This window comes from Hemitrygon akajei, chromosome 10 (assembly GCF_048418815.1).
Source record: "Hemitrygon akajei chromosome 10, sHemAka1.3, whole genome shotgun sequence".
Classification (NCBI taxonomy): Eukaryota; Metazoa; Chordata; class Chondrichthyes; order Myliobatiformes; family Dasyatidae; genus Hemitrygon; species Hemitrygon akajei.
The window spans coordinates 97,103,299-97,175,387 of NC_133133.1; the positions used below are offsets into that span (position 1 = coordinate 97,103,299).

The following is a 72,089-nucleotide window of genomic DNA, read 5'->3' on the forward strand; positions in this document are numbered from 1 at the left end:
TGTGCACACAACCCCAGGGAGCTTGAGATGTTGCTGCCAACTTGGACCAACTGAGTTCTTTCCATCAAGATGCAGTTACAGAGACGGATGTTGTGTCCCAACGAGGACAGTTTACCCACCAGCCTCCAGGGATTGAACGCCAAACTGAAGTTGATGCACATCCTGGTGAATGAGGCATTGTTTTCCATGTGGGACAGGGTAGAGTGAAAGGACACCCACTAATATATACATTATATACTTTATATATACTTATCACTTTGGTCTCAAATCATTTTCTTGAGCCATTATCATTTATTTACAGTAAAAATTCAATTCAACCAGACATTCATGTACCCCAAGTTACAGACATTACAAAGCTAAATATTCAACAGACATCCATGCATATATTTAAGTCAGAAGTTGATAATTTACTGATTGTTCACGGCATCAAAGGATATGATGAGAAGGCATGTGTATGGGGTTGAGTGGGATCCAGGATTGGCCATGATGGAGTGGGAAAGCAGACTCGACAGGCTGAATGGCCCAATTCTGCTCTTATGTCTTATGGTCTTATACAAACATTATGGTCTTAGTTAAAAGCGCATGTAGAGCATACCTTCCCCATGGTTACGCACACTGCTTGTCCTGAACAAAGGCGCAGAAAGCAAGCCTCATCTACGTGTTATTTTATACCTGGGATATTTGAAACTGGACACCAGCAGCTAACCAATGGGAAAAGCAGCTGCAGTTTCTAAACAGATCAATCACGACGGAAGCAGCTTCTGATGAGCTGAATACGCTATGGCCCCCACAGGACAAAAGCCCACAGTTTAATGAGATTACAGACGATGCCTCTGTACATTTATGGTTTTGATTTTTGCACAACCCATCAACCTTCCCATACCAATCTCAAGGAAAGCTGAAAGCTTGAACCTATATAATTGATCCCACCCCTAGATCAAACTCTACACTGCCTTCCTGTCTTCTGCTTCTGCTCATTGTCCTGATGATGTACTATATATGTCAATCGTTTACCAATACTGGGAAATATTCCATAAATTCATAAGATAGTGGAGCAGAGTTAGGCCATTGAGCCCATCGAGTCTGCTCCACCATTCAATTATGGCTGATTATTTTCATCTCCAATAACCCAACATTTCCCTGTAATCCTTAAACACCTTATTAGTCAAGGACTTAAATGGACACAATGTGTTGGCCTCTGCAGCCCTCTGTGCCAATGAATTGCAGAACCTACACTTCAAAATATTGGATATTGAGTGCTCCCTACAGGAAGGTGTAGGCAGACCCTTTGTCACAGATGATGATTAGGAGGAAGATTGAGTGACACAACCACTCTCTCAGTATCAGCAAAGGAGTAATTTCTTTTAGCCAGAGAGTAGCAAATCTGTGGAATTCCCTGCCACAGACTGCGGTGGAGGCGAATAACTTGGGCATATTTAAGGTGGGAGTTGATCGTTTCCTGATCAGTCAGTCCGAATGGGGTTGAGTGGGATCCAGGATCAGCCATGATGGAATGGTGAAGCAGGTTCGATGGGCTGAATGGCCTCATTCTGCTCCTATATCTTATAGTCTAAAAACAAGGAGCAGATTATTGAACACAGGAAGAGGAAACTGGAGGTCCATGAGTCAGTCCTCATCAGGGGTCAAAAGATCAAAGTAAATTTGTCACCATATAACTTCAGATTCATTTTCTTGCAGGCATTCACAGCAAATACAAGGAACACAATAGAATCAATGGAAGGCAGAGCGGGCCAAAAACCAACGTGCAAAATATTACAAACTGCAAATACAAAAGGGAAGAAAACATTATCAATGAATAAGCAATAAATACGGAGAAAATGCCTGAAGCGTGAAGAAACATTTCAGTGACATCGGCGCTCAGAGCACCGGATGGCATCGGCCCCACGTGACACGGTGATGCGCCTTGCATCCAGTGACATCACACTCGCAGTGAGCGGAAGCGGAAGGAGTGCGGTTTGTTGTGGTCGAGGTTCCGAATCTGAACTATGTCGTCTAGTATGGAAAGTATCCTTGTTGTGTTGGGGTCGAGTGTGCGGGTCGGCGGGGTGATTGTGTCATTTACCCACCGCTTGCTTTGTCTCGAGAGGGGGTTCTGCGCTTGGTGTTGTGATTACCCCTGGGGAGAAGGGAGGGAGTCCTGGGATTTCCCAGGGAGGGGAGGAATGGATCAGTTCCGAGGACGCCTTGTGTTAGTGATCGGACTCATTGGAGGGGTGGTCTTCGACCACGGCGGGAGAGAAGGATCTGTGAATACCTCTGGGATGGAGGGTCAGTATTTGTCATCACCCCGGGGAGAGGGGTGTTGGTGATCTGCCCCATTGGAAGGGTGGCCTTCGACCCCGGTGGGAGAGAAGGATCTGTGAATACCTGGAGGAGTGAGTGTTTGTCCCCGGGGCGAGGGGTATTGGTATTGACAGTTGTGGGAAAGGACAATTCTGGTTGTCTTGCACCCCATACCACCAATCTGTCAAAGACCCTGTGGCTGTATCAGCCTCCCCACCTGTTATCCATTAAGGGAATGCTCCCTAACATCCTGGATTAAATCCTGCGGTGATCAGCAAATGGCTAAGAGAGCAATAGTGTGAGATTTACATGTGGGTCTAGCTTCGTTAAGTGAAGCTCCACCAATAGACAATCTCTTAGGAAAACATCATACTTGACTCCAGTCATCACTCTGGTAGTACTGCCAAAGGGAAGGGGGTGGGGCTGTCATCACCCCAATGGAAGGGAGGCTGTGATCACCAGTGGAAATGGAGGCTGGTGCAGTGACCATTCCAGAGGTGGGATGAGGGTGTGTGTGATTAGTCCGAGTGGAGGAGGAGGGGGGGAGAGGTGGGGATGTTACTACAGCCTGCTGGAAATGGGAGACACTTCAATCACTGGTCCCTTGGCAGAGTACTACTCTGAGCTGGGCTACAGTCATTTGCAGCTTTGTTTCATGTGTTTTTTTTGTGAGAAATGATAGAATATTAGCTTTGGGAAGTTGGGCATAGTCGGACCATGGTACTCACAGCAGACTCTCGGGATTGAGGATGCTTTCACTCTTTCCATGGGTGCTGAGGTGACTGACATCTAACCCACACAGTGCACAGATGAGCTTGACATGGTGGGCACTGTGTTGGATGCTCCATTTCCACTTTTTATGAATGAGTTTGATACTGGTTTTCAAGGAGGATCTAAGGTGGTCCTTTGATCTTTTCTTCCTGCAATCGGTTGCTGTTCAGAGCTTGGAATGGTAGTGTGGGAGTTTGGTATCATGCAGGAAAATGCTGCGGCCTACCCATTGAGGTAACAAGGTAAAATGCTAACCTGGCTGTGGATTTGACAGTATTCTTCAATGCATCAAGGTATATCAGGTAAGTAGTCCAAATCTCATAAGGCAGCAGTTGTTGCTGGTATACCGTGAGCTTCAGGGATTTTGGACTACAAGCTGCCACAGCTGACAGGAACTGCCAGAAGTTTCAATCAAGCAAGTACCCTTATTCCTTTATGCCGATTTTAGCAACAGAGCCATCTATCGAAATTAGTCAAATCACATTTTCAGTGTTTTCTGTACCCATGAATAACTATTAAAGAACAAATTATTTTAGTTTTTATGCCCCACACAGCTGCCGCCTCTCTGATGTAGACTACCCTGACTTAGAAATAGAGTAACATTCCTTCATTGCTGCTGGGCTAAACCTTTGGAATGTTCTATTCATGAATAAAGCAAGAGTAATTTTTCCAGGAAAAGTGCGGCAGCTGAAAGAAGTTGCTTCTCAGCTCTTAATTATGAAAAAAAAGATAAACGCTAGTCTTGAAACACAACTTGACGATTATAGACCTGATGTGGAGAAAGTGAGCATAGACATGCTGGGCTATGGGGCCATTTTCTGTGCTGTGTAATTCTCCAGATCTATGAAATTCTTTTCCATAATCTCTGTCCCCTCCAGTAACAATCATTAACTTGACTAGGCTCGGCATTTAAATCAGGACTCAGCAGGGCAGGCAGCATCTATGGAAAAGAGTACAGTTGACATTTCAGGCCAAGACCCTTCATCAGGACTGGAAAAAAAGGTGAGAAGTTAGAGCAGGAAGTTGGGGGGGAGGAGGAAGTACAAGGTGATAGGTGAGACCGGGAGAGAGGGAGGGGTGAAGTAAAGAGCTGGGAAGCTGATAGGTGTAAAAGATAAAGGCTGGAGAAGGGGGAACCTGATATACGAAGGTAGAAGGCCATGGAATAAAGGGGAGGAGGAAGAGCACCAGAGGGGGAGTTGATGCAGGTAAGGAAATGAGATGAGATACTGGAATGGGAATGGTGAGGGGGGAAGGGTGCAGTGTGCTAATTATCAGAAGTTCGAGAAATCAATGTTCATGCCATCAGATTGGAGGCTCCCAGCTGGAATATAAAGTGGTGTTTCTCCAACCTGTGTGTGGTCTCATTGTGACCAGTAGAGGAGGCCGTGGACTGACATTTTGGAATAGAAATGGGTGGTCGCTGGGAGATCCTGCTCTTTCTGGTGGATGGCGTGTAGGTGCTCGGAGAAGCGGTCTCCCAATCTACGTCAGGTCTCACCGATATACAGCAGGCCACACCAGGAGTTCCGGATACAGTAGATGACCCCAAGTGTCACCTCATCTGGAAGGACTGTTTAGGGCCCTGAATGGTAGTGAGGGAGGAGGTATTGGGGCAGGTGTAGCACCTGTTCCACTTGCAAGAATAAGTACCAGGAGATAGAACAGTGGGGAGGGATGAATGGACAAGGTAGTTGCAAGGGAGAGATCCCTACTAAAAGTGGGGTTGGGGGCAAAGGGAAAAATGTTGTGGAGGTTATGAAGAATTATGTGCTGGACACAGAAGCTACTGGGGTGGTAGGTGAGGATGATAGGAACCCTGGTGAGGTGGTAGGAGGATGGGGCGAAGGCAGATGTGCACAAAATGGAAGAAATGCAGATGAAGGCATCATTGGTGGAGGAAGGAAGCTCCTTTCTTTGAAGAAGAGGTACGTCTTAGTAGTTCTGGAATGAAAAGCCTCATCCTGAGAGCAGATGTGAAGACAGAGGAACTGACAGAAAGGGATGGCATTTCTACAAATGACAGGAAAGATGGAAGAGGTAATTCTAGGTGTGAGAATCAGTGGGTTTGTAAAAGCTAGCAGTAGATATACTGCCTCCAGGGATAGAGACAGAGAGGTGGAGAAGGGGGAGGGAGGTGTTGGAAATGGACCAAATAAATTCACTGAAACAATCCTTCCAGATGAGGCGACACTTCACCTGTGAGTCTGTTGGGGTCGTATACTGTGTTCGGTGCTGTTGGTGTGGCCTCCTGTATATCTGTGAGACTCGACGTAGATTGAGAGATCGCTTCACTGAGCAGCTAAGCTCCATTCACCAGAGAAAGCGGGGTCTCCTACTGAACACCCACTTCAATTCCACTTCCCATTCCCATTCCGGCGTGTCTATCCATCACCTCCTCTGCTGTCGTGATGAGGCCACACTCAGGATGGAGAAACAACACCTTATATTCCATCTGGATAGCCTCCAATAATGGCATTAAAATTGATTTCTCAGACTTTGGTAATTGCTGAGCCCCCCCCCCCCCCCGGCATTCCCATTTCCCTCTCTCACCTCCTGTCTTTACCTGCCCATCATCTCCCTCTGGTGCTCTTCCTCCTCCCCTTTATTCCATGGCCTTCTACCTTTTATCAAGTTCCCCCTTCTCCAGCCTTTATCTTTTTCACCTATCAGCTTCCCAGCTCTTTACTTCACCCCTCCCTCTCTCCCGGTCTCACCTATCACCTTGTACTTCCTCCTCCCCTCCACCTTCTTGCTCTAACTTCTCACCGTTTTTTCCAGTCCTGATGAAGGGTCTTGGCCTGAAACATCAACTGTTTACTCTTTTCCATAAATGCTGCCTAGTCTGCTGAGCTCCAGCATTTTGTGTGTGTTGCTTTGGATTTCTAGTATCTGCAGGTACTCTTGTCTTTGTATTATTTTAACATGATTGAAGACCCTCACTTTTCCTTATGTTATTGACTCTGCTAACCTTCAGGTCAATCATCGTAGACTCATCATACATAGTCTGGTGTGATCTGGAGTATTGTAATTTACTGTTTATCTAAACAATGAAAGCCGTAGTTACAGTTATTTATCATGACAACCAGCTCAGCTAATTATTGTCTTTGAGTTTAAAGAGCTTTAATGCCTCTAGTATCAGAATCTAATAACAGCTAAAGCTGTTTAATGTGGTTGAATTTATGTTTTGTTTCAAACACATTGAACTATTTTGTTCTAAAATGATTTACAGTATTGCTTTTATCCTAGAACTTCTTACGTGGCATTGCAGCAGTAAGGAGTGTTTAAACATTACTACTTGTCTTTTCTGGTTAGTGGGAGTCATTTTGGACATTATATCCTTAACGTTTCTTCAGAACACTTGTTTAATCTTAAGTTTGCTGCAAAGGAACTTTCCAGAAATGCCAAAAAGTGTGATAAAGAAGAAAAAGCAGAAAAAGCCAAAATCAAAAAGGTAATTAATTAGCTGTCTGGTCGTAAAATTCATGCAATGTACGTTTCATCATCCTGTTTCCTGAGCACCATTCTCATTGCCACAGATGTACTTTGTTCTATTTACCTGTCACCTGCTAGTTGTTTTGTCCAAATTTGTGCATGAGCATTTAACAGATTTCATCCGATCAGCTCCATCCTTGATTACTCAACATTATCAGGTAGTTGTTTAAAGTATCAAACTCATAACTCGCGGTTTTCAGAATCTGTCTATTGGGACCTTTTGAATCATGTGCAGAAACTACAAAATTCTGTTGAGTGTTTTGGAATGATTTTACTGATTTCCTAATAGATGTTTTTCCAGTGAAAATATGTGTAATAGTCTAAGTATCTGAACCAGTTGATTGGTTGAATATCAGTCAATAGCAGCAACAGGATTATTATTAGAGAATAGCAAGAAGTTCAAAAGGAGTGTTTTTGTCTTGGTTACTAAATTGTCATCTTTATGATAAATCCAGAAGCCACTGTTGAGTGTGAACCTCTGTGTAGGTTATCTGTTGTACATGTGTCTGTTTACTGATAGAAAGTAAGATTGAATTGGATTGTGAAGTGTTCTAACTGCTGTTAAAAGAAAAATGTTGCTTTTATTTAGCATAATTTAGTTAGTTTAAATGGTCAGGATAAATAGGTACATCACTTATGTCTGACACTATTGAAGAATACAATTTAATCCCAAACTATTCTTGGGGACGAGCTACGTAAATTCGCTTACAGTTCAGATAATCAGTTATTCAATATTTATCAATATAAACAAAATCAGTTTCAAAGATAACAAAGTTGATGCAGTATTAACTCCTTTTGATATGTTTTACAATCAGCACTATGTTGTTTTACACCACTGTTCTAATCCACAGTTCAGATCATTTAGCAATTGTTTAAATCACACACTCTGAGAATGAGAGAGTTAATATCCAGTTCTGAAAAGAGAAGCTATCTCCCAAGCAGGCTACGTTACTAGATATCATATGTTTAATGTGCATAGATTGTTTTGGGACTTGAGTTCAAAGGCAATTCAATTGACAGTAAAGAAATCAGTGAAGTGCTGATTATTAACATATCCACAGCGTTGCATTCTGTCAGAAGTTGCATTCTGCAAGCCAGTAACTAGTGTAGACAATGAATGTTGCCAAACAGTTTCTGACTAGCATCAGTTGTGTGCACTTGTGTGGCCATTAGACACTACGCTGTACGCTGTTTTAAAGTGTGCCAGTTGCGTGTGTTTCTGCTCAGAAGGCAATGATTGTTGTCACTGATAGCTGGCAAAAAATAAACAGCAGGACAATTCAAAGCTGTTGTTTGTTCACTGTGGTTTCAAGCATTCAGGCTTGGAGATGCCAGACATGGCGGTGAGTGAAAATGAAACTATGTTACTGTTTCAACAATTTGAAGGTATCTACAATCTTGATTGAATGTTACAATGAAAATGAAGAACCTATAAAGTTTTATAGTACTGATGTTCTGTATTTCATTTTAATACATAATTTGTTACTCAAATAATTTGTCTCAATACCTTTTTAACTATTTGCATGAAACTTCGGCTAATTGGGATAGCAACTTAATTGGGCCAAAGTGTACTGGTTCCGATGTGTCCCAATTAATCGGCATTTATTGTATTCAGGAGTCTGTCAGTCCCAACCTCTGACTTCCCCAGTAACCAATTTATAGCCCTCAGATTTATGACCTTCTGCATTAACATATTTCTATTAATCTGTTATCAATGGCCGAGCAACAGGAAAGGAAAATACATGTTTCAGCATGATGGATTTTTACATTAAATATGCTATTTAAATGAAAGTTGGTGGTCTAAAGCTGCAAGTGAAACTTACAAATCAGCAGTTAACATCTAGAATTTTTATTCTAAAATAAAATAAATAAATGCTTTGTTAATCCTTCTGGGTAAATTCAGGGGTTTATGTGTGAAATTGTCTACCAATTGTTACTCCAAACTTTGAAAATTCTTAGTATGAAAGATAATTAGCAGGATTTTAATAGGTGAAATAGACAGTCTTAAAGGGTGCAAAGGCTTCCTGCTGAAATGTTTGAGGTAAACTTTGCATATCCTCAGTGACACACACAAAATGCTGGAGGAACTCAGCATGTCAGACAGCATCTATGGAAAAGATTAAGCTGTTAATGTTTCAGGCCAAGACCCTTCTTCACGACTTCATTTGCATTACTTCATTTTTATTACAAGAATTTGGCTTTCAGATTCCTTTGAAGTTAACTAATTCTTATAGGATAATCTATAATTTCAAATTGGTAAAATAACGTTACAGTATTATTTACTGGAGTTTCTAACTGGACAATTTTTTGCTGTGAAGGATCAGTGGACCCTCTTCTCTTTAGAATCATATACCAGTATATTTTTGAGGTAATTTATATTGTGCATTACTTTAGATATGCTGTACAGCTGCAATTGCTGAATCAATGCAAAATAGAATTTGTGTACAAATTGTGGTGTATTTATCATCCAAGATAAATAGTCAAACCAGCAAGTGTTATGGGAAAGTTGATGTGTGAAATGTTGGCTTTTGTGGACCAGAACTAAGCAATGAACACATACTTTCTGTAACATAAACTGATATTATTGTTTTTGAAAATCATTGGTTTGTATTGTGCGTGATTTTTTTTCCCCTTGACGGAGGTTTGCAAATGCACTGCAATAGAAACAAAACCAATTCATGGGTATTGAAAGGAAAGTCTTAGATACAATGTTACGTAATAATAATAATTGTATTTAGCCCTTGCTAATTCTGGACTCAAAGCTTAATTTTCAGTTTTCAAATGTCTACTTTATTACATTTACAGGCAGTTCAAAAAGGTAATACAGAAGTAGCAAGAATACATGCAGAAAATGCAATCCGACAAAAGAATCAGTCCATCAACTTCCTGCGAATGAGTGCGAGAGTGGATGCAGTGGCTGCACGAGTTCAGAGTGCAGTTACAATGGGCAAGGTACTCAATTCCAAGCTGCTACATCTACATCTGAGTCAATGGGAAAATAAATTCAGGCTGTTTGCAATGCTGTATTGAAGTTCACTGGTGTTATAGTTTTGTATATCAGCACAAGAATGTTTATTGGTGGACAGTATTGTATTATACAATTCGGATGGTTAATTTGTCATTAATAAGAGATAGAGATAGACTCACATCAGCTTTATGTGACAAATTAGCTGTATTATTTTCTGCCTCCAAAATCTATTCCCAACATAGTCTGTTTCGACTGAAAAATTGTGTGTGTGAGCCTAAATCACGCTGACAAAGGAGGGGGTGAAATCAGAAACTAAATTGTATAATTCATTTAGACAGGCACTTCAGCAGGCAAAACATTGAAGGAAACGTCCCTGGTGTGTGAAAATAGAATTAGTGTCAATGGGGAACAACACAACATTAGCTGAACATGGTGTTTTTGTGCTGGGTGACTATGACAGCATGAATCCACTTTGAGTGTTCAAAGTCAGGCTTTCCTGCCACAGGGCTGAAGTATTCTGAGCTAAAGTCATATGTTGTATTATTTATGGCTATTTACCATGGTTCACCGTCTCTTGGCATCAAAATTTATTGTGTGAAAATGATGCAATAGACTGCTGAACTCTGAAGAAAAAAGGACAATATCATTCCTTTAAGGCTATTTCAGGAAGGATTTCCGATAATCTCCTGGGCGGGGCATTCGTCAAAGCCTCTCTATCATTGTTCAAATTAATAACGTACATGCAGGCTCAGAAGAAATATCCAATAACAGTCCCATACCACCGCAACCCTTTATTAGCTTATCTTTACTCTTCCAAACAAAGGGCTTCCTTTCAATTATGTTATCTGCAGCAGGGGGGAGGGGTGTTCCTTCATCTAAACAGATGGTAGCTAAAGTTATTTCTCCATCCACTCCTCAACCCATAGAACATAAAACTGTAAGGTACACTGGGGCCCTTCAGCCTGATGTTGTTTTAACCTTTATGAACCTATTCCACAATCAGTCTAACGCTTCCCTCCCACATAATCAAAGCCCTTAGATTTTTTCATTTTACATATCTAGGAATCAGATAAATGTCCCTATTGAATCAGCTTCCACTACCAGCCCTGGGAGTGCATTCCAGAGCCATCATTTCTAACATCTCCCTAAACCTTTTCCACTCGTGGCATTGGCCACAGCTGCCCTGGGAAAAAGGTGTGAGTTGTCCATTCTATCTATGTTTCTCATAATCTTATACACCTCTATCAAGTTGCCTGTCATCCTTTGTTGCTCCAAGGGAAAAAATCTTAGCTCATTCAGCTTTTCCTAATGGACACATTCTCTAATCCAGACATCATCCGGGTAAATTTCCTCTGCACACTCTGAAGCTTCCACATCCTTTCTATAATGAGGTGTCGAGAAATAGAAATGAACACAAAACTCCAAGTGTGGCCTAACTAGGGTTTTCTGGAGTTGCAACACTATCTCAGCTCTTCAACTCAGTCTCTCATTAATGAAGGCCAACACACCATATGCTTTAATCGCTCTGTCAACTTGTGCAGTAGTTTTGATGGATCTTTTGACTTGGACCTCAAGACTCCTCTGTTCCTCACTTCTAAGAATCCTGCCATTGACCTCGTCTTCCGCCTTCAAGTTCAGTCTTCCAAGGTATATCTTTTCATGCTTCTCTGGACTGAACTCCATCTGCCACCATTCAGCCCAGCTCTGCATCTGTCCCATTGTACTCTACAACAACCTTCTACACTATCCACAACACCGCCAACCTTTGTGCCTTTTGCAAACTTACTAAATAACTCCTCCACTTCCTCATTCATTATTTATAAAAATCCAAAGAACGAGTTTTCCCTTTCTCCACCATCAATGTTGTCCTCACCTGCACCTCCTCCATTTCCCGAACATCTGCGCTCATATCTTCCTGCCACCTTAACAGTGATAGAATTCCTCCTGTCCTTACCCATCACCCCATGAGCCTCCACATTCGGCATATAATTCTGTGCATCTTCTGCCATCTCTAAAGGGATTCTACCAACAAACGCATCTTTAACTCTCTCCCTCTCTCCACTTTCTGCAGGGATCATTCCTTCCATGATTCCCTTGTCTACTCAACTCTCCCCACGAATCTCTCTCCTAGCACTTAACCTTTCAAGTGGCCAAAGTACTACACCTGCCCATTCACCTCCAAGCAGGGCTCCAAACAGTCCTTACAGGTGAGGCGGCATTTTACCTACGAATCTGCTAGGGTTGTCTATTGTGTCCAGTGCTCCTGATGTGGCCTTCTCTACACTGGTGAGACCCAGTATAAATTGAAAATTGGGGGACCGCTTCGTCGAGCGTATCCGCTCCATCTGCCAAAAGTGGACTTCCCAGTGGCCAAACATTTTAATTCTGATTCCCATTTCCATTCCAATGTGTGGGTCCACGGCCTCCTGTTATGTCATGGTGAGGTCACCCTCAGGATAGAGGAGCAACACCTTATATTCCATCTGGGTAGCCTCCAACTTAATGGCTTGAATTTTGATTTCTCCTTCTGGTAAAAAAAAATCCTTCCCCCCCTGTCCCCTCTTCTTCTATTCACCGATCTGGCCTCTTGCCTCTTCTCACCTGCTTATCACCTCCACCGGGTCCCCTCATTTCCTTTCTCCTATGGTCCACTGTCCTCTCCCATCAGATTCTCACCTCTACAGCCTTTTACCTTCCCCTCCCACCTGGCTTCACCTTTCACCTTGTAGCTATCCTCCTCCCCCCACTCAACAGCTTTTTATTCTGGCTTCTTCCCCCTTCCTTTCTAGTCCTGGAGAAGGATCTTAGCCCAAAACGCCGACTGTTTCTTAATTTCCATAGATGCTGCCTGACCTGCTGAGTTCCTCCAGCATTTTGCTTGTGTTACTCTCGATTATCAGCATCTGTGGAATTTCTCGTGTTTAGAAATTCTGCCAAAAATACACCTTTTGCAGGTACCAATCATGTTATTTTTGCACTTTTTCTAAATCTTTTTACTGATCAGCTCCTCTGTGTCCATTGGTGTCCTGTAGAATACTCCCAAAAGGGTGATGACCCCCTTGCTGATTCTGACTTCCACCCACACCAACTTGGTAGAGGATCCTACAGCTGGGATAGCATCTCCAATTAGCAGTGACATTATTTTAAATTCCTCCTTGTCCTTTTTGAAACATCTATACCCTGCAAGATTGAGAAGCCAAACATGTCCTTGCAATAGCCGTTTCTGTAATGCAAAATCATGTTTTGATGAACTGATCTGTATTTTATTTTAATTAAGATCCATGCTTCATCGCCCTTGTTCGTAATACTCCTCACATGTCCAACTGACTGTCTTTATGCCTTACCCTTCCTCACAGTCTGCACATTACTTTTAGACCAACTGTTGGATTGAGTGCCTCAACAGTCCAGTTCCCATGCTCCTGCCAACCTCGCCTAACCTCTCCCCGACATCTCCAGCAAACCTGCTCACAATCAGCTTGGCCCCTTTGAGATCAGATGCAACCTGTTCTTTTTGTACAGGTCATACCTTTGCGAGAAGAAATCCCAATGATCTATAAATCTGATACCCTACCCCCACGTACCAACTCTTCAGTCACACATTTGTCTCTTATACGTTGTCCCATTCTTCCCTCACAGGCATGTGGCACAGGCTACAATCCAGTGATTGTGGAAGTCCCAGGAGAACAGCTTTTTCTCAGATATTCAAGCCACCCTGTTTAATGCCAACAATCATTCCATGGTCAAAGTCACTTAAATCACACTTCAGATCATTTAACTACAGTACATACCGTCAAGCAAGACAACATTCTCCAGGCCAGGGTGTAAAGCACAGTAGTACACACAACACACAGTAACTTCGGAAAGAATTAAATCTACACATAGATAAACAAAGTGAAGTGCTAAAGAGGCCACTGAGTGTACATTACTACCAAAAACAAGGATCACTAAATGTTTGCATGCTTTCTTTCTTGAATATGATGAGAATTTATGGTTCTACAAACAGAAATTTTAAGGTGCCTACCATTCGTCTGTCCTCTTTCAACCTTCTACCTTGAATCAGTGTCCCCTGTTTTTGACCCATTTTACAAAGAGAAATGGGTCCATTTTATTTGTTGCCACTAGGCTCATCAAATTTATCAAGATCAGTTACATATGTCATTTGCCTTCTCTGTTCAAATATCACCATTTTCAACAGGGCTGTACTACCAGACACATCTTTACCTCTCCCCCTTTGCTAATCATCTCCCTCTGGTGCCCCTCCTCCTTCCCTTTCTCCCATGGTCCATTTTCCTTTCCTATCAGATTCCTCCTTCTCCAGCCTTTTCCACCTATCACCTTGCAGCTTCATACTTCATCCCCCTCTCTCCACTCACCTGGCTTCACCTATCACCTTCTACTTGTACTCTTTCCCCTCCTCCCAACTTCTGGCTTCATTCCTCTTTCGGGTCCTGACGGAGGGTCTTGGTCTGAATTGTTGGCTTTTTATTCCTTTCCATAGATGTTGCCTGACCTGCTGAGTTTCTCCAGCATTTTGTGTGCGTTTACCAGGATGCTGCCAGGTTTTGAGGACATGTACTGTGTGAAGAGATTGGACAAGCTTGGATTGTTTTCTTTAGAGCAGCAGTAGCTGAGAGAAGAGTTGATGGAGGTTTATAAAATTATGCATGATAGAGTAGACAGCCAGTATTTTTTTCCAGAATTGAAATACTAGGGGGCATATAATTATAGCGAAAAGGGGAAAGTTCCGAGGAAAGGCAAGTTTTGTTTTCAGAGAGAGTGGTAGGAGCCTGGAATACCTTGCCAGGGTGATGTTGAGGAAGATGGCATGGAAATGTTATGAGCACTCTTAGATAAAGGTATATGAATATGAGAGAAGGATGTGGTCAATATGCAGGGAACAGGGTTTAGATTCATTCGGGGTTGTTGGTTTAATTCTTCTATAAGGCAGCCTTTCAGGTTCTGCACCTTCATGTTCTGTGAGCTTGAGCTAAAATTCTGCAGTCCTTGCTCACCCATCTCTCCTGATCATAATTTGTCTGTTCCAGTTTCATCAGGTTTAAACTCTCTTTGTTCTTGATTCTTCAAGTTCCTTGTTTCAGAAACTGCTTGCAGCTCTACAGCATTTCTTCATTCCTCTGATTTAGCCTTCAAATTAATCTCACCCACACCTTCTTTCTCCCTTTTATGGTCAGCTCCCTGGAATCTTTTGCCAATCCTGCCTGTCTCTCCATATACTTTTCTACTTCCGAATGTACTTCGCTGTAATCCAAAACCCATCATACTTTATTCACTGACTGCTTTGTGAAATTACAACAGCTCTGGTCAAACCTTATGTCTGGAGTATCTACTCAAAAAATCCCTATCCTAATGTAGCACAGATCTGTCAAATTGCTGCCGGCCCTGCAGCGCTCTATTGATGTTTGTCCAACCTTAATAATAGCTCACACTTTCCAATCCAGCGCACGGTCTTGTGAACCTTCTCAAAAACTTTGCAAGTTCCCTCAGCACACAGTATTCCAAGTGTAGACGAAACAACGTTTTATACAGCTGCAACAAGACCTGACAACTTTTATAGCCAAGTATGCCAAGTGATTTCTTGACAGCACTATCCCTAGTGTTTTCCACTTCCAGATGAGCATATTCTACCAGCTATCGAATAGCTACCGTGCTATTATTATTGTTATTTATCTAATATAATTGGAGTATGCAATTTACTTTGAGCATTGATATTGTCTTGAGTATCTGACATAATTGATGCCTATCATGTCAGAAATACAACAATATCTGTAAGAACAAGTTGGGGAGCTACAGGCTGAAAAACAACATCAAAGGTGGATAAGATACTGGGTGGGGTGGGATTCTGAGAGACAGGATCAACCTGCATTGGGAAAGGCAAGAACTAGGGATAGTTAACATAGTTTTGTGTGTGGGAAGTTGTGTCTCACAGAACTGATTGAGTATTCTAAGAGGTGACCAAGAGAATTGATAAGGACAAGGCAGTGGACATTGTCTACGTGAACTTCAGCAAGGTCCATATGGTAGACTGGTCTGGAAGATTCGAGCAGATGAGATCCAGTGTGAGCTAAGCAATTAGTTTGGTGTGAACTGTCAGAGGGCGGTAGTGGAAACATAGAAAACCTACAGCACAATACAGGCCCTTTGGCCCACAAAGCTGTGCCGAACATGTCCCTACCTTAGAACTACCTAGGCTTTACCCATAGCCCTCGATTTTTCTAAGCTGCCATCCAAAAGTCTCTTAAAGGACCCTATTGTATCTGCCTCTACCACTGCCGCCGGCAACCCATTCCACTTACTCACCACTTTCTACATAAAAACTTACTCCTGACATCTCCTCTGTATCTATTCCAAAGCACCTTAAAACTATATCCTCTCATACTAGCAATTTCAGCTCTGGGGAAAAGCCTCTGACTATCCACAGGATCAATGGCTCTCATTATCCTGTACACCTCTATCAAGTCACCTCTCATCCTCCGTCGCTCCAAGGAGAAAAGACCGAGTTTACTCAACCTATTCTCATAAAGCAAGCTCCCCAATCCAGGCAACATCCTTATAAATCTCCTCTGCACCGTTTCTGTGGTTTCCATGTCCTTCCCAAAGTGAGGCACAGTACTCCAAGTAGGGTCTGCCAGGGTCCTATATAGCTGCAACATTACCTCTCTGCTCTTAAACTCAATCCCACATTTGATGAAGGCCAATGCACCATCTGCCTTCTTAACTACAGAGTCAACCTGCGTAGCAGCTTTGAGTGTCCTGTAGGCTCGGACCCCAAGATCCCTTTGATCCTCCACACTGCCAAGAGTCTTACCATTAATACTATATTCTTCCATCATATTTTTCCATCAAAATGAACCACCTCACATTTATCTGGGTTGAACGCCATCTGCCACTTCTCAGCCCAGTTTTGCATCCTATCAATGTCCTGCTGTAACCTCTGACAGCCCTCCACACTATCCACAACACTCCCAACCTTTGTGTCATCAGCAAATTTACTAACCCATCCCTCCACTTCCTCATCCAGGTCATTTATAAAAATCACAAAGAACAGATCCCTGAGGCACACCACTGGTCACCGGCCTCCATGCAGAATATGACCCGAAAACAACCACTCTTTGCCTTCTGTGGGCAAGCCAGTTCTGGATACACAAAGCAATGTCCCCTTGGATCCCATGCCTCCTTACTTTCTCAATAAGCCTTGCATGGGGTACCTTATCAAATGTCTTGCTAAAATCCATTTACACTACATCTACGGCTTTACCTTCTTCAATGTGTTTAGTCACATCCTCAAAAAATTCAATCAGGCTTGTATGGCATGACCTGCCTTTGACAAAGCCATGCTGACTATTCCTAATCATATTATGCCTCTCAAAATATTTATAAATCCTGCCTCTCAGGATCTTCTCCATCAACTTACCAACCACTGAAGTAAGACTCACTGGTCTATAATTTCCTGGGCTATCCCTACTTCCTTTCTTAAATAAAGGAACAACATCAGCAACCCTCCAATCCTCGAGAACCTCTCCCATCCCCTTTGATGATACAAAGATCATTGCCAGAGTCTCACCAATCTCCTACTTCACTTGCCACAGTAGCCTGGGGTACAGCCTGTCCAGTCCACGTGACGTATCCAACTTGATGCTTTCCAAAAGCTCCAGCATCCTCTTTCTTAATATCTACATTCTCAAGCTTTTCAGTCTGCTGCATGTCATCCCTACAATTACTAAGATCCTTTTCCGTAGTGAATACTGAAGCAAAGTTCTCATTAAGTACCTCTGCTATCTCCTCCAGTTACACTGTCACACTTGATTGGGCCTATTCTCTCACATCTTATCCTCTTGCTCTTTACATACTTGTAGAATGCCTTGGGGTTTTCCTTAATCCTGTCTGCCAAGGCCTTCTCATGGCCCCTTCTGGCTTTCCTAATTTCATTCTTAAGCATCTTCCTGCTAGCCTTAAGCCTTATAACGTTCTAGATTCATATCGTTACCTAGTTTTTTTGAATGTTTCGTAAGCTCTTCATTTCTTCTTGATTAGATTTACAGCAGCCTTTGTGCACCATGGATCTTGTACCCTACCATCCTTTCCATGTCTCATTGGAACGTACCTACTCAGAACCCCACGCAAATATCCCCTGAACATTTGCCACATTTCTTCAGTACATTTCCCTGAAAACATTTGTTTCCAATTTATGCTTCCAAGTTCCTGCCTGATAGCCTCATATTTCCCCTTACTCCAATTAAACATTTCCCAAACTTGTCTATTTCTATCCCTCTCCAATGCTATGGTAAAGGAGATAGAATTGTGATCACTATCTCCAAAATGTTCTCCCACTGAGAGACCTGCCACCTGACCAGGTTTATTTCCCAACACCAGATCAAGTACAGCCTCTCCTCTTGTAGGCTTATCTACATATTGTGTCAAGAAACCTTCCTGAACACACCTAACAAACTCCACCCCATCTAAACCCCTCACTCCAGCGAGATGGCAATCAATATTTGGGAAATTAAAATCTCCCACCACAAATTATTACTCCTTTTCAGAATCTGTCTCTCTATCTGCTCCTTGATGTCCCTGTTACTACTGGGTGGTCTATAAAAAACACCCAGTAGAGTTATTGACCCCTTCCTATTCCTAACTTACACCCACAGAGACTCCGTAGACAATCCCTCCATGACTTCCTCCTTTCCCAATCCGTGACACTATCTCTGATCTACATTTCCACACCCCCACATCTTTTGCCTCCCTCCCTATCCTTTCTGAAACATCTAAAGCCTGGCACTTGAGGTAGCCATTCCTGCCCCTGCACCATCCAAGTCTGTAATGGCCACAACATCATAACTCCAAGTGCTGATCCACGCTCTAAGCTCATCTGCTTTATTCACGATACTCATCGCATTAAAATAGACAATCTCAAACCATTGGACTGAGCGCTTCCCTTCCCTATCACCTGCCTATGCACTGTCTCCAAGCTTTCTCTATTTGTGAGCCAACCTCCCTTTCCTCTGTCAGTTCGGTTCCCACCCTCCAGCAATTCTGATTTACACTTTCCCCAATAGCCTTAGCAAGCCTCCCTGCCAGGATACTGGTCCCCCTCAGATTCAAGTGCAACCCGTCCTTTTTGCCCCAGAAGAGGTCCCGGAGATCCAGAAATCTGAATCCCTGACCCCTGCTCCAATCCCTCAGCCACGCATTTATCCTCCACCTCATTCTATCCTTATACTCACTGTCACTGGCACAGGCAGTAATCCCGAGATTACTACCTTTGTGGTCCTGCTTCTCAACTTCCTTCCTAACTCCCTTTTGTCTTTTTTCAGAACCTCCTCCCTTTTCCTTCCTATGTCGTTGGTACCAATATGTACCACGACCTCTGGCTGTTCTCCTTCCCACTTCAAGATATCGTGGACGCGATCAGAAACATCCCGGACCCTGGCACCTGGAAGGCAAACTACCATCTGCGTTTCTTTCCTGCGTCCACAGAATCACCTATCTCACCCCCTAACTATAGAGTCCCCTATCACTGCTGCCATCCTCTTCCTTTCCCTACCCTTCTGAGCCACAGGGCCAGACTCTGTGCCAGAGGCGCGGCCACTGTTGTTTCCCCCAGGTAGGCAGTTCTCCCCCCCCCCCCAGTAGTACTCAAGCAGGAATACTTATTGTTAAGGGGGACAGCCATTGGGGTATTCTCTAATACCTGCTTCTTGCCCTTCCCTATCCTGACTGTTACCCACTTCTCTGTCTCCTGTGGTCCCGTGGTGACCACCTGCCTATTGCTCCTCTCTATCACCTCCTCACTCTTCCTGGTCAGATGACAGTCATCAAGCTGCATCTCCTGTTCCCTAACTGGAAGTTAGTTTCCCTAAGGAGCTGCAGCTCAACACACCTTGTGCAGATGTGGTCATCCAAGAGGCTGGGAGTCTCCAGGACCTCCCACATCTGACACCAAGCACAGAAAACTGGCCTCACACCATACTCTCTGTCTTTATTTTAAACAGATAACCTACCTGGCCTCAAACCTTTATTGCCGAAGCTCCGTTCAGCCAAAACCTTCCTACTCTGTCGCCCACTCCTCTGACTCCCGCTTTGTAAATCTGTCTTCCTTTTAAACTCTTCCCGCTGTTCTCACTGGCCGACCTCCACTCACTTGTGCGGTCGTGACCCGTTCAAACTGCTGAAGAAATAGTGGAAGGTGAAATGTTTCGGATTAGAGGACAGAGGCCTGTGACCATTGATCTCTGTGCCAGGCCCGCTATTGTTTGTCATTTATATGAATAAGGTGGAAGATAATGTAGATTCATAAGTTTGCAGGTGACACTGACTTTGTGGTGTAGTGGGAAAGCGAGCACGGGAACAGCGGGTGGAATTTAATTCAGACAAGTGCAAACTAATACATTTTGGGGAGGTAAACCAGGACAGGACTTGCATGGTGAGTGTCAGGGCCCTGGGAAATGTTGTTGGACAGAGAGACCTAAGGGTACAGGTACACAGTACACAGTGCACAGTTACACAATTCCCTGAAACTGGCAACAAAGACAGACTGGGCAATGGAGAAGGTGCATGACAGTCAGGGTGCTGAATACAGGAGTGTACAAGCTACAGTTGTACAAATCATTGGTGGAACCACACCTGGAATAGTCTGGTCACAACATTGTGATAATATATGATTAAGCTGTGATAAGGTGTAAATGATGCTGCTGAGTGTGGAGAGCTTGAGTCTTCTATTCATTTGAATGAGAATATCATTATCATGGTTGCTAAATTTAACAATAACACCAAAGTTGGTGGCATAATGGACAGTAAAGTGTGTTATCTAAAAGAGTCTTATAAAGCAAGAGACCTGGGAGTACAGATACAGTTAGACAAGGTGGTAATTAAAGCATTTGGCTAGCTTTTATTGCACTGGGCAGGACATTGAGTCCAGGAGATGGGACACATAATGACTGTTGAGGTTATTGGTGAGACCGCACTTGGACTATTGTGTGAAGTGTGGTCACCATGCTATAGAAAGGATGTCATTAAAAAAAGATAGAGAAAAGATTTAGAAGAATTTTACTGGGATTTTCTAATTGCTTGAATTAGAAGGGAGGCTGGGTTGGTTGGGACTATTTTCCCATAAGTTCAGGAGGCTGAAGTGTGACCTCATAGAGATTTATAAAATATAAGAGGCATAATCACAGTCTTTTCCCTAGGTGGGGTGAGGGAGGGTTACAAGTTTGAGGGTAAGGCACGAAAGATTTGAAAGACCAGAGAGGAGGGTAGTAAGTTTATAGAATGAGTTGCCAGAGGAAATGATGAACAACTGCAGTGTTTGACAGATACTTTGACTCTTACATGGATAGGAATGTATCTCTGTCCTGGTGAAGGGCAGGGGTTTCCAGAGTTGTCACTTGTTTTATAATGCTGCTGAGTCCTCTTCTGAGTCAGGAATGAAATGGAAGTTGGATGTGAAGCATTAGCAGTGTAGGAGCTATATCATCTAGAGTAAAATCAAGACTACCACTATCTACAATCTACATCATTCTGTTGAACTTATCAACAAATTTATTATCTGCTATGGTAGGACAAGAATCTAGTCTTCATTTGCATTGCAAGTTTACTCAACTGTTAATTGCATGACAAATGCTGTCACTGTATGTTTGTTTGTGGAATGACGTATATAGTATTAGTGAGTAGCTACTAATTGATCATGACTGTGAGGTACTTTTTGCATTTAACTGATGATAATGTTTTATTTTAGGTAACCAAATCGATGGCAGGAGTTGTCAAATCCATGGATATCACCTTAAAAAGTATGAACCTGGAAAAGGTATCTGTTAATATAAATGACCTACCTATGTAGTTGAATGTCTCACAGTGTTGTATTCAAACACAAAAAAAGGAAGATTCTGACTTTTCTTTCATTCCCTATGTGTATATTCCTGGTAGTTCTGTAATATTTTGAAGCCTTGAATAAGAACAGTGTACCGTCAGATTGTGTACCCATGACCCAGTTGGATTTGGGCAGAAAAGGAGTTGACATTGGCAGTCAGAAATAGAAGAAACATACAGTTAGGAAGTAGTGTTTATAATCACAAACTAAAGGTTCCCTTCCACAAGTATAAAATAAAACAATATTCTTGAATTGTTATTGTAAATCAGAATATTTTCAGCATTTACTGTTTTGAAGACAGACAGACATACTTTATTGATCCCGAGGGAAATTGGGTTTCATTACAGTCGCACCAACCAAGAATAGTGTAGAAATATAGCAATATGAAACCATAAATAATTAAATAATAATAGGTAAATTATGTCAAGTGGAAATAAGTCCAGGACCAGCCTATTGGCTCAGGGTGTCTGACACTCCGAGGAAGGAGTTGTAAAGTTTGATGGCTACAGGCAGGAATGACTTCCTATGACACTCAGTGTTGCATCTCGGTGGAATGAGTCTCTGGCTGAATGTACTCCTGTGCTTAACCAGTACATTATGGAGTGGATGGGAGACATTGTCCAAGATGGCATGCAACTTGGACAGCATCCTCTTTTCAGACACCACCATCAGAGAGTCCAGTTCCACCCCCACAACATCGCTGGCCTTACAAATGAGTTTGTTGATTCTGTTGGTGTCTGCTGCCCCAGCACACAACAGCAAACGTGATAGCACTGGCCACCACAGACTCATAGAACATCCTCAGCATCATCCGGCAGATGTTAAAGGACCTCAGTCTCCTCAGGAAGTAGAGACGGCTCTGACCCTTCTTGTAGACGGCCTCAGTGTTCTTTGACCAGTCCAGTTTATTGTCAATTCATATCCCCAGGTATTTGTAATCCTCCACCATGTCCACACTGACCCTTTGGATGGAAACAGGGGTCACTGGTGCCTTAGCCCTCCTCAGGTCCACCACCAGCTCCTTAGTCTTTTTCACATTAAGCTGCAGATGATTCTGCTCACACCATGTGACAAAGTTTCATTATAGTCATTAATCATTATAGTAAATGATTTGTATGAACACATTTCTTCCATGTAGAAAGGAGGAGTGCATCACCCACCTTGTACGACTGATTTCTGGGTAGATGCTGAAGTATTCGAAAGATTGACTCTGAGGGCATTTATGTTGTGACATCAAAGCAACATGAATTTAAGTTGCATTTTGGTGCTCTGATGTTGATTTGGAAACGAAGTCTTTTCAAACTGTGAGGGCAGTATAAAGTTGTGTTTTGTCGTTTGTAATGTGATAGTGATATGGCAGCAACAGAAATTTAATACAATTTAGACATGTCAGTAATAATGCAATTTTAATAGAAAAAATGAAGTAACATCAATTTCGGAGGTCAATCTTGTGTTGCATTAAACAATATTTGATTAGTATATCGTTAGTTGTTATTATGAAAGAAGATGATCATTTTGAATCAGGATAAGACAACAGGAAAAGAAATGCAAAGTTAATGGAAAGTTAATTCAATTTTGTGATGAACTTAACAGCGCACAATTGCAGGAAGAAAGGAGCGAGTGCAGGACATTATTAGTGCAATAATTTGTGTGTAGTCCTCCTGAGAATTATCACACCACTTGTATAGTAATATTATTACTTCTTTACCTTTTAGATTTCTGCCCTAATGGATAAATTTGAACATCAGTTTGAAACGTTAGACGTACAGACCCAGCAGATGGAGGACACTATGAGCAGTACCACAACTCTAACTACACCACAGGTGAGGGATACAGATATCATCTGTTTTGGATTTATCAAATCAGTCTGATTTCTGACACTGATCATTTCCTTTTTTTAATCTACCATCACCTTGAAAATTGGTAGAAGAGGTTCATCTTTAATTCTAGCATTCAGGAGAAAGTTCAAATTGTGGCCAGTATCCTTGTTAGATTTGATTAAATAATTATATTTAATTACAAATTAGAACAAACTCTTCCTTTTGAAACTCTGTAAGCAACCTGTTGGTTACTTTATCCCAAGGTTTTTACGAGTGAAATGGTTAAATGGGTGTTAAATTTTGTTAAATGGGTGCATCATTGAGGTGATAATGATAGCATTGAAGCCTTGTTCTCCTGCAATATCTTGATTGGATTCACTAATGTATGCTAAGTCAATGACAGCATGGTATCAGCAAGGTGGAAACTATCTTGCCTACAATGGCTTTCTCAAGATTGGGAAATGTACCAACCAGTGGAAGGACTTTTCCGTACCAGAGTCGAATGCATGACTCCATAACATAGTAATATTACTTACCTATTTCTCAAGTAAGTTTTAACCATGTCTCTTTGAGACAACTAAAATTTAGAGCTCTGCTGGAGAGCTAAAAGAAAATGAATAAACATAGATGTTCGTTAAAGGGAAATTTTGAATCATTTCCATATGATCAATGTAAATACACTTTCAGCACTCAACCCACCGTAACCAAATGCGGGCAGAGTACACTGAGCCTGTCAGTGTGCAATGGTTACAGAACAACTTGGCATGATCTTTCTTACAGTTGTATTTATTGCTGAAAATTCTTGGCTCTTCTATCTTTATATTTCAGTGTGCCCTGCATTTCTCATGCCTTCAGTCTGAGAGACACAAGTGTTGTCAGGGATGGCACCGACTTTGGACTGTGTGAAGTCTTGAGGCTTTGAAGCACATGTTTTTCATTCCCCATTTCCATTTCTTGTGGGCAGTTTCCTATCCCAAAAACATCATCTTCAGTTACTTTCCTAAAAAATGGAAAGCTCAGTGTGCAATATTCAGTTTGATAATAGATTGCCTGAAGTAATAGCTTTCTTACCGGAATTGGTAATTGTCTGAGAGTTACTTTCCAATTTTCACAGTGGCCTGAAGTTTGTTTTGCTGTTGCCGCATGCAGACGACTTCAAATTGTAGATCATTATGCAGTGAGTCAATGTCCCTGCCTTCTCATGGAGCATTGTTGGAGGATATATTGATGAAGCAACTGGAGATTGTTTGGCCCAGAATGCCGCCTTACGAAACTGCTTGAATTTGTACAGTCTACAACGTGTATGGAGCAATTCACCTAGGCATTCTGTCTTACTAACTTTATTAAGTGTTTTGACAAGGTGACAAGAGATTGTCGAGAGTAGGGCAGTGGATGTTGTCTGTGTGGATTTTAGTGAGGTGTTTGACAAAGTCCCTCATCTTATACAACCTCACCATTACATTCCAACTCTTATACTCAATACTTTGATTTATAAAGGCCAATGTACCAAAAGCTCTCTTTACGACCCTATCCCCCTGTGACGCCACTTTTAGGGAATTATGTATCTGTACTCCCAGATCCCTCTGTTCTACTGCACTCCTCAGTGTCCTACCATTTACCTTGTATGTTCTACCTTGGTTTGACCTTCCGAAGTGCAATACCTCACACTTGTCCACATTAAACTCCATCTGCCATTTTTCAGCCCATTCCTCCAACTGGTCCAAATCCCTCTGCAAGCTTTGAAAACCTTCCTCACTGTCCACTACACCTCCAATCTTCGTATCATCAGCAAATTTGCTGATCCAATTTTCCACATTATCATCCAGATCATTGATATAGATGACAAATATCAAATGTCCTAATAAGCTGGTAAGGAAGGCGCGCTCTGTCGTGGGCAAAGTACTGGAGAGTATAACATCGGTAGCAGAGCGAAGGGCGCTGAGTAGGCTACGGTCAATCATGGAAAACCCTGAACATCCTCTACATAGCACCATCCAGAGACAGAGAAGCAGTTTCAGCGACAGGTTGCTATTGATGCAATGTTCCTCAGACAGGATGAAGAGATCAATACACCCCAATGCCATTCGGCTTTACAATTCAACCGCCAGGAGTAAGATATGTTAAAGTGCCGGGGTTAGGACTCAATGTATTTAAGTCAACTACTTAAGAACTTTTTAAAAGCTATTTATTAATGCTTTTTGAGAGGGTGATTTTAGATGCATATCATATTTTTACTAAGTTAAGTATTGTATGTAATTAGTTTTGCTACAATAAGTGTATGGGACATTGGAAAAAATGTTGTATTTCCCCATGGGGATGAATAAAGTATCTATCTATCTATCTATCTATCTAAATAACAATGGACTCAGCACAGATCCCTGTGGCACACCGCTAGTCACAGGCCTCCACTCAGAGTAACAATCCTCCACTACCACTCTCTGGCTTCTTCCATTGAGCCAATGTCTAATCCAATTTACTGCCTCTCCATGTATACCTAGCGACTGAATCTTCCTAACTAACCTCCCATGCGGGACCTTGTCAAAGGCCTTACTAAAGTCTATGTATACAACATCCACTGCCTTCTCTTCATCCATTTTCCTGGTAACTTCCTCGAAAAACTCTAATAGATTGGTTAAACGTGACCTACCACGCATAAAGCCATGCTGACTTTTTCTAATAAGTCCCTGTCTATCCAAATACTTGTAGATCCTATCTCTTAGTATTCCTTCCAATAATTTACCTACTACCGATGTCAAACTTACCGGCCTATAATTTCCCGGCTTACTTTTGGAGCCTTTTTTAAACAACGGAACTACATGAGCTATCCTCCAATCCTCTGGCACCTACCCATGGATATCAACATTTTAAATATTTCTGCCAGGGCCCCTGCAATTTCAACACTAGTCTCCCTCAAGGTCCGAGGGAATACCCTGTTGGGTCCTGGGGATTTATCTACTCTGATTTGCCTCAAGACAGCAAGCACCTCCTCCTCTTTAATCTGTATAAGTTCCATGGCCTTCCTACTTGTTTGCCTTGTTTCCATAGACTCCATTCCAGTTTCCTTAGTCAATACAATGCAAAAAAACCATTTAATATCTCTCCCATTTCTTTTGGCTCCATACATAGCCAACCACTCTGATCTTAAAGAGAACCAATTTTATCCCTTACTATCCTTTTGCTCTTAACATACCTGTAGAAGCTCTTAGGATTATCCTTCACCTTGACTGCCAAAGCAACCTCATGTCTTCTTTTAGCCCTCCTGATTTCTTTCTTAAGTATTTTTTTGCACTTTTTATACTCCTCAAGTAACTTATTTGCTCCCTGTTTTCTATACATGTCATACATCTCTCTCTTCTTTATCAGAGTTCCAATATCCCTCGAGAACCAAGGTTCCTTATTCTTATTCACTTTGTATTTAATCCTGACAGGAACATTAACCCTGGAACATTAAGCTGCCAGTCCTGCCCCTCCTGTAGCCAAGTTTCACTAATGGCTACAATGTCATAACTCCACGTGTCAATCCATGCCTTCAGCTCATCAGCCTTCCCCACAATACTCCTCGCATTGAAATAGACACACCTCAAAAGATTATTACCACCACACACAACCCTTCTATTTGTGACTTTGCATGAAACTTTAACATCATTTATTTTCACCCCCGCTCCACTATCTACTCTGGCACTCTGGTTCCCATGTCCCTGCAAATCTAGTTTAAACCCCTCCCCAACAGCATTAACAAACCTCCCTGCAAGGATATTGGTCCCCTTGTAGTTCAGGTGTAACCCATCTCTCTTGTACAGGTCCCACCTGCCCCAGAAGAGGTCCCAATAATCCTGAAATCTGAAATCCTGCCCCCTACACCAGTTCCTCAGCCACGTGTTCAACCTCCAGAGCATCCTACTCTTGCCCTCACTGACACGTGGCACAGGTAGCAATCCTGAGATTACCACCCTCAAGGTCCTGCTTTTTAACTTCCTACCAAGCTCTCTATACTCACTCTTCAGGACATCCTCACTCTTTCTTCCTACGTCATTAGTACCGATGTGTACCGTGACATCTGGCTGCTCACCCTCCCATTTCAGAATGCTGTGCATGTGATCAGAGACATCCCTGACCCTGGCACCAGGGAGGCAACAAACCATATGGGAGTCTCTGTCACGACCACAGAACCTTCTGTCTGTACCTCTAACTATCGAGTCCCCTATCACTACTGCTCTCCTCTTCTTTCCCCCTCCCTTCTGCACTGCAGAACCAGACTCAGTGCCAGAAATCTGGCTTCTGCAGCTTGTCCCAGCTAAGTCACCTCCCTCAACAGTATCCAATACTTGTTGTTGAGGGGAATGGCCACAGGGGCGCCCTGCTCTGCCTGCCCTTTCCCCTTCTCTCGCCTGACGGTAACCCAATTACCTGTGCACTGCTCCTTTGATGTAACTGCCTCCCTGTAGCTACTACTATAAACTCCTCATTCTCTCGAATAATCCGGCTCCAGTTCCCTAACACGATTTGTTAGGAGCTGCAGCTGGATGCACTTCTTGCAGGTGTCGTTGTCAGGGACACCAGAGGTCTCCCTGACTTCCAACATCCTGCAAGAGGAGCATTCCAACATCCTGCCTGGCATTCTCCCTACTCTAAACGAACAAAAACAAAACTTACCGGAACCTACCCTCGCCTTGCCTGTTCACACCGAAGCCTGTTGAGCCAAAGCCGTCCCACTCTGACTTAGTCCACTCAGACGATGGCAGCTGTATATGGCGGTCTTTTTGTTTAAACCTTTGGCGCGCTATGTCACGCGCCTGCGTAGTCTAGCCTCTTTTCCCCGATCTGTTAAAAAAATGGCTTCTCTCTGAGATGCCTTCTATACTTCTATTTGACTTCTATACTTCTTCACTCTCTGCCTCTTTTTTATGTCTCTTTCCCTTCTTGAAGAGTGGAGAGACATTTCCAATTTCCTACTCTTCTGGAACCCTTCCAAAATGTCATGGCTCTTGAAAGTTCATTACTAATGCCTCCATGATCTCTTTAGCCACCTTTTTCAGAACCCTGGGGTGTACACCATCTGGACCAGGTGACTGATCTACCTTCAGACCTTTCAGTTTCCTAAGAACCTTCTTTCTAGTAATGGTAACTTCACATACTTCATGTCCCCTGACACCTGGAGCTTCTACCATACTGCTCATGTCTTCCACAATGAAGACTGACACAAAATATTTATTCAGTTCGTTCGCCATTTTGTTGTCCCCCATTACTATCTCTCCAGCATCGTTTTCCAGTGGCCCGATATCCACTCTTGGCACTCTCTTTTACTTTATGTATCTGAAGAGTGTTTTGGTATTCTCTCTAATGTTATTGACTAGCTTACTTTCATATTCCATCTTTAACTTCTTAATGACATTATTAGTTGCCTGCTGTTGGTTTTTAAAAGCTTCCCAATCCTCTAACTCCCCACTAACTTCTTCCTATTTGGGATGTACATATCCTGTGCCTTCCAAATTGCTCCAGAAGCTCTAGCCATTGTTGCTCTGCTGTCATCCCTGCCAGTGTTCTTTTCCAATCAATTCTAGACAACTCCTCTCTCATGCCTCTGTAATTCCCTTTACTCCACTGTCATATTGATACATCTTACTTTAGCTTCTCCTTCAAGATGAATTTGATCATATTGTGATCACTTGCCTCTAAGGATTCTTTTGCCTTAAGCTCTCTAATCAATTCTGGATCATTGCACAGCACTCAGTCCAGAATAACTGATCCCCTCGTGGGCTCAACCACAAGCTGCTCGAAAAGCCATCTTATAGGCTTTCTAGAAATTCCCCCTCCTGGAATCTAGCACTAACCTGATTTTCCCAATCAACCTGTACATTGAAATTCCCTATTTCTATTGTAACATTTCTCTTTTGGCATGCATTTTCTACCTCCTGTTGTAATTTGTAAGCCACATCCTTGCTTGTGGTTATGGGCCTGTATACAACTCCCATCAGGGTCTTTTTACCCTTGCAGTTCCTTCTCTATACACAATGACTCAACACCGTCCAGCCTATGTCACCTCTTTCTAATGATTTGATTTAATTTTTTGCCAACAGAGCAATGCCACCCGCTCTGACTTCTTGCCTGTCCTTTCGATACAGTGTGTACCCTTGGACATTAAGTTCCCAGCTATAATCTTCTTTCAGCCATGATTCAGTGATGCCTACAACATCATACCTGCCAATCTGTAACTGTGCTGCAAGTTCATCTACCTGTTCCATACACTGTGCACATTCAAATAAAACACTTTCAGTCCTGTGTTCACCCTTTTCGATTTTGTCTGGCTTCTACATTGTAACTTATCCTGTTGACTGCAATTTTGTCCCATCAACAGCCTCTCCTCACTACACATTGCCTCTGTTTGTAAACCAGCTACCTCATCTTCAGCTCTATCATCCACCTTTCCGACGATACTTCTTGCATTACAGCTCAGATCACTAGTGGCACCGTGCTCAACCTTTTAGTTTCTGACTTTATCTGAGGTCTTACCAACATCTGCCTTCACAACCTCTCCACTAACTAACTGTTCTGGCACTCTAGTTCCCATCTCCCTGAAACTCTAGTTTAAATTCTACTGTGCAGCATTAACAAACCTTCCCGCTGAGATATTAGACCTCCTCCAATTCAGGTGCAAACCTTCCCTTCTGTACAGGTCCCACCTTCCCTGGAAGCGAGCCCAGTGATCCAAAAATCCTATGCCCTCCCTCTACACCAACTCCTTAGCCACATATTAAACTGTATAATCTTCCTAGTTCTGGCCTCACTAGCACACGGCACGGGTAACAATCCTGAGATCACAACCTGGAGGTCCTGCCCTTCAACTTAGCACCTAACTCCCTGAACTCCCTATGCAGAACCTCAACACTCATCCTACCCATGTCACTGGTACCTACATGGACCACAGCTTCTGGATGTTCACCCAGGAGGCATCATACCATCCTGGAATCTTGTCTCGCCAACTGAATCTCTGTCCGTTCCCTTAACTAACGAATCCCCTATCACCACAGAGTGCCTCTTCTTCCCCCTTCTTGTGTGAGTCATAGAGGCAGACTCAGTACCAGAGACCCAACCACCATGACTTTCCTCTGTTAGGTCCTCCCCACCCTTCCCCCAACTGTTTCCAAAATTATGTATCTGTTGTTCAAGGGGATGGCCACAGGGGTACTTTGCATTGACTCCTTCACTCCTATCCCCTTCTGGACTGTCACCCAGTTTCCTGTGTTCTGCTCCTTGGGAGTAACTACCTTGATATGTCCTATCTATCACCCCCTCAGCCTCCCGAATGATCCGGAATTCATCCAGTTCCAGCTCCAACTCCTTAATGTGGATTGATAGAAGCTGAAGCTGCATGCACTTCTCACAGCTGTAGTTAGTTGTAGATACGGGCTGATAAATGGTAGATGGAGCTTAACCCAGATAAATGTGAGGTGTTGCACCTCAGTAGGGCAAATGCAAGAGCCTTTCCAGTGTTGCTGAGCAGAGGGATCTTGGGATCCAAGTTTGTAGCCCTTTGGAAGTGGCTACACACGTCGATAGGGTGGTAAAGAAGGCTTGTTTTATTAGTCAAGGCATTGAGTTTTAAAGTCAGGTTATGTTGTAACTTTATAAAACTCTGGTGAGGCCACATTTGGAGTATTGCATGCAGTTCTGGTCGCTCCACTAGCGTAAGGATGTTGAGGCTTTGGAGAGGGTGCAGATGAGGTTTACCAGAATGCTGCCTGGTTTAGAGGGCATGGGCTATTGCGAGAAGCTCAATAAATCTTAGATTGTTTTCTCTGGAGTGTCGGAGGCTGAGGGGTGATCTGATACAAGATTGTGGGAAGTTTACGAGAGAGAGTGGACAGAGAGTATCTGTTTCCCAAGGTTGAAATGTCTAATGTCAGAGGGCATGCATTGAAGGTGAAAGGGGATAGGTTCGAGGGGAATTTGAGGGGTAAGTTTTTTACTCAGAGAGTGGTGGAGGCTGGTGTGCTGGTAGAGGCAAATACATTAGAGGCCTTTCAGAGATGATTGGATAGGCACATGGATGTGAGGAAGATATAGGTACGAGGGATTAGTGTTTGACTGATTTTGATTTGATTTATAGATGGTTCGGCACAATATTGTGGGCTGAATGGCTGTACTCGTCTGTGTTCCATGTTCAATATATCACAGGTGCATGCTCCACAAATCTTTGTATCAGTGTTACTTAGAATAAGAGCGGAAAGTGCAAGGGATTATCACCACAGGCAAGTCTGCTCACTATCCCAACTCGACATTGCATTATCATTGCTGGGACAAAATCCTAGAAGCTCGTGCATCTGTCTACACTATGGAAATAGTTTTGTCACCTGGGCTGCAACAGTTCAAGAAAAGTAGTTTACCATTTTATAAAGTGAAGACATTCCACCTTGTTAAAGTGATGCATGGATCCATTGGCCCCTTTCCAAAGGTCAGCTCCTTTGTTAATATCCCTTCCTCAGGTAGGTAGTCTGATGCATGATCTAACTGCTTCCTATTTTTCACATCTTACCTCCTATATTATATATTTCTTGTCAAGCATTGGTGACTCCTTCGGAACTAACTGGCATATCAAGTGACTTTCGAATCAGTTGTAATTATTAAACATATTTTTCTCTCTTGTATAAAGCACTCACAGATGATCTGTCTCTCCTCAGCATCAAGTGGATTCGTTGCTGCAGGAAATGGCTGACGAAGCTGGGTCAGTATCAAAGGATTTATTTTGAGTTTTAATGTAGAGTACTGCCCTCTTGTGGTGACTTTGTTCATATCCAAACACCATTCCAGAGATGGGTGGTATTTTGATATTGGTAAGCATTAACTAGAACATCTTATATCAAATTAAAATCTCTCTGTCTGTTCGGGTGCCACAGTAGTATTAAAGGAAAAGTTCTGTACTTCCTGTGGGTTTTTCTGATAGCTGTTTGTAATGTCTCCAGTATTTAAATGTTTAATGACCAGTCTGGCTAAGGTGCAGTCTAGTCAGACTATAATACAGCTAATTCTTCCAAAGATGAGTAATATTTTATTTTGGCATCTTCCAGTCTTTTTATACTTGTATATTTTTGCGAAGAATTTTTCCTCAGGATCAATAAAGTATGTCTGTCTGTCTGTCTGTATTGCTTCGGACACTTTAACTGGAACTGTTGTAGTGCTTTTCAGATTTCGTGCTGTCTTGCTCTGTTTTTAAATACTTAGTGCAGCAAATTAATGAGAATTACCATAAATTGCACAGCACAGTTTGCATATAATTGATATTATTTGGAAAAGGGATTTATATATGGTATTTTTGCACTGTGTTGTTGAGTTATACAGCATAGGAGCGTGCCCTTCAGCTCAAATCATCCATGTTGCCCTGCCCAGAGATCTAGTCTCATCTGCCTGCTTTTGCCTCAGAGCCCTCTAAACTCCTTCCATTAATGTGTTGTTTATATGGCCTTTAAATATCACTAATGTAATCACCTCAACCACCATCTCTGGCAGCTCGTGAATAAGCAGCACATGAAGAACTGACCTTGATGTCCCTTTGAAATCTCTCACTGCTGATCTTAAACCTATGCCCCTTGTTTTAGCACCTCCTCTCTGCGAAAAAGATCCGGTACTTTTATCCCCTTGTGATCTTGTGTATCTCTCTCAGATCACCCTTCAATATCCTACATTCCTTGGCATAAAGTCCTAGTCTATGCAGCCTCTCCTGACTGTGAAACTCAGACTGTAAATCATTTCTGCACCCTAACATCGTGACTAAAGGTGTACACAGTATTCCAAGTGGAGCCTCACCAGCATTTCAGATAATGCAACACATCTTCCCAACTACTAGACCTAATGCTGTGACCAGTGAAGGCCAGCATACCCACTGCCTTCATCTACCTGTGTCGTGTCAACACTTTCAGTTAACTATGCACGTGCACTGTCCCCTAGCACTCCCCAGGGCCCTGTCATTTATTGTCTAAGTCCTATTCTGGTTTCATCTCCCATAATTCCAAACCTCACATTTATCTGGATTGAAAGCATCTACCAAGCCCAGCAGAAGGAATTAAAGCAGAAACAAATGCTTAGTTTCATTATAGAGACACACTTGTTATCTCACACCACTGATTTTGTTAAAGAACAAACTTTGTTGAAGAGCTGGGGTATATCTTGCTTTGACAGTTGGAATTATAAAATGGAGAGAAATAAAAATATAGTGGTAGGTGATTAATTTGGGCCCTACTAACACTAATAGCTCATCCACAGTTTACAAACAGGTGCAGTTTTCACAGATCTCCATGAGTCACTTTTGCCCATAGGTTGGAAAGTGCGCAGAATCACTCAGTACGGTCAATATGCTTCCACAGTACTGTAACAAATAGTATCAAAAGCAGTTCAGAAACAGCAGTTACTGGGAGTAGAGAGACAGCACACTAGTTCTGCCATTCGTAAAATGTGTGTACATATGGAACTCACATTGTGGAACGAACTTCCAGTAGAAGTGGCAGAGGCACTTAAAAGAAAATTGGATAGGTATATGGACAGGAAAGGAATGGAGGGTAGGACTAGGTGAGAGTAAGTGTTCGGCACGGACTAGAAGGGCGGAGATGGCCTGTTTCCGTGCTGTGATTGTTATATGGTTTTATGTGAAAGTTTGAAAATTATGGAAGCTCACATGGATGTAGGAGAGTGAATGAGTCAGGTATTTGTAACTGGGAAACAGCCTGCATTGCAGGAATTGTATTTATAATTAGAATTTTTTTTTGACTTGTAAACCATTGTACAATTGTGCAGAAAGTTCTAAATATTTGAGTTATACTATATTTCGTGTAATGCAAAGCTTCTGAAACACATTGTTATTTATTTATGAACAGGGATTGGGTAAACTGTGGACCCTTGGGGGTGGTATGGGCAGGGAGAGGGTGGTAAACTGTGGGCCCTCAAGGTGGTACGGACAGGGAGAGGGCGTTAAATTGTGGACCCTCGAGCGGTATGAACAGGGAGACGGTGGCAAACTGTGGGCCCTTGGGGTGGTATCGACAGGGAGAGGGTGGCTAACTGTGTGCCCTCGGGGTGGTTTGAACAGGGAGAGGGTGGTAAACTATGGGCCCTGGGGTGTGGTAAAAACAAGCAGTGGGTGGTAAACTTTATGACTCCACACATACAATATGGAGTCGGCCCTTCGAGCCACGCCATGCAACCCCTGAGAAACCCGATTAACCGTAACCTAATCATGAGACAATACACAATGTCCAGTTAACCTACCTGGTAGATCTTTGGAGTGTGAGGGGAAACTGGAGAACTCACACACTCCACAGAGGGAATGGTGCTGGAGCTGAGCTCCGAATTCCGCAGCACTGGAATCTGTATTAGCTTCATGCTGCCTGCTACCCTGCCATGGCACCCAAAGAATTTGGTCAGAGTACAGCAGTAATTGGTACTGGAACCATGTGACACTGAAGATGTTTTCAGGTCTAACACTGATAGTATCTGCCTATTGGAAAATGTAAGATCAGTACAATTGTTCATCTTTGATTAATTAAATGAATTCTCTGTTGAGTCAGAGAAAATCAATCACTGCTAGTTTGGTTGACATGCAGTAACAGAATATAGAAACTCTGGCTGCATCCAGAGGCAACCAGTGCTCATTTTACTAAATTTGTGACTTAACATCAGATTTATTATCACTGATTTGTAGGTACTCTCTCTGCTTGGAATTGAAATTCATTTCAAAGCATTTCAAGTCTCTGCTTAGAGCAGAAAAGATTGAATTGCCAGATTTGTTCAGTTTATGCTTTGAACTGTTATTCTAAAACCATTTTATTATAATCTCTACATAGAAAAATGCTTTCTACGTAGAATAGTACAGCACATTACAGGCCCTTCGGCCCACAATGTTGTGCTGACCCTCAAACCTTGCCTCACATATAACCCCCACCTTAAATTCCTCCATATACCTGTCCAGTAGTCTCTTAAACTTCACTAGTGTGTCTGCCTCCACCACTGACTCAGACAGTGCATTCCACGCACCAACCACTCTCTGAGTGAAAAACCTTCCTCTAATATCCCCCTTGAACTTCCCTCCCCTTAACTTAAAGCCATGTCCTCTTGTACTGAGCAGTGGTGCCCTGGGGAAGAGGCACTGGCAATCCACTCTGTCTATTCCTTTTACTATCTTTTACACCTCTATCATGTCTCCTCTCATCCTCCTTCTCTCCAACGAGTAAAGCCCTAGCTCCCTTAATCTCTGATCATAATCCATACTCTCTAAACCAGGCAGCATCCTGGTAAATCTCCTCTGTACCCTTTCCAATGCTTCTACATCCTTCCTATAGTGAGGCGACCAGAACTGGACACAGTACTTTAAGTATGGCCTAATTAGAATTTTATAGAGCTGCATCATTACATTGCGTCTCTTAAACTCTATCCCTCGACTTATGAAAGCTAATACCCCATAAGCTTTCTTAACTACCCTATCTACCTGTGAGGCAACTTTCAGGGATCCGTGGACATGTACCCCCAGATCCCTCTGCTCCTCCACACTACCAAGTATCCTGCCATTTACTTTGTACTCTGCCTTGGAGTTTGCCCTTCCAAAGTGTACCACCTCATACTTCTCCGGGTTGAACTCCATCTGCCACTGCTCAGCCCACTTCTGCATCCTATCAATGTCTCTCTGTAATCTTCGACAATTCTCTACACTATCTACAACACCACCAACCTTTGTGTCATCTGCAAACTTGCCAACCCATCCTTCTACCCCCACATCCAGGTCGTTAATAAAAATCATGAAAAGTAGAGGTCCCAGAACAGATCCTTGTGGGACACCACTAGCCACAACCCTCCAATCTGAATGTATTCCCTCCACCACAACCCTCTGCCTTCTGCAGGCAAGCCAATTCTGAATCCACCTGGCCAAACTTCCCTGGATCCCATGCCTTCTGACTTTCTGAATAAGCCTACCGTATGGAACCTTGTCAAATGCCTTACTAAAATCCATGTAGATCACATCCACTGCACTACCCTCATCTATATGCCTGGTCACCTCAAAGAAGAAGTCTATCAGGCTGGTTAGGCACGATCTGCCCTTCACAAAGCCATGCTGACTGTCCCTGATCAGACCATGATTCTCTAAGTGCCCATAGATCCGATCTCTAAGAATATTTTCCAACTGCTTTCCCACCACAGATGTAAGGCTCACTGGTCTATAATTACCCGGACTATCCCTACTACCTTTTTTGAACAATAGGACAACATTCGCCTCCCTCCAATCCTCCGGTACTATTCCTGTGGACAACGAGGACATAAAGATCCTAGCCAGAGGTTCAGCAGTCTCTTCCCTTGCCTCGTGGAGCAGCCTGGGGAATATTCCGTCAGGCCCCGGGGACTTATCTGTCCTAATGTATTTTAACGACTCCAATACCTCCTCTCCCTTAATATCAACATGCTCCAGAACATCAACCTCACTCATATTGTCCTCACCGTCATCAAGTTCCCTCTCATTGGTGAATACCGAAGAGAATTATTCACTGAGGACCTCGTTCACTTCCATAGCCTCCAGGCATATCTTCCCACTTTTATCTCTAATTGGTCCTACCTTCACTCCTGTCATCCTTTTGTTCTTCACAGAATTGAAGAATGCCTTGGGGTTTTCCTTTACCCTACTCACCAAGGCCTTCTCATGCCCCCTTCTTGCTCTTCTCAGCCCCTTCTTAAGCTCCTTTCTTGCTACCCTATATTCCTCAATAGACCCATCTGATCCTTGCTTCCTAAACCTCATGTATGCTGCCTTCTTCCACCTGACTAGATTTTCCCCCTCACTTGTCACCCATGGTTCCTTCACCCTACCATTCTTTATCTTCCTCACCGGGACAAGTTTATCCCTAACATCCTGCAAAAGGTCCTTAAACATCAACCACATGTCCATAGTACATTTCCCTGTGAAAACATCATCCCAATTCACACCTGCAAGTTCCAGCCTTCTAGCCTCATAATTTGCCCTTCCCCAATTAAAAATTTTCCTGTCCTCTCTGATTCTATCCTTTTCTATGATAATGCTAAAGGCCAGGGAGCGGTGATCACTGTCCCCCAGATGCTCACCCACTGACAGATCTGTGACCTGACCTGGTTCGTTACCTAATACTAGATCTAGTGTGGCATTCCCCCTAGTCGGCCTGTCAACATACTGTGACAGGAATCCGTCCTGGACGCACTTAACAACCTCTGCCCCATCTAAACCCTTGGAACTAAACAAGTGCCAATCAATATTAGGGAAGTTAAAGTCACCCATGATAACAACCCTGTTATTTTTGCACTTTTCCAAAATCTGCCTTCCAATCTGCTCCTCGGTATCTCTGCTGCTACCAGGGGGCCTATAGAATACCCCCAGTAGAGTAACTGTTCCCTTCCTGTTCCTGACTTCTACCCATACTGACTCAAAAGAGGATCCCTGCTACATTATCCACCCTTTCTGCAGCTGTAATAGTATCCCTGACTAGTAATGCCACCCCTCCTCCCCTTTCCCCCCCTCTCTATCCCTTTTAAAGCACTGAAATCCAGGAATATTGAGAATCCATTCCTGCCCTGGTGCCAGCCAAGTCTCCGTAATGGCCACTACATCATAATTCCATGTATGTATCCAAGCCCTCAGTTCATCACCTTTGTTCCTGATGCTTCTCGCATTGAAGTACACACTCTTTAGCCCTTCTACCTTACTACCTTTACACCCTTTATTCTGCTTCTTTTTCATCAAAGCTTCTCTGTATGTTACATTTGGCTTTACTCCATGCACTTCTTTCACTGCTCTATCGCTCTGGGTCCCATCCCCCTTGCCAATTAGTTTAAACCCTCCCGAACCATGCTAGCAAACCTACCTGCAAGGATGTTGCTCCCCCTTGAGTTCAGGTGCAACCCATCCAATCTGTACAAGTCCCACCTTCCCCAGAAGAGATCCCAATGATCCAAAAATCTAAAACCCGCCCCCTGCACCAACTCCTCAGCCACGCATTCAACTGCCATCTCCTCCAATTCTTACCATCACTATCACGTAGCACTGGCAGCAATCCTGAGAACGTCACCCTTCAGGTCCTGTTCTTCAGCCTTCTGCCTAGTTCCCGAAACTCACACTCCAGGACCTCATCCCTCTTCCTGCCTATGTCATTGGTACTGTTACGTACCCCGTAACTGGGTTAACAGACCAGCAGAAATGGAATGATACGTTGGAGTCTGGTGGTACTGTAACTAAAGGTGTTTATTAGTAAACTAAGCAATACAGTATCAAAAAATGCAAATATATATATAAAACAGGTTAGCAATGATAAATACAGAAGTGTAGGAATAAGAATCAAAACTAAGCTCTATCAAAGTCTAGGGGTAAATGAATTGTCATAAGAGAATATAAAGTTCAGTTCGTGCTGAGGTAGTTGTGTTGCAATGTTGGGGGGGGAGAGAGAGAGAGAGCGAGCAAGAGATGAGCAGCTGAAGCAGGCAAACCTTCCGTCGTCTTCTTGTTCCGTTGTTATGACCCTTCCGTTCCAGGCTAGACCGTTCTTAAGTGATGGACTTGTCACCCAGGCAAGGGCGGACACACACACAAGCTCCCACTGGTCTGCCTTCATGCACCGTGCTCTGGACCGATTCTCCTGAACCGATCCTCCAGGCCCCCACCTTCCTGTGGGTGCACAACACTCTTTCAGTGTCCACTGGTGTGTCTGAGGGTGTTTCTCCAGACCTGTCTTTTATCCCCACTGACGGGGTATCAGCCATCCATCAACTCTGCATGTGCATGTCCATCAAACTAGTCCACTCCCTGCTGTCTCAGCAAGAATGTTAACAAGCAAAGAAATGACCTTGCAGCAAAAGATTGTTTACCTTTCCATCAGTGAAGAAGCCATAATACTAAATCATCCGTCTGTCTCTCTCTTATCTGTAGCAAATGACTCTACCTCTGTTCTTCATCTCTCTCTCTCTCATTAGCAGCATAGTTCCCGGGGGGGGGGGGGGGGGGGAGTCAGCCCTGGACCTTGTTTCCATCTGGTTTGTTCAGTACACATAACTACCAACATGTATCATGACTTCTGGTTGCTTTCCCTCTCGTACCAGGATGTCCTGCACCCGGTCAGAGACATCCCGGACCCTGGCACCCGGGAGGCAACAAACCATGCGGGTGTCCTTCTCATGTCCACAAAATCTCCTGTCTGCTCCCCTGACTATAGAGTCTCCAATGACGACAGCTCTCCTCTTCTCCGTCCCATCCTTCTGCACCACAGGGTCAGACTCAGTGCCAGAGGCCCTGCCACCGTGGCTCACACCTGGTCGGTCATCCTCGCCAACAGCATCCAGGACGGTAAACTTAAGGGAATTCATGGGAATGGCTACAGGGGTGCTCTGCACTACCTGTCTACTCTCCTTCGCTTTCCCCCCTCGGACTGTCACCCAACGACCTGCTTCCTGCAGCCTAGGTGTGACTACCTCCCTGTAGCTCTCATCTATGTCTGCCTCATTCTCCCTTATGAGTCGAAGGTCATCCAGCTGCTGCTCCAGATTCCTCACACGGTCTTCCAGATCTGTTTTGTTCTGTTTTATATATGAAATCATGTTTGGTTATAAAATGGTTCACTCATGATTGTATTCAGCGAAGACAATTATCCCTCGTTAGTCTTCAAACATTGATGCAGCGTTGCATCTTCACCCTGAACAGATCGCCATCTCCTGTTGTAGTCTCTGCAGGGTATGCAACTTTACAGTTGTCGCTCAATGCGTATCCCATATACTCAGAAGATGTTGCAGTCACATTAGCTCCTTTTACTTCTGTTAATGTTGGATACATTTTTCAGATTTGCAGGATCGGTTATAATAATCAGTCATTTCAAATAGTGTCCTTCAGCTTATCTGGACCACACCAAATCATTTAAACTGCCTCCTCCCATTGACCTGCACCGGGACCATAGCCCTCCACACCCCTCCCACCCATGTACCTATCCAAGCTTCCCTTAAACGTTGAAATTGAGTTGGCTGCTCATTCCAGACTCTCACAACCCTTTGAGTGACCTTTCACCCTTAATCCAATCCTTAATCCAAGTTGTGGTCAGTGGAAAAAGATTACTTGCATTTACCTCAACTCAAGTCCTCCTGTCCCAGCAACAGCCTTGTAAATTTTCTCTGCACTCTTTCAAAATTATTTACATCTTCCCTGTAGGTAGATGACCAAATGTGCCCAATACTCCAAGTTAGGCTCCACCAACAATTTATAGAACTTCAACATAACATCCCTTACTCAATACCTTTTTATATGGGCTAATACGCCAGAAGTTTTCTTTACAATCCTGTCCACCTGTGCCACCGCTTTCAATGAATCATGGACCTGTATTCCCTGGTCCCTGTGTTCTGCCACACTCCTCAGTGCCCGACTGTTACCTGATCGAGCCTACCATATTGCACCACCTTCCACTATCTGCATTTAATTCCATCTGCCATTGATCAGCCCATTTTTCCAGCTGGTCCAGATCCCACTGCAAGCTCTGATAGTCTTCCTTGCTGTTCACTAAACCCACAATCTTGGTGTCATCTGCAAATTTGCTGATCCAGTTAACCATATTATCATGCAAATCATTGATTTAGACGACAAACATGAATGGACCCAGCACCAGTCCCTGCGGCACTTCACTAGTCACAGAGGCAACTATCAACCATCACTCTCTGGCTTCTCCCACAAAGCCAACATCTAATCCAGTTTGCTACTATATTTCCAATAGTATTGTCTGAATTCTAGAACAGAAATGCCTAATGGAGCATGTGTTCTTTATTTTTCAGTCTTGATTTGAATCTGCAACTTCCTGAAGGTCAAATGGGATCAGTTAGCAGCAGTGTGGCTTCTGCTGAACAGGTAAAATCGTTATCTTGTGCCTTTGGCTTTAAAAAACGTTATAGCAACAACACTGCTCTATGTATTTGTATTTATTATTTTTTACTGGTTAATGTCTGATTTGGAATCATTTTATATTGTCCTCTGTAGTTTTACAAGATTTGTTATTAGGAGCCAGTGCTGAATTAGCCTGGACTGGTAACAGGATCTCTGCTGCTAAAGAGTGATCAAACAGTTCCAAGCTGATCTTTTGGCTTTAGAGCTGTGATTTGGGTCCATCCAGAGTGTGGAGATCTGAGGGGCTCCACACAGAAGACAGTGATTATTTAAAAAGAAAACCCTGCCAGATGCAGAGGTAGAAATAGATAGCAAGGTATTAGAAATGAGACTACTGCAGGATTGTCACAGATAACATTGTGGTTGGTATGAATAAGTTGGGCTGAGAATCCACTTCTGTGCTCCAGTTCTGACACCTCCACTCTGAAACAGTTAAATAGTATTTGGCGCATCCAAAGATGCTTTACAACACCAGAAATGAAACAAATTTGCAAAGACAAATGTCAGCACAGTACTTGGTGGAGTAAGTGAAAGCAAAGATAGGTGCCCTTGTTGGGGCTGTGTTAAGATGCTTTGTTCAGGCAGCACGAAGTGCTTTCTCCAAAGAACCACCGATCTTCAGCTTCATGATGCACAAGTGGAGATCATGGCACCATGGATATTTTCAGTTGAATTCACCACATTGCTGAGGTGACCAGTCCCATGGCATCAAGTGAAAAATGAATGTTCTGAGATGCTATTACTTTTGAGAACATTGATGCAGTCACTGTAGTAGAGGATGAAGAGATAGAGATCCTCTGCCTGTTGAGGAAGCAGAGAATCTGCAGAAGGACTTGGACAGGTTGAAAGAATAGACAAAGAAGTGACAGATGGAACACAGCATAGGGAAGTGCATGGTGATATATTTTGGTGGAAGGAATAAAGGTATAGACTATTTTCTAAACAAGGAAAGAATTTGAAAATCTGAGGTACCATTGCAGGATTGTCATAGATAAACATAGGAGTCTTGGTTCAGGATTAACTGTTGGTTAACTTGCTAGTTGTTTCAGCTGTTTAACTTGAAGGTTGAGATGATTACATGGAAGGCAAATGGAATGTCTAAGCATTCATTTGAGAGGACCAGAGTATAAAAACAGTGGTGAATCAGCGATTGGAAATGTGAGAAGATATAGCTCACCCAAGTTCGCCGACTGAGTACGCAAGGCATTCATAGTAGTTTAGTGTCTGAGCAATGGCCAATCAGTGATCGGAAGTAATTGGAAAACTTTGGGAGGTAAGTGCAAAAATTGCAGGGGCAGAGATATTTAGAACCATAGAACACTACAGCAAAGAAACAGGCCATTTGGCCCTTCTAGTCTGTGCCGAAACTTTATTCTGCCAGTCCCATTGACCTGCACCCAGTCCATAACTCTCCAGACCTCTCTCATCCATGAATCTACCCAAGTTTTATTCTTAAAACTTAAGTGAGCCCGCATTTACCACGTCAGATGGCAGCTCGTTCCACACTCCCACCACTCTCTGAGTGAAGAAGTTCTCCTTAATGTTCCCCCTAAACTTTTCCCCTTTCACCCTAAAGCCATGTCCTCTTGTATTTATCTCTCCTAATCTAAGTGGAAAGAGCCTGCTTGCATTTACTCTGTCTATACCCCTCATAATTTTGTAATCATCCTTAGTGACAGGTCAGGTACCAGAGAACTGGAGGATAGGTAATGTTCCACTGTTTAAGAAAGGCTCTAAAAATAAACCTTTTAATTATAGGCCAGTGAGCAGTAGTTGGAAGGTATTCTCAGACTGCATATATGAGTATTTGGATAGATGGGAACTAATTAGGGATAGTCAGCATGTCTTTGTGGTAGATAGTGTCTAACCAATTTTATACAGTTTTTTAAGGTTCTTACTGGGAAAGTTGATGAAGGCAAGGCAGTAGATGCTTTTTCCATGGACTATAGTAAGGCATTTGACAAGGTCCCACATGGGAGGTTGGTCAAGAAGGTTCAGCTGCTCGTCATTCAGGATGAGGTAGTAAATTGGATTAGACATTAGCTTTGTGGGAGAAGCCAGAGAGTGGTCGTAGAGAGTTGCATCTCTGACTGGAGACCTGTAACTAGTGCCGCAGGGATCGGTGCTGGGTCTGTTGTTTGTCATCTATATTGGCGATCTGAATGATAATGTTGGTAACAGGATCCACAAATTGGCGGATGTCAACAAGATTGGGGGTGTAGTGGACAGTGAGGAAGACGATCTGAGTTTGCAGTGGGATCTGGACCTTCAACACAGGAGCCCCTCAGGAGTGCATCCTAAGCCCCCTCCTTTACTCTGTATACCCATGGCTGTGTAGCCACCCACAGCTCTAATTTGCCAATTAAATTTGCTACACTGACTGGCCTTATCTCAAATAATAACGAGGCAGGCTACAGAGAAGAAGATATCACCCTGACACCGTGGTGTCAAGAAAACAACCTCTCCCTGAATGTTGTAGAAACAAAGGAGCTGGTTGTGGACGACAGGAGGAATGGAGACAAGCTCACCCCTATTGACATCAATGGATCTGGGGTTGAGAGAGTGAACAGCTTTTAAGTTCCTCGGCATACACATCACTGAGGATCTTACGTGGTCTGTACGTACTGGCTGTGTGGTGAAAAAAGCACAACAGCACCTCTTTTACCTCAGACAGTTGAAGAAGTTTGGTATGGGTCCCCAGATCCTAGACTTTTTACAGGGACACAATTGAGAGCATCCTGATTGGCGGTATTACTGCCTGGTATGGGAACTGTACTTGCCTCAATCGCGGGACTCTGCAGAGAGTGGTGCAGATAGCCAGCACATCTGTAGATGAGAACTTCCCACTACTCAGGACATTTACAATGACAGATTTGTAAAAAGGGCCTGAAGGATCATTGGAGACCCGAGTCACCCCAACCACAAACTGTTCCAGCTGCTACCATCCGGGAAATGGTACCGCAGCAAGACCAACAAGCTCCGGGGCAGCTTCTTCCACCAGGCCAACAGACTGATTAATTCTCGCTGATATTAATTCTATTCATATCATAGTATTCATAGTATTCTATGCTATATTGATTGTCTTGTTGTACTATTTATTACAAATTACTATAAATTGTACATTGCACATTTAGATGGCGACGTTAACAAAGATTTTTACTCATGTATGTGAAGGATGGAAGAAATAAAGTGAATTCAATATAATTCAGTTCAAATGGGCTGAATATTGAAGGATGGAATTTAAGGGTGACAAGTGTGTGGTGGTGTACTTCGGTAGACAAACCAGAGTAGGACTTACACTGTGAGCATGGGGCACTGAGGAGTGTGGTAGAACAAAGGGATCTGGGAATATAGGTCCATAATTCATTGTAAATGGCGGCACAGGTAGATAGGGTCATAAAGAAAGGCACATTGGCCTTCATAAATCAAAGTATTGAGTCCAGGAGATGGGATGTTATGTTGAAGTTCTGTATGACATTGGTCAGGTCTAATTTGGAGTAGTGTGTACAGTTTTCGTCACCTACTTATGGAAAAAGATATAAATAAGGTTGAAAGTGTACAAGGATGTTACCAGGAGTGGAAGTCCTGAGTTGTAAGGAAAGATTGAATAGGTTAGGACTTTATTCCTTAGAAGATTGAGGGAAGATTTGATGGAGGTAGACAAAGTTATGAGGGGTATAGACAGGGTAAATGTAAACAGGATTTTTCAGTGAGGTTGGATGAGACTACAACTATGGTTAAAGGTGAAAGGGGAATATGGGGGGAAATTTCTTCACTCAAAGGCCTGTGAGAGTGTGGAACGAGCTGTCAGTGCAAGTGGTGCATGCAAGCTCAATTGCAATATTTAAGAGAGGTTTGGACAGGTAGTTGGAATGAAGGGGTGTGGATGGCTATGGTCCTGGTGCAGATCGATGGGACTAGGCAGTTTAAATGGTTTGTCACATAGGTGGGCCGAATGGCTGTTACTGTGCTGAATCTATGACTCTAAAAGCAAGGAGCTAATACCAAGCCTTAAAAATGTATTGGTCAGACCATATTTAGACTTTTGTGATGAGTTTTGGGTCCCATGTTGAAGGAAGAATGTGCCAGTGTTGGAGAGTGTCCAGAGGAGATTCAGGAGAGAGATCCCAAGGATTATAATGTATGAGGATTATTTGATGGCTATGGGCCTGTACTCATTGGCATTTAGAAAGATGAGGGAGGATCCCATTGAAACCTACCAAATATTGAAAGGCTTAAATAGAGTGGGTGTGGAGTGAATATTTCCAATTGTGGGCAAGTCTATGACCAGAGGGTACAGCCTCAGCATATGACTTCCCTTTAGAACAGAGATGAGGAGGAGCAAGTTCTTTAGCCAGGGAATGGTGAATCTGTGAAATTCATTCTACAGACAGCTGTGGAGGCCGTCATTGGGTGTATTAAAGGCAGATCTTGATAGGTTATTGATTTGTAAGACACAAAGGTACTGGGGAGACAGCAAGAGAATGGGGTTGAGAGAGAATATTAAATCAGCCATGATTAGATTGCAGAGTAGACTCGATGAGCTGAATAGCCTAAATATGCTCCTATGGTTTATGGCCACTCCATCACCAGCTTCTATTCCTCAACTGTACACAGGGAGAAAAGTAGCTGGTTCAAAGTAACAATTCTTTTTATTTTACATTGATATTCTGGTTGTAAAAATCTGCAATATTTACTGGCCTTTGCTGTGGGATGTGTTTCATTTTGAAAAGTTACTGGGTTGTGTGTCACATGTCAACTTTATTGAAATTAAAGCCCAAGAACTGATTAGATGACCTTTGGGAAATAATCAGCTAAGAACGTTAGGATAGTTCAGTGAGGTGTACATCCACAAGATTACAATGAATGAGGAAAAGAGGATTCCGGGCTTCATCGCAGAATTGAAACGCTTACATTTTGTTGTACCTTTGTATTCAATGCTTCCAATCAGAATCAGAGTCAGAGTCAAATTTATAATGACTACATATGTTGTGAAATTTTTTGCTTTGTGGCAGTAGTGCAAGACATAAAATTACTGTATTTTACAATAAGAAATAAATTAAACAGTGAAAAAGAGGAATGGTGAGTGGGTGTTCATGGACAGTTCAGAATTGTGATGGTAGAGGGGAAGAAGCAGTTGTGCAGTCATCTTCAGGCTCCTTTGCCTCCTTCCTAATGGTAGTAACAAGAAGAGGGCATGCTCCAGGTCGTGAGGGTCCTTAATGATGGATGCCACTGATTTGAGGCACTACTTGATGAAGGTATCCTCGATGGTGGAGAGACTTGTACTCTTGATGGAACTGACTGAGTCTACAACCCTCTGCACCCTCTTTCAATCTAATCCTGGTTATAAGGTCTATGGAAGGTCTTGGGGAGAAAAATGCTACAAAATTTACCAACTGATTTCGAACAGCGAACATTTCAACGATAAGTTGTTGTAGTGTTTCTACCCAAAACAGTGACAATTCCTTCCCTCCAAACCCCTTCCCTCCCAAGATGTTGCTGGACCTGCTGAGTTCCTCCAGCAGGCCGGGGATTTAGTGTTCGGAAGGTAGAGAATGATTCTGATTTGGAGATTGTTACTGATGGATTTCATGGAAACATGAGTTAATCAGGGACTTCGAAAGTGCACTGGAAGGTTGCTAACTAGCTATAATTTGCAGATTGGCATTCCGAGTTGAAATACTGCTTGCCTTAATAACCTGCAGTACTCGTAAGCCGATTTGGAATAATGCTATAATCATGGGTAAATCTGTGAAACTTGATGACTGGATGTTTTCTCACACCATTCTCTAAACTCTAGAGACTGATGTGCGTGAAAATTCAAGAAAATCAGCAGTTCCTGAGCTACTCAAACCACCCTGGCTGGCACCAACAGTCGTTCAAACTCACTTAGATCACATTTCTTCACCATTCTAATTTTCGGTCTCAACAGATGAGCTCAATGCCCCTATGCTTGTTTTGGCTGTAAAAAAGCCCCCAATGATTCTGTGATTTCAGTCTCTGAGGCCGATGTGTGGGCAACCTTTAAGAAGGGTGATCACACGAAAAGCACCCAGTCTAGATGGGTACCTGGCAAAGTACTAAAGACCTGTGCTGATCAATGGGCTGGAGTAGTCACTGAGATCTTTAACCTCTCTCATTGCAGTCTGAGGTACAAGCAGGCTTCAAATATACCAGTACCCAAGAAGAATGTGGCAACTTGCCTCTATTGCTATCAACTAGTAGTAATGAAGTGTTTTGAGAGATTGGTGACATATCAACTCCTGCCTGAAAATCAACTTGGATCCACTCCAGTTTGCTACTGGAGCAACAGGTCCACAGCAGATGCCATCTCATTGGCTCTTCACTCAACCCTGGAACATCTGGACAACAAAGATGTGTAACTCAGGATGCTGTTTTTCGACTACAGCTCAGCACTGAATACCATCACCCCCCTAAAGCTAATCAGTAAGCTTCAGGACCTTGGCCTCAGTAAATCCTTGTGCAATAGGATCCTTGATTTCCTCACTTGCAGATCACAGTCACTTTGGTTTGGCAACATTTCCTCCATGGTCTCCATCAGCACAGGTACACCACAAGGCTGTATGCTTAGCCTCCTGCCCTACTCGCTTTACACTTATAATTGTGTGGCTAAGCACAGCTCCAATGTCATATTCAAATATGCTGATGATGCCACTGTCATAGGCCATATCAAAAGTGGTGATAAATCAGCATATGGGGGGAGATTGAAAAACTGACTGAAGGTGCCGTAACAACAACCTCTTGTTCAATGTCAGAAAGACCAAGGAGCTGATTATTGACTTCAGGAGAAGGAAACCAGAGGTCCATGAGTCAGTCCTCATTGGAGGATTAAAGGTGGAGGGGATCAGCAACTTTAAATTCCTCGGTGTTATTAGTTTGGAGGACCTGTCCTTGGCCCAGCGCATACAATAAGTGCAATTACGAAGAAAGATTAGGCATGACATCTAAAACTGACAAACTTCTATAAATGTGTAGTGGAGAGTATATTGACAGGTTGCATCACAGCCTGATATGGCGACACCAATGCCCTTGTACGGAAAATCCAACAAAAAGTAGTGGGTACAGCCCAGTCCATCATGGGTAAAACCCTCTCCACCACTGAGCACATCTACGTGAAACACTGTGGCAGGAAAGCAGCATCCATCATCAGCATGCACCACCCATTGCCGCCATCAGGAAGAATGTACAGGAGCGTCAGAACCCACGCCACCAGGTTCAAGGACAGTTATTACCCCTCAATCATCAGGCTCTTGAATCAAAGGGGATAACATCACTCAACTTCACTTACCCCATCATTGAAATGTTCCTAGAGCCTATGGACTCACTTTCAAGGACTTTTCATCTCATGTTCTCGATATTTATTGCTTATTGATTTATTATGATTATTTCTTTATATTTGCACAGTTTGTTGTCTTTTGCACACTGGCTGAATGCCCAGTTGATGTAGCATTTCATTGATTCTGTTTTGTTTATTATTCTATGGATTTATTGAGTATGCCCACAAGAAAGCAAATCTCAGTGTTGTATATGGTTACATATACAGTACGTACTTTGATAACAAATTTACTCTGAACTTTTGAACTGAACCTCTTGACCATGTCTACATGCTTTTATGCATTGAGTTAAATCATAGAAACATAGAAAACCTACAGCACAATAGAGGACCTTCGGCCCACAATGCTGTGCCAAACATGTACTTACTTTAGAAATTACCTAGGGTTACCCATAGCCCTCTATTTTTCTAAGCTCCATGTATCTATCCAGGAGTCTCTTAAAAGACCCTATTGTATCCGCCTCCACCGCCATTGCCTGCCAGCAGCCCATTCCACAAACTCACTCACTCACCACTCTGCGTAAAAATCTTACCCTTGACATCTCATCTGTACCTACTTCGAAATACCTTAAAACTGTGCCCTCTCGTGCTAGCCATTTCAGCCCCGGGAAAAAAAGCCTCTGACTATGCACACAATCAATGCCTCTCATCATCTTATACACCAGTTGCTGCTGAGTAGTTGGCTGATGAGATATTTCCATTAATGAGCAGCTGTACAGGTGTATCTAATAAGGTGGCCACCGAGTGGATTGTACAGGAATAATGTGCAAACTAATTAAATCCGTATTTAAGTGCCTACACATATGCATATCTTTCCATTCTCTGCATATTCATGTGCCTATCTAACAGCCTCTTAAACACCTCCATCATCACCTTTACAACCACCCACCACTCTAAAAAAAAGACTTGTCCTTTCTCACCTTAGGGGCATACCTTCCAGTATTAGACATTTCCACTCTGAGAAAAATACTATTGATTTCTCTCTTAATTTTATAACCTTTATCAGGTCTCCCCTCAGACATTGCAGAGGAAATAAGCCAAGCTTGTCTCTCTTACAGTACATGCCATTTAATCCAGGCAGAATTCTGGTAAACAACTTCTGTTCCTTTACAAAGCTTCCACATCCTTCCTATAATTGGGCAACCAAAATGCAGTGCTCTAGATGCAGCCTAACTAGAGTTTTATTAAACTGCAACATGACTTTCCAACTTGTGAACTCTGCGTCTTGACTAATAAAGGCAAGCATGCCATACACTTTCTTTACCATCCTGTCATCCTGTGCAGGGAACTATGGACTTCAGCTCTGAGATTCCTCTGTTTAGGGTCCTGCATTATTCCATACTGTACATTTTGCATTTCCAAAGTATAACACATCACATTTGGCTGAATTAAACTCTGTTTCTATTTCTCCACCAATATTTGCAGCTGACCTTAATCATGCTGCATCCTTTGGAAATCCTCTACACTGTCTGCAACTGCAACAGATGTATTGTCAGCAAACTTATAACCAACCCACCTACATCATAACAACATTATTCTAATACTTGAAAATATTTTTAAAATATCACCTTCTAATATAGTTAACTACTGTTTTTGTTCACAGGATGATCTTTCCCAAAGACTTTCAAGACTTCGAGATCAAGTGTAAAGATGAGAAAACATTCAGCCTTAATACTTTGGGAATTATGTATAATCTTCAGTTGCGGAGGGGGCAAAGTGTGGTTATAACATATTGATATTCTTTTGTAGTTGAGTCACTAGTATGCTGTCACCAGGATAGGCCATGTTGAGATGTAAACCTGAGATATGGTTAATGCATTTGGTAATCACACAGCCTCCTTCCTTTCACTTACAACCTGGTATAAACTGGGAATCTTGTTTATGTGAGGGGTGGGGAAAGTTCAGGTGACTTTTGTATTCAGATGAAGTCTACAATATTTGTGATGAGACAGTTTCCTCTCTTAAAACATAGTGCAATTTTGCTATTAACCATTGTATCTTAATTGTTCAGGATGCATCACTGAAAAAATGATGTTTGGATTAAAAGATGATTGAAAGTATTTTTGAAATATGGTATCGTATTTTCACCACACTTTTGCACAAAGCTTTATTGTAATTTGGTTTTACTTTCTCTTGTGTATTGCTGGGACTCTAATAGTTAGAATATTCCCCAAGTGTTATAAAATTTAATCTATTTAAGAAGTTTGAAAAAGCTTTGAAGACATTTAACCTCACTAGGGAGGGGTATAAATTAAGCTCTATTGTACTAAATCTTTTGATGATTGTACACTGATTGCAGGGATGTTGTGTCTGTATGAGGTTTACATGTTAATATGATTCTTTTAAAATTTTTGCATTTCTTCCGCTGTACTTGACCTTACAATTAAAGGTTCTTTAAAATAAAATGTGTGTGTTACTCTGAACTGAAACAGTCCTGAATGTTCTGAATGCCCCTTTGACAACAGCCATTCATTCAAATTGCAGACCTAATTTTCTGAATCTAAGGGGCACTGACCTGTTTTTGTAAAAAGAACTGCAGTGCAGTGAAGTTGATAATTGAAGATTGTAAGATTTAATGTAAGTAAGAATTAACTTTTAGCCAGTCTAGATTCCTTTGTTGTTGTCCACAAACTTTTACAATATTCCTTATGTTTTTTTCATTAGAAACTGAAATTGAATTTGTGTTGCTTCTATGGTAATTTAATTTTTACACATTTATTTAATAACCTGAAGGATATTAAGGTCTTTTTTTTCCCCTCTGAAAATACCGCTGTATTTTCTGTTTTCTGTTGTTTCTAATTGAAATGAAATTTGAAGTACATTTAGTATCAAGTATCAAGTATGCAGTATACAACCCTGAGATTTGTTGCTCCACAGACAGCCACAAAACAAATAAACACTATGGGACCCTTTCAAGAAAACGTCAGACATGCAAACAAAGAAACAAATCGCATAAATGGCAAAAATGAGGAAAAACACAGACTATAAAACATTAAATCATATTGAAACCATCTAGGAATATTCAGTATAGTTCAGTTCAGTTCAGTTCAATTTAGCGCTGTTAGTTGCCTGTAGGCCACAGAGCTAGTTTGACCTAATGAAAATCACAAAAAAGGGAAACCAGAAACACATTAACATGAACTACAAAGAGTGTCGATTAAACCTTGCTCAAGAGCCAAGACTCCAGCAGCATCAAGTGAAAGGAAGAGAGAGAGAGACCAATCAAATGCAGGCATCTTCCTACGGGAGCAGCAAGTGATAGACCAGTCACACACAGGTATCTTCCTACGGGAGCAGCAAGTGATAGACCAGTCACACACAGGTATCTTCCTATGGGAGCAGCAAGCGATAGACCAGTCACACACAGGCATCTTCCTCCAGGAGCGGTGAGTGAGAGGGAGAGAGATGGGTCAAATGGAGGCAGACAGCACTGAACACCCACTCGCCATCCGCTCTCATCTTCATTGATTTCAATCTTGATGCTTTAATCAGTGTGATCGGCAAGAAATGGAGTTGATCATGGGCTCGCACCCTGTCTCCGGGTTTCTTGGCCTCCAGGCTGCACACACCACTCAAAAGCACACCAAACTTCCTTGGAGTCAGAAAAGGGCAAGATGGCTCAATTGGCCTGCAAACACACCATCAAAATGTAAATCACAGGTTCCAATCATAGCTGAATTATATGTGAAAGAAGAAGAAATTAAAGAAGCAGTTTTGTGAATTATCTGTAGGACATAGTCATTGCTCATGTTGTTCACTGGCACCATCTTCAGTAATTCTTCAAGCAAACTGTATTGCCAGAATATAACAAGTGGACATGTGCCCCTCCTGATAGGTTTCTCTGTTCTCTGCATATTCTGGTATTGCTCAATGCATGACAATTTTAGGTGGAACTGCTTTTTATATATATATTTTTTTTTCTCTTCCAGTGTAATGGAGTGACATCAATTATAATAGACCAACCATTACCTGGATAAATGTCTGTCTGTTGATCACAAATCAAATTTCACTAATGTCAGTCTGCTTTAGTTATATTCTGGGCAGAGTGTCTATACTCAAAACCATTGAAGAGGGTACCATCTTGTATAAGACCATAAGGCATAGGAGCAGAATTAGGCCACTCCACATATGGAGTCTGCTCTGTCATTCAATCTTGACTGGTTTATTCTTCTTCTCAACCCCATTCTCCTGGCTTCTTCCCATAACATTTGACACCCTGACTATTCAAGAACCTATCAAACTCCACTTTAATTATACCCAGTGACTTGGCCTCTGCAGAATATTTGACTTGTGCATCTGGTTGTAAGGTCTAAAATTATTTCCTGGTTAATTGGCGTGCACTTATGTCATCATTCGCATTCAATTACCGCAGCATGTGTTACCATTTATCATCTGCACAAAGAATCTTCCTTTCGCAATTTTTACCTGCAACAATCTGCAGATCGAAGTAAATTTGTTGAAACAATTATTTTACTGACCTGCATTTTTTTTTGTACAAAGCCAACACTGCTGTATCATGCTGAGAAATTTCAGAATCAGGTTTAATATCACTGATACATGTTGTGAAATTTGTTGTTTTGCAGCAACAGCACATTGCAATACATAATAATAAAAAAATTAAATTACCATCAGAAATATATATAAAAATCAAATAATTCATACAAAAAGAGGATAAAACAGGTAGTATTCACAGGTTCATTGTCCATTCAGAAATCTGATGACGGAGGGAACAAGCTCTTCCTGAAGTACTGAGTGTGTTTCTTCAGTAGCCCAGAACTGTTCACTCTACTCAAGGTGAGGCCTCACCAGTGCCTTATAAAGCCTCAACATTGCATCCCTGTTCTTGTATTCTAGACCTCGTGAAATGATTGCTAACATTGTATTTGCCTTCCTCACCACTGACTCAACCTGCAAGTTAATCTTTAGTGCACTAATCTTTGCACTCAGATTTTTGGATTTTCTACCAGTCTAGAAAATAGTCTGCATATGTTTCTACCATCAAAGGTGCATGACCATGCATTTTCTAACATTGTATTTCATTTGCCACTGTCTTGCCCATTCTCTTAATCTGTCTGTCCTTCTGCAGCCTCCCTGTTTCCACAATACTGCCTGACCCTCCACCAATCTTAATATTATCTGCAAACTTGACAACAAACCCATCTATTCCATCATCTAAATCAATGATATTCAGCATAAAAAGAAGCGGTCCCAACACCGGCCCTTGTGGAACACCACTAGTCACTGACAGTCAACCAGAAAAGGATCCTTTTATTCCCATTCATTGTCTCCTACCAATCAGCCAATGCTCTAATCATGCCAGTAACTTTCCTGTAATACCATGGCCTCTTAACCTCATGTGTGGCACCTTGTCAAAGGCCTTCTGAAAATCCAAATATACACTATCCACTGCATCCCCTTTATCTATCCTACTTGCAATATCCCCAAAGGATGCCAACAGCTTCGGCAGGCAAGATTTTCCCCTAAGGAAACCATGCTGACTTTGTTCTATCTTGTCCCGTGTCACCAAGTACTCAATAACCTCATCCTTAACAACTGATTCCAACATATTCCCAGCCACTGAGGTCAGGCTAACTGGTCTATAATTTCCTTTCTGCTGCCTTCCTCCTTTTTTAAAAAGTGGAGTAACATTTACAATTATCCAGTGCTCCAGAACTAATGCGAGTCCAATGATTCTAAGAAGATCATTACTACTTCCTCCACAATTTCTATCCCTACCTCTTTCAGAACCTTAGGGTCCAGTTCATCTGGTCCGGGTGACTTACATACACTTAGGTCTTTCAACATTTTGAGCACCTTCTCTCTTAGTAGTAACTGGACTAACTTCTCTTCCCTCACACCTTCATCATCTGGCACACCGCTAGTGTCTTCCACAGTGAAAAATACTCATTCAGTTCATCTGCCATCTCCTTGTTCCCCATTATTATTTCTCTGGCCTCATTTTCTAGTGGTCCTATATCCACTCTCAACTCTTTTAGTTTTTTTATATACTAAAAAAGTTTTTCTATCCACCTCGATATTATTTGCCAGCTTGCTTTCATATTTCATCTTTTCCCTCCAAATGATTCTTCTAGTTGTTTTCTGTAGGTTTTTAAAAGCTTCCCAATCCTCTAAGTTTGTGCTAATTTTTACCTTATTGTATGCTCTCTAAGGAAGCTGGTTCTACTATTTTGCCATTTGAGAATTTCTTTGTTTTTGGCATACCTCTATCCCACACTTTCCTCATTTCCCCCAGAAATTCATGCCATTGCTACTCTAGAAATATAGAAACATAGAAAAATTACAGCACAATACAGGCCCTTCAGCCCACTAAGCTGTGCCGAACATGTCCCTACCTTAGAACTACCTAGGCTTTATCCATAGCCCTCTATTTTTCTAAGTTCCATGTAGCCATCCAGGAGTCTCTTAAAAGACCCTATCACCCTATCATTAAAAATGTCTTAAAAGTGCTAGTCTTTGGCTCGAGAGATTCTGGCAGTTGGATAGTGCAATCAAGAATTGATTAGCAGTTGATTGGCAATCAAGATTTGAATAGCTCAGTCTCAGCAGAAAACAGCTGATTGGGCAATCGAGGTCAGGTGACCTTGCAGCTGGCAAAGCTCAAGCAAATAAAAAGAGGGAGAGCTCTAGCAGAGTGGCCTGTCAGGAAGCAGCCTGGTTGAGGGAAGTGCCTGGTGTGAGAAGTGCTAGTCTTTGGCGAGGAGACTACACCAGGTACAATTGCAGAGGGTGAAGACATGACTGCTAAGCTGATTCAGTGTGCTACGTGCATGATGTGGGAGGTCAGGGACACTGATGGTGCCCCTGGCTGCTACAGCTGTGGAAAGTGTGTCCAGATTCAGCTTCTGAAGGAGCATGTTGCAGCACTGAAGAAAGAACTGGATGACCTCAGGTTTATCTGTGAAAATGAGAGTTTTCTGGACAGGACCTACAGTGAGGTTGTTACACTGAGGATACTGGAAGAGAGAAAGGGGGCGATGATGAGGAAGGAAAGGATGCTTGAAGTACAGGAGACCCCAGGGGATGTACCTCTCGTAAACAGGTTCACCCTCTTGGAAGCTGTCAGGACAGAAGATACTGCCAGTCTGAGGTCTGCGAGCCGAAAATTGGTGCAGAAGCAGAGCGGAGGAGTCAGACATCAGGAAGAGCCGTGGTAGTAGGGGACTCCATAGTAAGAGGTACGGAAAGGGGTTTCTGCGGCAACAGGCGAGATTTAAGGATGATGTGTTGCCTCCCTGGTGCTAGGATCCAGGACATCACGGACCGATTGCAGGGAATCCTCAAGGGTGAAGGTGAACAGCTGGGAGTGGTAGTGCATGTCAGCACAAATGACATCAGGAAGAAGAGGAAGGACATTCTGCAGCGGGACTTCAGAGAACTCGGAAGAAGGCTGAAAAGCAGGACTTCTAGGGTGGTTATCTCTGGTTTGCTTCCAGTTCCTTGTGCTGGAGAGGGCAGGAACAGGGAGATAATGGATCTGCATGTGTGGCTGAGAAACTGGTGCAGGAAGCAAGGATTTACATTCTTGGACCACTGGGATCTGTTTTGGGGTAGGGATGAATTGTACAAAAGGGATGGGTTGCACCTTAATAGGTGGGGGACCAGCATTCTGGCAGACAGGTTTGCCACTGCAACATGGATGTGTTTAAACTAAGTAGTGGGGGGGGAGGGGATGAACTGAAAATATAACGATGGAGTTAAAGGGAAAGTGAAAATAAGAAAAGTTAAAAAGGACAACAGAATCAATGGAGTAGAAAGCTCAAGAAGAGATCATACAGTATGGCCAAGTGAAATAGGAATTGATATGAAAGGAGAGGGGAGTAATGAATTAAAAGTATTATATATGAATGCACGAAGTATAAGGAATAAAGTAGATGAGCTTGAGGCTCAGTTGGAAATTGGCAAGTACGATGTTGTGGGAATAACAGAGACATGGCTTCAAGCGGACAGGGCCTGGGAAATGAATATTCAAGCATATACATCTTATCGAAAAGACAGACAGACTGACTGACTGGCAGAGGGGGTGGGGTGGCTCTGTTGGTGAGGAATGATATTCAGTCCCTTGCAAGGGGGGACATAGAATTGGGATGTAGAGTCAGTATGGATAGAACTGAGAAATTCTAAGGGTAGAAAGACCCTAATGGGAGTTATCTACAGGCCCCCAAACAGCAGTCTGGATGTAGGGTGTAAGTTGAATGAAGAGTTAAAATTGGCATGTCGCAAAGGTAATGATACAGTTGTCATGGGGGATTTCAACATGCAGGTAGACTAGGAGAATCAGAATGGTACTGGACCCCAAGAAAGGGAGTTTGTGGAGTGCCTCCGAGATGGATTCTTAGAACAGCTTATACTGGAGCCTACCAGGGAGAAGGCAATTCTAGATTTAGTGTTGTGCAATGAACCGGATTTGATCAGGGACCTCGAGGTAAAGGAACCATTAGGAGGTAGTGACCATAATATATGTTTTAACCTACAATTTGAGAAGGAGAAGGGAAAATTGGATGTGTCAGTATTACAGTTGAACAAAGGGAACTATGGAGCTATGAGGGAGGAGCTGGCCAAAGTTCAATGGAACAATACCCAAGCAGGGAAGACAGTGGAACAACAATGGCAGGTATTTCTGAGAATAATGCAGAAGGTGCAGAATCGGTTCATTCCAAAGAGGAAGAAAGATCCTAAGGGGATTAAGGGGCGGCCGTGGCTGACGAAGGAAGTAAAGGGCAGTATAAAAATAAAAGAGAAGTATAACATAGCAAAGATGAGCGGGAAACCGGAGGACTGGGAAGCTTTTAAAGAGCAACAGAAGATAACAAAAAAGGTAATACACCAAGAAAAAATGAGGTACGAAGGTAAACTAGCCAAGAATATAAAGGAGGATAGTAAAAGCTTCTTTAGGTATGTGAATAGCAAAAAAAAAAATAGTTAAGACCAAAATTGGGCCATTGAAGACAGAAATGGGTGAATTTATTATGGGGAACAAGGAAATGGCAGATGAGTTGAACAGATCCTTTGGATCTGTCTTCACTAGGGAAGACACAAATCTCCCAGATGTAATAGTGGCCAAAGGAACTAGGTAAAGGATGAACTGAAGGAAATTTATATTAGGCAAGACACGGTGTTGGATAGACTGTTGAGTCTGAAGGCTGATAAGTCCCTAGGACCTGATGGTCTGTATCCCAGGGTACTTAAAGAGGTGGCTCTAGAAATCGTGGACGCATTGGTAATCATTTTCCAATGTTCTATAGATTCAGGAACAGTTCCTGCTGATTGGAGGGTGGCTAATGTACCACTTTTCAAGAAAGGAGGGAGAGAGGAAACAGGGAATTATAGACCGGTTAGCCTTACATCAGTGGTGGGAAAGATGCTGGAGTCAATTATAAAAGAGGAAATTATGACACATTTGGATAGCAGTAGAAGGATCAGTCTGAGTCAGCATGGATTTATGAAGGGAAAATCATGCTTGACTAATCTTCTGGAGTTTTTTGAGGATGTAACTATGAAAATGGACAAGGGAGAGCCAGTGGATGTAGTGTACTTGGACTTTCAGAAAGCTTTTCCTAAAGTCCCACATAGGAGATTAGTGGGCAAAATTAGGGTACATGATATTGGGGGCAGAGTACTGACATGGATTGAAAATTGACTGGCTGACAAGAAACAAAGAGTAGCGATTAACGGGTCCCTTTCAGAATGGCAGGCTGTGACCAGTGGGGTACCGCAAGGTTTGGTGCTGGGACTGCAGCTGTTTACAATATACATTAATGATTTAGATGAAGGGATTAAAAGTAACATTAGCAAATTTGCCAATGACACAAAGCTGGGTGGCAGTGTGAAATGTCAGGAGGATGTTATGAGAATGCAGGGTGGCTTGGACAGGTTGGGTGAGTGGGCAAATGTATGGCAGATGCAGTTTAATGTGGATAAATGAGGTTATCCACTTTGGTGGCAAGAAAAGGAAGGCAGATTACTATCTAAATGGAGTCAAGTTAAGAAAAGGGGAAGTACAACGAGATCTAGGTGTTCTTGTACATCAGTCAATGAAAGCAAGCGCGCAGGTACAGCAGGCAGTGAAGAAAGCTAATGGCATGCTGGCCTTTATAACAAGAGGAATTGAGTATAGGAGTAAAGAGGTCCTTCTGCAGCTGTACAGGGCTCTGGTGAGACCCCACCTGGAGTATTGTGTGCAGTTTTGGTCTCCAAATTTGAGGAAGGACATTCTTGCTATTGAGGGAGTGCAGCGTAGGTTCACAAGGTTAATTCCCAGAATGGCGGGACTGTCATATGTTGAAAGATTGGAGTGACTGAGCTTGCATACACTGGAATTTAGAAGGATGAGAGGGACTCTGATCGAAACATATAAGATTATTAAGGGATTGGACACGCTAGAGGCAGGAAGCATGTTCCTGCTGATGGGTGAGTCCAGAACTAGAAGCCACAGTTTAAGAATAAGGGGTAGGCCATTTAGAACAGAGATGCGGAAAAACTTTTTCACCCAGAGAGTGGTGGATATGTGGAATGCTCTTCCCCAGAAGGCAGTGGAGGCCAAGTCTCTGGATGCATTCAAGAGAGTTAGATAGAGCTCTTATAGATAGTGGGGTCAAGGGATATGAGGAGAGGGCAGGAACGGGGTACTGATTGTGTATGATCACAGTGAATGGTGGTGCTGGCTAGAAGGGCCTAATGGCCTACTCCACCTACTATTGTCTATTTCCGCGTCCATCACTGCCGCAGGCAGCCCATTCCACGCACTCACCACTCTCTGCATAAAAAACACTACCCCTGACATCTCCTCTGCACCTAATTCCAAGCACCTTAACACTATGCCCTCTTGTGCTCGCCATTTCAACCCTGGGGAAAAGCCTCTGACTATCCACACGATCAATGCCTCTCATCATCTTATACACATCTATCAGGTCACCTCTCATCCTCCGTCGCTCCAAGGAGAAAAGGCCGAGTTCACTCAACCTATTCTCATAAGACATGCTCCCCAATCCAGGCAACATCCTTGTAAATCTCCTGTGCACCATTTCTATGGTTTCCCCATCCTTCCTGTAGTGAGGCAAACAGAACAGAGCACAGTACTCCAAGTGGGGTCTGACCAGCGTCCTATATAGCTGCAACATTACCTCTTGGTTCTTAAACTCAATCCCACGATTTTTGAAGGCCAATACACCATACGCCGCCTTAACCAGAGTCAACCTGCACAGCAGCTTCGAGTGTCCTATGGACTCAGACCCCAAGATCCCTCGGATCCTCCACACTGCCAAGAGTTTTACCATTAATGCTATATTCTGCCATCATATTTGACCTACCAAAATGAGCCACCTCACACTTATCCAGGTTGAACTCCATCTGCCACTTCTCAGCCCAGTTTTGCATCCTATCAATGTCCCGCTGTAACCTCCGACAGCCCTCCACACTATCCACAACACTCCCAACCTTTGTGTCATCAGCAAATTTACTAACCCATCCCTCCACTTCCTCATCCAGGTCATTTATAAAAATCACAAAGAGTAAGGGTCCCAGAACAGATCCCTGAGGCACACCCCTAGTCACCAGCCTCCTTGCAGAATATGACCCATCTACAACCACTCTTTGCCTTCTGTGGGCAAGCCAGTTCTGATCCACAAAGCAATGACCCCTTGGATCCCATGCCTCCTTACTTTCTCATTAACCCTTGGATGGGGTACCTTGTCAAATGCCTTGCTGAAACCCATATACACCTCATCTACTGTTCTTCCTTCATCAATGTGTTTATGTGACATCCTCAAAAAATTCAATCAGGCTAGTAAGGCACGACCTGCTTTTGACAAAGCCATGCCGACTATTCCTAATCATATTATGCCTCTCCAAATGTTCATAAATCCTGCCTCTCAGGATCTTCTCCATCAACTTACCAGCCACTGATGTAAGACTCACTGGCCTAAAATTTCCTGCGCTATCTCTACTCCCTTTCTTGAATAAGGGAAGAACATCCACAACTCTCCAATCCTCTAGAACCTCCCCTGTCCTCATTGATGATGCAAAGATCATTGCCAGAGGCTCAGCAATCTCCTCCCTTGCTTCCCATAGTAGCCTGGGGCACATCCTGTCCGGTCCCAGTGACTTATCCAACTTGATGCTTTCCAAAAGCTCCAGCACATCCTCTTCCTTAATATCTACATTCTCAAGCTTTTCAGTCCACTGCCAGTCATCCCTACAATTGCCAAGATCCTTTTCCATAATGAATATTGAAGCAAAGTATTCATTAAGTACCTCTGCTATTTTCTCCGATTCCATACACACTTTTCCACTGTCACACTTAATTGGTCATATTCTCTCATGTCTTATCCTGTTACTCTTCACATACTTTTTTAAACTCTCCCCAATAGCTTTAGAAAACCCTCCAACCAGGATGTTGGTCCCCCTCGGATTCAGGTACAACTCAACCTTTTTGTACAGGTCACCCTACCCCAGAAGAGGTCCCAATGATCTAGAAATCTGAATCCCTGGCCCCTGTTCCAATCCCTCAGCCATGCATTTATCCTCCATCTGTCATGAGGTGGGGACAAGGGTTCTGGGAGAGGACCCACATGCAGGACACAAACACGTCTTTCTTAGGTTCAATAAAATAGCGTTTATTACTTGCTACACAGAGAATCGGGAAATCAAGGAGGACAAAGAGGAACACGAACCTCGAACTAGGGGACTAGGGACATGGATAGGGACCTGGGACTTGGACAGTGGGAACATGGACAGCCGCGGCACTTGGATTTAGACAGTGGGACCTTGATTCACCGCAGCCAGAAATGTAGACACCATGGATTGCCACAGCCAGAAACGTAGACACCATGGATTGCCGCAGCCAGAAACGCGGACACCAAAACACAGGACAGGAACATTGAGCCAGGACTCCTCCTTCAGATCAGGCATCAAGCCGGGACTCTCCTTCAAGGTGACAGACACAGACAGGACTCTTCAAGGAGTAGACACAGACAATGGGCATGAACATCGAGCCAGAACTCTGCCTTCAACTCAGGCACTGAGCCGGGACTCTTCTTCGAGGGGTAGACATGGACAACGGGCATGAAGGAAGGCGAATTACTGGCACTCCGATGCGGGCTGGATAACTCTGGCTTGTCGTAGCGATGGCGACTTGTTAAGGCTTCTTAACACTCTCGCCCCAAATGGCTAAAGCCAGGGGCTTATAAGCTGCCGGTTCAGGTCGAGAGTAGATCACCTTAATTGCCAAGCTCAAGGGACACGTGAAACGGAATTAGAAGGGAACAAAGAGTCAATGGTCCGGATCATAACGCAACCTAACTAAATTTAAAGGGGAACCAATCCGGACCATGACACCACCTCATTCTATTCCTATACTTATTGTCACATGGCACAGGCAGTAATCCCGAGATGACTACCTTTGAGGTCCTGCTTCTCAACTCCCTGTAGTCTGTTTTCATGACTTCCTCCCTTTTCCTACCTATGTCGTTGGTACCAATATGTACCATGACCTCTGGCTGTTCTCCTTCCCACTTCAAGATATTGTGGACACGATCAGAAACATCCCTGACCCTGGCACCTGGGAGGCAAACTACCAGCACCTCACTCCAATTTACTTTGGCCAACACTCTCTTATTTCCTTTACTCCGCTGAATTACCGGTACGTTAGGCTTTCCTTTCTATCAAATTTCATGTTGAGCTCAATCATATGGTGACAACTGCCTCCTTAAGCACCCTGATCACCTCCGGTTCATTACATAACATCCAATCCAGTATAGCTAATCCCCTAGTGGGCTCAATGACAAACTGCTCTAAAAAGCCATCTCACAGGCATTCAGCAAATACTCTCCATTTCCAACCTGATTTTCCCAATCGACCTGCATGTTAAAATATCCCATGACTATCATAACATTGCTCTTTTGACATGCCTTTTCTACTTCCCATTGTCATCTGTGGTCCACATCCCAGATACTGTTGGGAGGTCTGTATATAACTGTCACCAGGGTCCTTTTACCCTTGCAGTTTCTTAACTCAAACCACAAGGATTCAGCATCTTCTAATTCTATGTCACATCTTTCTACTGATTTGATGGCATTCTTTACCAGTAGTACCACACCACCCCCTCTGCCTACCTTTCTATCCCTCTGATACAACATGTAACCTTGGACATTCGGCTCCCAAATACAACTATCCCTCAGCCACGATTCAGTGATGGCCACAACATCGTATCAGACAATCTGCAATAGTGCAACAAAATCATCCACCTTATTTCTTATACTCCGTGCATTGAGATATAACACTTTGAGTACTGTATTTGCTCCCCATTTTGATTCTGCATTCCTCATGCACTGATACTCACCCTGCTGGCTGCAATTTTGTTCAATCATCTGCCTGTCTTTCCTGACAGTCTGACTGCATGCTCTCTTTGCTTTTTTACCACCCGTCCTATCCTGAGTCTCTTCACTCCGGTTCCCATCCCTCCCCAACAACTTACGAAAGGCATAAAATTGGTGTATTTTTACGACAGATATTAATTAAACTTGACACACTACATTACAACTGTTTAGATTGCATTTGGTATATTTTTTACAGTTGTGGTTATGACACTAGAGAAAGGATATGGTAGCAATATAGACAGTGCAGAAGAGGTTCATCTGGATATTACTAGCAATGACAGGTTATAAATATAAGGGGAGATTGGATTGGTGGAGCTTATTCTCAGTGGAATGTGGAAGGCTGAGAGGTGAACTTATAGAGATTTACGAAATAATGGGGGGCATAGACCGACAGACATACATACTTTATTGATCCCGAGGGAAATTGGGTTTTGTTACAGCCGCACCAACCAAGAATAATGAACAAATATAGCAATATAAAACTATAAATAATAATAAATTAATAGATGTAGACAGAACCTTTCTTCCCAGGACAGAGGTGTTTAAGATGTGAACACAGAAACTTAACGGAGATCTGAGAGGTAACTTTATCACACAAAGGAACAAACTGCCGGAGCCAGTGATAGAGGCAGATACAAGAACAACATTTATAAGGCATTTAGAGGAGACAGGAAAAACCTAGAAGGATCAGGGCTAATGCAGGCAAAGTCATCACAATGCAGGTCAGGTGGACTGAGAGGGCCTGCTTCTGTGCTCTCTGATTCCACAAGCTACCAAATGACCTCTGATAATATCCAATTAAAACTTGTATATTTTTATTTGATCATATGTCCCCTATTTGAATCCATCCAATTATCTTCTTTCTCTTTCTCTAAATGATTTGACATTGAATCCACCCAAACTAATTTGACAACTTTAACACTCCTTGCTTGTTCCTCCAACCATTTTACCTGCCTGGTTTATTCAGGAGTTGCACAGTTGTTTATCAATTTGCAGCATATTTTTTAAAACATAAATGTACATGAAGACATCTAACAAACACCAAATAGAATGGATGTGAATGGCTGCAGGGATCAATTTTGGGTGACTGTAAATCAGTAATCTAATCCAACACATCAAATAACTTGGGAACCAGAAAAACAAAATTCAAATAGTTTGAGTTATCTGAGTCTTAGGGTTACTTTACTGCCCTGAAACAGATAGATTGTTTTGTTTACATGATTGTATAAATACATGTGTCTGATGTAAAACTTCCTTTTATTTTAAACTTTGAATGTAGTCCAACTAAAATCACTTGGAAAACCGCAATTTATTCTGCACCATATGTCCTTTACACTTTTATTTCAGAAACATGAACTATTGAAATAAAACTATTTCTTATTGTTATTATTTCACATGGAAATGAGCCAATTAATCTGTAAGTATTCCTTTATTCCTTTTGTAATATTTGTAAATAAGTGAGCACATTGATTGCCTGTAAGCCCTGAACTAAAGTAAAGTGAGGACTTCCAAATTTAAGTCACATACACGCAACCCTGTAAAGGTATCAGCAGCGAAAGAACACACCTCCTGATTTGACCACTGTTTCCTGAGTAAAGTTAAGGGTCCTCTGGCCCTGTGACTGAAAACAAGTTCCAACGGGTTAAACCCTAAGGATTCTTGGATCGAATTTCTTACAGCAAACAAAAGTAAATACACACCTTCATCCCAATCTGTCCCATTCTCAATGCAATATTTCCCAATCATAGTCTTAAGGGTAGAATGAAATCTTTCTAATGCTCCTTGGGATTCTGGGTGATATGCAGATGATACAATTTGTTAGCTCCCAGGGCACAAACTATCTCTTGGAATACTCCCGAGGTAAAGTTACTGCCTTGGTTGGATTGAATCTCTTTGGGTAGACCATCCACAGTAAAAGACTTGATGAGAGATTTCACTACAGTTTTAGCCTTAATATTTCTGAGAGGAATCACTTCAGGGAACCTAGACGCAGCACACATAATGGTTAACAAATACTGATGGCCAGCTGCAGTCTTTGGCAATGGGTCAACACAATCCACTGTGACTCTGGAAAAAGGTTCACCAAAAGCAGGTATTGGCCTAAGAGGTGCTATTGGAATGGCCTGATTATGTGTCCCCACAACTTGGCAGGTGTGACAGGCCCTGCAAAAATCACAATATCTTTCCTTACATTAAGCCAGTGTACCCCTAGGGTTCATTTTTTCTGTGGACTGACACTTTAAAACACCAGGAGAATGAGAGCAACACACACAAAATGCTGGTGGAATGCAGCAGTCCAGGCAGTATCTATAAGGAGAAGCCCTGTCGACGTTTCGGGCCGAGTCCCTTCGTCAGGACTAACTGAAAGGAAAGATACTAAGAGATTTGAAAGGAGGAGGGGGAGGGGGAAATGCGAAATGACAGGAGAAGACCGGAGGGGGTGGGATGAAGCTAAGAGCTGGAAATGTGATTGGCAAAAGTGATACAGAGCTGGAGAAGGGAAAGGATCATGGGACGGGAGGCCTAGGGAGAAAGAAAGGGGGAGGGGAGCACCAGAGGGAGATGGAAAACAGGCAGAGTGATGGGCAGAGAGATAGAGAAAAAGAAGAGGAGGGGGGAAAAAACTAAATATATCAGGGATGGGGTAAGAAGGGGAGGAGGGGCATTAATGGAAGTTAGAGAAATCAATGTTCTTGCCATCAGGTTGGAGGCTACCCAGCCGGTATATAAGATGTTGTTCCTCCAACCTGAGTGTGGTTTCATCTTGACAGTAGAGGAGGTCATGGATAGACATATCAGAATGAGAATGGGATGTAGAATTAAAATGTATGGCCTCTGGGAGATCCTGCTTTCTCTGGCGGACAGTGCATAGGTGTTCAGCGAAACGGTCTCCCAGTCTGCGTCGGGTCTCACCAATATATAAAAGGCCACACTGGGAGCACCGGACGCAGTATACCACACCAGCTGACTCACAGGTGAAGTGTCGCCTCACCTGGAAGGACTGTCTGGGGCCCTGAATGGTGGTGAGGGAGGAAGTGTAAGGGCAAGTGTAGCACTTGTTCCGCTTACAAGGATAAGTGCCAGGAGGGAGATTGGTGGAGACGAATAGACAAGGGAGTCACGTAGGGAGCAATCCCTGTGGAAAGCAGAAGTGGGGGAGGGAAAGATGTGTTTGGTAGTGGCATCCCGTTGGAGGTGGCAGAAGTTACGGAGAATTATACGTTGGACCCAGAGGCTGGTGGAGTGGTAAGTGAGGACAAGGGGAACACTATCCCGAGTGGGGTGGCGGGCGGATGGGGTGAGGGCAGATTGCAGGAAATGGGAGAGATGCGTTTGAGAGTAGAGTTGATAGTGGAAGAAGGGAAGCCCCTTTGTTTAAAAAAGGAAGACATCTCTTTCGCCCTGGAATGAAAAGCCTCATCCTGAGACCAGATGCGGTGGAGACGGAGGAATTGCGAGAAGGGGATAGCATTTTTGCAAGAGACAGGGTGGGAAGAGGAATAGTCCAGGTAGCTGTGAGAGTCTGTAGGCTTATAGCAGATATCAGTTGTTACGAAAACCCCGTAACCAGGTAACTTACCAGCAAAGATAGATGGATCAGCTGAGTCGGATGCTACTATTTTCAACCGTTTTATTCAACAAGGGCACAAACGTATGGTTAATACAAAACATTCAGATCATCAAAACTCAATCTAAAACACCGGTGTAATAATAATCATTCAAAACACAAGCTCGATCGTCGTCTAGGGGTAATGTAGATTTTATATCGTTCACTGGATATCTAAAAGTCTTTTAGATCACGGCAGTTTCACTTAGTTGCCGGCGGAAGTGTCGCGTTGGTGCACTTTTAGTTAGAAAGACAGAGAACATGAAGCATTTACCCGACAGGTTTTCCAACCTGTAGGAGGTAGTCGGAAGTCTCGTTGGGGGAATGGACTCTCATCTGTGGCTTCCCCTGTAGCTAGGCCGTCTTCCGTGGTGAAGTCGCCAATCCCAGGCAAGGGAAGGACGCACACGAACCCCACCACCGGCTGTAGCTATTAAAACGCTGTCGCAGGATTTCTAGCGTTTCTCCTTCGTGTGTTTCCTTGGTGCATCTGAGGGTCCTCCCCTCAGACCCGCCTTTATACTTCTTCACGGGATCGCAGGTGTCAATCAAGTTGCAGGTAATGCGATCTCTCTCTCAACCAGCCCACTTTGCCCGAGGGCTTTTCAGGTGGTCTCCATGAGACAATAGTCAAAGTCACTTTTATTCTGCTTCTTGGGAGAACGTGGTCTTTCGCACGTCTCTCTCTCTTGGGTCAGTTGGCCCCCCTTAACTAGAGTTCTTGCGATTTTCACAAAGGAGGGGGCCAACGGCATAACACCTCCCCCCATAATGGGTTTTTAACCAGCGGTTAAAAACAGGTTGACACAGGAATTTTTTTTTTTTTTTGAATCTACATACTACACAAGCTTTTCTCTTCACAGAGTACTACTGTTATACATTCAAGTCAGTATCTAAACAGGTAACAAGTACAGTGCCCCTTTTCTTTAATACCTTAACCTCATGTGCCATACTAACGCCTGGTAGCATCAAACTTCAGCTCAATAACCACCTTATTTATTTGCTTTCTTCAGCAACATAACTAAGGAGGTGTGATCTTAGCTTACATACATCTACAAAGGTTCATGCAAAAGACAAATTTTTATGCTACTTTCAAACTTAACAGTCAAGCTTCCATGGGTGTTGTCTTTATTATTCACATACTTTGTCAAAATCCCTTAAAACCGGCTTCTGCTATTTTAAAAATCGCGTCCCCATTAACCCTCGCCTTTTTTCCGGTTAATTCCCTCGTGGCGATCTTGGGCACCCTGGCGAAATAGGCTTTCGCCCGCTCCTTTCATAGGAGTTATTTTATCAGCGTGTTCCAAACTTAGACCACCCAATTCCTTAATTTTAGGCAATTTGTCATTTTTCTCTTCAGGACCCGTCATGCCATTAGTTTCCAATTTAAGATCCGCAAGCGATCCCGCTTTGTTCAGACAGCATTTCAAATTCTGCCTTTTCACACCACACTCTGGAATAACAATAGCGTGTGGGGCCCCTTTACCTTCCAACACAACCTGTAATTGATTCACAGGTTTTGTGGTACCAAGCCATTGTCTCTGTAGCCTGGTTGTTGCTTTTGATATCAGTCCAGCCTTTAAATTTTCTTCATTCAATTTGGGAACTACACATTCCCCTTTCCCTTGAGTTCCGTGACTAGGTTCAGCACCATGTGCATCCCCATCTTGGACATACTCAAACGGGACATTGGCCTCTTCCAGGCTTTCAACACCCGTACCTTTTTCAAATTCTAACGTCCCCCCCTCCTTCCAGTTACTCTCCAGGCAGCCCCCTGTTGGGGAAGGCGCAACCCTGCGAGCTGAAACAACCTCCTCGGCCATGTCAGCTGACTTCTCCACAGCAAGGATACCCTTCTCCTCTAAGACTGCCCTCATTTCACTCTCGGGACCATCGAGAACATCTTTAGAACTCTCAACTTCTCCAAACAATTCTGCCAAACCAGACAGATCAACCACGTCCAACTCTGGACGTTTTAACAGCTTTATCCGTTTCTCATCTTTATTTCCTACCTCTAGGACCTTTCTCTTCACTAAGGGGGGAGCTATCTCCTCGCCCTTACCCCCTTTTACTTTACTACCTTCCGTTTTACCACCCTCTGAACCCTCGTGGTGTAGGGTCGGTAAAAACGTCTGGGCCAATTTCAAACTGCGCGCTGTCCCAGCCGCCGCTCTCGACAGGCTGCGAGTGACCGTGCATGCGCGATAGCTCGGGGACTCCATGGGCGGGGCCTCAACTATCAGGGCGGTTCCCATCTTCCCACCCGCGAGGTCATTACCCAACAGGAGGTCCACGCCCTCCCCCGGTAACTCCAGCAGGACTCCTAGCTCCACAGGTCCCGACACCAACTCGCAATCGAGAAAGACCCTATGCAAAGGCACGACCGCGGTCTGGTTCCCGATTCCTCTCAGGGCAACCTCCCCCGTCCGAGGGCCGAAATTTAACACATTACGGCTAATTAACGATAGTTCCGCCCCCGTGTCTCTCCAAATTCGTACGGGGATGGGGGGGTCCCCTTCCCTCAAAGACACGGTTCCTTCGGAACTAAAGGTCTCCCACCCCTCCGGTACTCCATCTACCTGGGGCCCTCTTGTCAACTTCCTGATTACCACTGCACGCCCGATAGGGGTCGCTGCTCTCTCCCTCTCTGGCTCCTTTCTCGGAGCAAAGCATTTTGATGCAATATGTCCCACCTTTCCACAATTAAAACAGTTTAAACCAGGAGATCTCCAGGTTTCCTGTCTGTTATCCTCACTTTTTGTGCTAGCTCCCGGCGGAGTTTCTCCCTTAGCCGGCGGACTTTCCCTACCATTCCGACGGTCTCTCGGGTAACTTTTTGGCGAGGAAAACTTTGTCTTGTGGGTTAGGGCATATTCATCTGCGAGCCTAGCCATCTCTGAGATGGACTGATTCGTCCTCTCATTTAAATACATTCGGATCTCTTCCGGAACGCAACCTTTAAATTCCTCAATCAAAACTAACTCCCTGAGACGCCCATAGTTCTCGGCCACCTTTTCAGCTGTGCACCAACGGTCCAAGAGCACACCCTTCTCATGGGCTAGCTCGGTATACGTTTGATTCCACCCTCTTTTTAAATTTCGGAACCTTTGTCTATACGCCTCAGGTACTAACTCGTAACCTCGGAGAATGGCCTCCTTTACTTGATCATAATTCCCGTCCCTTTCTGTGGGCAGCGCGGTATATACCCGCTGTGCTTTTCCTCGTAACACACTTTGTAACAACGCCACCCATTGCTCTCTGGGCCACTGCTGATTCCCTGCCACCTTTTCAAAAAGCAAGAAATAACTATCAACATCCGTCTCCTCGAACGGGGGGACCAACCTCATCGCCCGACTAATATCAAACCCCTCCTCTCTCTCGTCCCCTCAAGTTCTTCGCTCTTGCTTTCGCCTGTCCAGCTCCAATTCATGGCCCCTTTGTTTCTCTTTCTCTTCTGCTTCTAGCTGCTTTAGTTTGAACACATGCTCTCTTTCCACAGCCCTTTCCTTTGCGGCTCTCTCGGCTTCTTCTCTCTCTCTCTCTCTCTCTGCAGCCTTCTCAGCTGCTTCTACTTCTAGCTGCTTTATTTTAAACTCATGATCCAGCCTTGCTTTCTCCAACTCTGCCTGATTTGTCCCACTCACTAATCTCCTTTCGGGAATATTTTCCAAATCCTCAGCTGCAAACACCTTCTTCCCAACGTAATGCTGTTGTATGACCCTTCGCACTTCCTGCTTTTTCATTGTTGGCTTCACCGCTGTGAGGTCTAATGCCTGCGCCAAATTTACCAAGTCTGATTTTGTAGCTTTCCCTAGCGCCTCTACCGTCGGGTTTCTCCTAAATTCCGACACATCCATCTTTGCTGGTTTCCCGTCTGGCTACCTGCGTAACCAGATTTAAGTTTGGACTTACAGCCCGATTCACTGACCCTCCCGTTTGGTTTCAAATCCGGGACGAGAACCCCACTTGTTACGAAAACCCCGTAACCAGGTAACTTACCAGCAAAGATAGATGGATCAGCTGAGTCGGATGCTACTATTTTCAACCGTTTTATTCAACAAGGGCACAAACGTATGGTTAATACAAAACATTCAGATCATCAAAACTCAATCTAAAACACCGGTGTAATAATAATCATTCAAAACACAAGCTCGATCGTCGTCTAGGGGTAATGTAGATTTTATATCGTTCACTGGATATCTAAAAGTCTTTTAGATCACGGCAGTTTCACTTAGTTGCCGGCGGAAGTGTCGCGTTGGTGCACTTTTAGTTAGAAAGACAGAGAACATGAAGCATTTACCCGACAGGTTTTCCAACCTGTAGGAGGTAGTCGGAAGTCTCGTTGGGGGAATGGACTCTCATCTGTGGCTTCCCCTGTAGCTAGGCCGTCTTCCGTGGTGAAGTCGCCAATCCCAGGCAAGGGAAGGACGCACACGAACCCCACCACCGGCTGTAGCTATTAAAACGCTGTCGCAGGATTTCTAGCGTTTCTCCTTCGTGTGTTTCCTTGGTGCATCTGAGGGTCCTCCCCTCAGACCCGCCTTTATACTTCTTCACGGGATCGCAGGTGTCAATCAAGTTGCAGGTAATGCGATCTCTCTCTCAACCAGCCCACTTTGCCCGAGGGCTTTTCAGGTGGTCTCCATGAGACAATAGTCAAAGTCACTTTTATTCTGCTTCTTGGGAGAACGTGGTCTTTCGCACGTCTCTCTCTCTTGGGTCAGTTGACCCCCTTAACTAGAGTTCTTGCGATTTTCACAAAGGAGGGGGCCAACGGCATAACACAGTAGATAAGCCGTCTCCAGAAATGGAGACAGAAAGATCAAGAAAGGGGAGGGAGGTGTCGGAAATGGACCAGGTAAATTTGAGGGCAGGGTGAAACGTAGAGGCAAAGTTAATGAAGTCAACAAGCTCAGCATGCGTGCAGGAGGCAGTGCCAATGCAGTCGTCAATGTAGTGAAGGAAAACAGGGGGACGGATACCCGTATAGACTTGGAACATGGACTGTTCCACAAGACCAACGAAAAGGCTGGCATAACTAGGACCCATGCGGGTGCCCATGGCTACACCTTTGGTTTAGAGGAAGTGGGAGGAGCCAAAGGAGAAATTATTGAGAGTAAGAACTAATTCCGCTAGACGGAGGCGAGTGGTGGTAGAGGGGAATTGGTTAGGTCTGGAGTCCAAAAAGAAGTGGAGAGCTTTGAGACCTTCCTGGTGGGGGATGGAGGTATATAGGGACTGGACGTCCATGGTGAAAATAAGGCGGTGGGGTCCAGGGAACTTAAAATCATTGAAAAAATTCAAAGCGTGAGAAGTGTCATGGACATAGGTGGGAAGGGATTGAACAAGGGGGATAAAACAGTGTCAAGTTATGCAGAAATGAGTTCAGTGGCAGGAGCAAGCTGAGACAATGGGTCTACCTGAACAGGCAGGTTTGTGAATCTTGGGTAGGAGGTAGAAATGGGAAGTGCAGGGCGTGGGAACTATGAGGTTGGGGAATGAGACTGACTTTTAGACACTGTTGGATCTCTGCTGACTGCAGAGTTGCTTGGTTACTATGGTGGAGAGAGGTGGAGTTA

The 72,089-nt window shown here is 43.3% G+C and overlaps 1 protein-coding gene across 2 annotated transcripts; it reads left to right on the forward strand.

Moving 5' to 3' along the window:
* The first annotated feature begins 1,912 nt into the window (after positions 1–1,912).
* Positions 1,913–50,915, forward strand: chmp1b (charged multivesicular body protein 1B). 2 transcript variants are annotated; one of them, XM_073058674.1, is made up of 8 exons: positions 1,919–2,025; positions 6,432–6,529; positions 9,376–9,522; positions 21,291–21,359; positions 23,138–23,245; positions 31,921–31,964; positions 41,045–41,117; positions 50,114–50,915. In XM_073058674.1, the coding sequence occupies exons 1-8, from the start codon at positions 2,007–2,009 to the stop codon at positions 50,156–50,158; spliced, it is 603 nt and encodes a 200-aa protein (XP_072914775.1). In that variant the 5' UTR covers positions 1,919–2,006; the 3' UTR covers positions 50,159–50,915. The 2 variants fall into 2 exon arrangements, with proteins under 2 accessions (XP_072914776.1, XP_072914775.1); XM_073058675.1 differs by lacking the exon at positions 6,432–6,529 and having other exon boundaries at positions 1,913–2,025; positions 9,380–9,522.
* The last annotated feature ends 21,174 nt before the right edge of the window (positions 50,916–72,089 follow it).

Bases quoted from the DNA above. Each gene is read 5' to 3' on its own strand.
- chmp1b (XM_073058674.1), top strand. The intron at 31,965-41,044 runs GTCAGTATCAAA...TTTATTTTTCAG, and splicing joins GAAATGGCTGACGAAGCTGG to TCTTGATTTGAATCTGCAAC. The intron at 41,118-50,113 runs GTAAAATCGTTA...TTTTGTTCACAG, and splicing joins GTGTGGCTTCTGCTGAACAG to GATGATCTTTCCCAAAGACT.